Source organism: Panicum virgatum, chromosome 9K (genome assembly GCF_016808335.1).
Source record: "Panicum virgatum strain AP13 chromosome 9K, P.virgatum_v5, whole genome shotgun sequence".
Classification (NCBI taxonomy): Eukaryota; Viridiplantae; Streptophyta; class Magnoliopsida; order Poales; family Poaceae; genus Panicum; species Panicum virgatum.
Genome location: NC_053144.1, coordinates 23,515,008 through 23,584,292, shown reverse-complemented (window position 1 = coordinate 23,584,292; position 69,285 = coordinate 23,515,008). Strand labels below are relative to the sequence as shown.

Below are 69,285 nucleotides of genomic sequence, written 5' to 3'. Positions count from 1 at the left end.
AGTGGCTTTGCCTGGTGCCTGGTGGCGACCTCGAGCTCGAAGGCGCGCGTGATAAGCCGGGCGTTTGCTAGTGGCGGTGGACCGGTGGTCGGCTAGCTGCTCGCTGGTCACTGACAAGGAAACGACGACGGGGATCTCGAGCGAATCTATCCCCCACTGGATTATTACCAAATGGAGTAGGAGTAGTTTACAAAGATCGCTGTACCGGGAGACTGGGCGGCTGTCTGGAGGGGCAAACCGGAGTGTTCGTTCCGAGCAGCTACCCACGTGCGTGCGAGTGTTCCAAAGCCAGCTCGACCGCCATGCACGTCAACGGAAGTGTCCACGCACGCAGTGGTCAATGGAGACAAGGAATTAATGGCATGCGTGGTTCTTGACATGAGATGCATCGCGGGGGCAATTGGGCAGTTTCTTTTCATCTTCGTCAGATATTCAGATCTGTGTGTGGAACCTGGAGCAAGATTGATCTAGTCAAAGAAGTTACCTGTTACCGAGCGGTTATCATGATTCGATTTTTTTAAATAATACTATTTTAATAGTTAATCGCATAAATAAATAGCGAAAATGAAAAATTGCAAAATAGCATCCTGTCGGCTTTTGAAGAGCCGATTAATGGCTTGTCGGCTCCTGGGCGGCCGACTTCCCACGTGGCGCGCCACCGTGGCACCCCGCGGCGGCTCTTGAAGAGCCGACTCGCCATTTTGGCCCGACAGCCCAGTCGGCCCGAAAGACCTGTCAGCTATTGGGGGAGCTGACAGATCCCCTGTCACTTGTTTTTAGAATTTTTTTGGCACTTTATCAAAAATACATATTTCAATTTACACTCTTGCTGATGCTGCAGTTCATCCGGCGATACGAGGTTACCGCCAGTTGGACCGGCGGGAAGTAAGCTGGGCCACGGCCCATGAGAGCTAACGCCGCGGTAACTTCCTACCGCCGGATGAAACGGCGGTATGTGTAACCGCCGGATGAAACGGCGGTATGTGTTACCGCCATGCTACAGCCGGCTATTCAGAGAGCGATGCACTGCTTTATTATAAATGATAACAACTTCCAAAACTACAACGAGTACACATACAAAACACTCAAAAAAAAATATTATATAGGGAGCCAGAAGAGACTTCCGAAACAAACACACAACATATTGGCCGGGAAGGAACCTAACTTATTCAGACAGCAGGACTGGTCCGAATGAAACGGACCACTACGACATCCATCATTCACGGGCAGTACCGTTGACACGTTCTGCTTTGTCAATGTCGGACTTGCGTACATCATCATCCACCTTCTTTAACCACGCCACAGATTGCTAATCACGACGACTTATGAATGTGTCAATCCTCTCATGAAAATGACAAAAATGAGTATTCGTCTCGTGAAAAGCATGCTTTCATAAACAAGAAATGAAATAAAACTGTTAGAAAAATTGAAAAAAAACTAGACAAACATATTAAAAAAATATCTATACCTGTGATATTGCACCAGCCTTTTGGACTTCCTCAATATTCTTACAAGACCAATATCTCTAGTGCCAAAAGTCTCATACTCACGAGATATATTGGGAACACAACGCATCTGGCAATAGCAATAGGGTAGCTCTACATCTTTCGGCCATACCTTGCAATCCGTAACACATCTAGTTGGATAGTTAGGAGGGCCTCCTAATCGTGCCTCTATTTTTCCGGCGCAAAGCTGCCCTAGATGAGGAGCTCATAACGGTTTCAATATTGTCGGTACCCTGTAGCAGGGATACCCACTCCTACTGCAGCAAAGCAGGACTCGCGTAGTCATCCGTAACTACGCGATAAGGGGCGGAGCAGCCGGGCCCCACGGGTCAGGCTCTTACCTCACCGGGCCAACGGCCCCGGACCCGCTCCCCGCTCTGGGACGGGTCCGGAGACGCCACGTGTCCCTGAGGAGGGGAAGCTCCGAGCCAACAACCGGGGCCTCGGACCCCCCATAGGGGTCCGGGACCTCCCGCGTCCATCCATACCTCCCACGCGTGTAGAACCAACATACCGCCGTGGTGGTTGAGGCACGCGGGGTGTAACACCCCGGGTGTCTGCACAGTAATTAAAAAGGTGTCTGCACAGTAATTGTGTATGTTTGCTATGCATCATGTGCTTGAATTGCTTAAAAAGGATCTTTTTGTAATTATGAAAGGTTATATGTGTAATTATGATTTTTATGCAAGGTCCTTTATATAGTTATTTCTGAATATAGCTTTTGTGGAGGGTGTTTTTGTAAAATTTCAGTGCATTTAATGCATGGCAGCCAATTTTGCTTGTAAGTCTATGTTTGAAGTGAATTTGCTTTGAAAAAGACAAAATTCCTAGAATTCAAAATCCCTTCAATGATTTTAATTTTAGCTCTTGAATCTTTGGTCAAATAAATTTTTGCACAACATCAAAGTTGTAGATCTTGAAAAGTTGAACAACTTTCATGTTAGGCACTTTTCCATTTGAGCCCTAGTTTAAAAGTTAACGCTGGGTTACAGTTTAGTCCCTGGAATTTTTTTGGAAATTTCAAAACGACCCTTATCCCCATCTCCCACCTCCCTGCTCTGCTTCTCGTCGCCGTCCACCGACAGCGCCGCCCGCCGGCGCCTTCCCGGCCATTCCGGCCATTAATTCGCCGCGCGCTGGCACCCACGCGTCGCGGACGACCTCCTCCACCGCCCTCTAGCCTCGCGCTGGCCCTCTTCTTCCCGTGCCACGCGCCCCGCCGCTTCCAGAGCCGCCCAGGCGGCCGCCACCTCGCCGTCGCCGTGGACAGCCGCGGACAGCTCCCGCCGCACCCTTCTAGCGAGCGCCTGAGTGCTACAAGAACCCCAGGACTCGATTTCGTGCGTTCCTTTGCCCTCTCCTCGCTCCCACACCGCAGAACACAGCCGCCGCCCCGCTTGAACGCCGGCGAGCTCACCCCGCCGCGGAGCCGCCACCCCAGACCCGCTCCACCCCAATAGCCCCCACCATTAGCCGCGCCTCGTCCCCGCGCAACTCCCAGGCCACTTCCCCTCGCCCAATCCTCACCGGAGCACCCTCGCCGTCGCTTGCCTCCGCCGCCGAGCCGCCCTGCTCCGTCGAGCCGCCGCCTCCGAGCCCCTCCCCGCACCCCAAGACCACCCAGTGGTGCGTCTTGAACCTGTGAAGCTCCCACGCCCCTCTAACCTCGCCGCCGGTGAGCCCCTCGCCGGGAAACGGCCGGTCAAACCCCGCCTCCCCTCTCTGACCCGGCTAGGGACGTCGGTGTTTGAATTTGAAAAACCCCAGGGGGTTATCTGCGTAGTCAGTGACACATTTGAATAGTGCTATAGGGACTTGTTTGTAATAGTTTGCTGTGATCTTTGAAATTCAATATCAATTCGTAGAAAATTCGTAAAATAGAAAATCTTGATGTTTTGGGATCCTCTTGAAGATCTATATGCAGTAGAACCATAATATGTTAGGCTTTAGTTGCAAGTTTTTGCTGTAGAATTTAATTTGTGTTACTAGTGCTTAAATATTAGTTGTTTTCATCTTTTTCTTAACTACTGTATAAAGCCATGTCTTGCAGTGAAACTTTTATGGTAGTTCACTCTTGTAACACTTGTTTTGCTATAAAAATTTCATGATCAGTTCTTTGGTGTAGCTATTTATTTGATTTAATCTTTGTTTAGTAGACTTTAATTATGGTAAATAGTTTCTGTTCATAATAAATCATGAATTTATTTATGAATGATCTTTCTGAGTAGCTTAGTTTGTCCAGGAAGTTTGAGCCTCAGTTCATGACTAGAACAGGAGCTAAATTTAAATCTTGCTAAACTGATGTCTGTTTTGTTTATTTTTCTCAGAATTAATTCTGTGTAGATAAAATCATGAAAAATTCACAGTAGCTATATCATCCCTGTGTAGACCTACTGTTAAATTTTGAGCTCATGTTTTGTTTTAGTTTGACTAGTATAATTCAAACTGGTTCTAGGTGTTGTCTTAATGAATGAATTGTTGTGATTAAATGGCTACATGTCTTTGCATGATTTTTACAGGGTAGCTTAATCTGTTCATGTTCTGTTTAGGGTAATTTTTGGTAAATTAATTACTGTTTTTACATTGAGTTATATGTTTATTTGCAAACATGGAAGTAATTGCTATAGGAATCCACCCCCACTTGTTCATGAAGTTAGTCAACTTCTTTTGTGCTGTTGATCATGATGCCTTGTGTAGTTAAATTTGTTATTTAACTACTCTATAAACGATTGCCCATGTATGTTTTTAATGTTGTTCTTGCATTACATATAGACACGACTGCCTTATCGGACGGGACGTACGAGCTGATCCCGGAGACTGACGGAGGTGATCTCGAAGCTCAAGTAAACACTGCTGAACTAACTGAAGCCCCGGACCAAAGTTCGGAAGAGCCTAGGGCTGAAATAGTTAGCAACTATCGAGAAGGCAAGCCCCGGACATAACCTATTCTTCAAATTAATATCATTTACTGTATTACTTACTTGTGCATTTACAGTTCTTAGGATTTGAATTGAAACCATAGATGCATGATCCTAGGAACCTATGTACTGAACACTAGACTTGAGTTCGACTACTTGCTAAGCTTATAGGACCGGTAAAAGTCGAGTGATTGCCTGTCACTCGCGAGCTTTATAGGAATTGCCTGTTTACTTTCTGTTATCAATATAAGGACGACGGACGGGGTTGTGATCGATATCATGACTTTATGTGAGACCCCGTCTGTGTTGATGAACTTGCTAAGGTCGCGGTGTGTGGTAGTGCTGGTTAAGTTTTTGAAAGTACTAGTCACATGCCGTAAATATGGTACGCGGCAAGCCTAGTAGCCGATTGGACCGGGGAGTGGATATACCTTTCACTCTCTCAGTAGGGATAGGTTTTATTTTTATGTTGCACAACACTACGACTTCAAGGGACAAGGTTCGGCCTTGGAGCCCTGTAGTCGGGGAGAGTGACCCTATCCACAAGCCGGAAAGAAAGGTCAACGGTTGTTTGGGAATGACCCGACGGTGTTCCAGACGTGTGTACTAGGTTATCCTTGCAAGGTTGAATTTCGATTCAGAATCGTCCGCCTCTCACGATGAAATGAGACTGCTTGATCTCTTTGCCACACAGAGTAAGAAGAGCAACAATACTTTAATCAATCTTGATGTTTGCTTAGATTTCTACCATGATTGGATAGTAGTTGCTTACATAGAATGGTTAATCAACTAGAATCTTGAAAGCTAAAACTTGAAAGTAAGGATCTACTCTTTATTGCTTTTCAGCAAAGGAAAACCAGAGCCTCACAAAGCCTTGCATAGTCTAGCTAAGGTGGGCTACTTATACCCGTTGACGGTTAAGTCTTGCTGAGTATTAGAATACTCAGCCTTGCTGTTGAAACCCTTTTTCAGGTATGAGTTTTGAGGATCAGATCGCTAGCTTGACCTATCCTTGCTCGTTGCCTCCTGGCTGGTCCGTAGAGTGGGATACGTCTTCGGCCGGCAATGACTATGACGAGTGATACCATGCTTGGGCTAGCCTGGTATCCTTTTTGCGACGTGTTGTAGCCGTCGTGTTTTATTTTCCGCTGTTTAAACTCTGAACTTACCCTTATGATTTGTATAACTGTTTTACTTAAGTTGGCTTTGTAATAATGTTTTTAATTGGTTTGTAATCATTACTATGCCTGTGTTGAAAAATTGTGGTTATAATATCTCTGGACTCGCCTTCGTGCGGGGTATGCTTGTTCGATCCGAGAACCGGTGGTTGTATCGGGACGTTACCCGACAGACCCAGAATTGTTCCGTTTGAAGTGCGTTTGAGCTAATGTTGCCTTTATGGTGATGGCCTGCGCACTTGAGCCGGGATAATTTAGGCGGTTCTGCCACAGCTGGTATCAGAGCTGTAAGCATACACCAGAGGTGTTGGAAACTTAAAAATCGCTTTTCGTATAAAATTGACCAACAAGGTGTTTCTGAAAAACTACGTTGGAATCGTTAAGGGTTGTGCATAGAACGTAAAGTCCTAGGGAATTTACGGGAATTACTAGGTGGTTATTTATGTATGGTTTATGTTATCTGACTTCCAGCACTTTTCATTTTTGTCAAACCATACTCACAAGCAACTCTTAATTCCTGTAACGACGCACCTACGTTGAGGTAAGATGGTAAAGATCCTCAGTCAGCTGAGGGAGTCTGACCTTCCCGTCGGTGATGCGAGCCGAACGCTGCCCTCAAGCAGTGGCTTACTTGAGGTGCTTCCAATATACCGACTATTAGTTGACTATATTGGAAGTAAAGGGTACTCAGTCAGCTGAGGGAGTCTGACATTCCTGTCGGCGATGCGAACCGAACGCTGCGCTCAAGCAGTGGCCTACTTGAGCTGCTGCCAATATATCGATCTCGGTCGACTATATTGGGAGTAAAGGAACTTGTGAATACGCCTTCGAGTAGCGTATGTTAACGTTGGCCATACGGCGGGAATTGTATGGCTGCCGCTTCTATAGTGAGCGGTAATGTTTGGGAACGCTTTCATGAGTGCTGACATGAAAGGTTCATTGGATATATATATATATATGTTCTGTCAATCTTATGCAGGTACACTAACCACGATTCGATAAGATAAGAACGGTTAGAATGTATCGACTAGCTATATAGGGAGAGCCGTATTTATGTATACCACCGTGCTAACCACGTAAGCCCAACGATAGTTGGCAATTGTTTATCTTGTGAGGAACGAACAGGACGTGCATGCATATTTGGTTGATGTTCTAATTGATTCCTAGTCTTTGAAGTTGTTACTTGATCTTTTTAAGGAATTCCTAGTATGAATCCTCATAAGATAAGTGTTAGTGTGCCTAAACTATAAGTGGATTAGATTTTGATTTTAGGAGCATGCGTGTTAAATGCTTAGATTATCTTGGATGAAAAAGGTGGTTTTGAGTCATGCCTTCATCCTAAGCCCCATCTTGTTGTGTTAAGGATCTTTTACTTCCTTAGAATCTCAAATGATGAACCAGTACCGATTGTGGTTTATTATTCTTTGAGTTTGGAACCATATCATCTTTTGATTTAGAATCATATTTGTTTTTCCGCAGTCTTCTTAAAGCTTTATTTGTGAAGTCTTGAGATAATCCTATTACTCACATTTGAATCCTTTTTGATTCAGATGGCGACTTGTTCCCAGGTCTTTTGGGATGAGGAGGGAAATGCTCATACCGACTGTCTGTACTGGGAGGGTTTCCCAAGGATTCTTTGGGATTCACTTCGTATCTTTCACTACCCAGATCCACCCCAGTACACGGGACGCCAGTTTTCTGAGGATGGAATTAAGAAGAACGGAGTTACAATGACCATTCCTCAGCACCCCACCTTGGAGTGGCCACCGATTGAGATTGAGGTGATTGGGTACCGTCTTGTGGATGCTTTTGAGAAAGCAGCTCTTAACGCTATCACCACTTTTTGTGAGCACCATCCCGAGGAGGTAGCTGCATATCCTATTGGTTTGTTTCCAGCAGTCAGTGCTGGCAATGCAGAGTGGCTGTTCAGGGTCACACACTTTGGGCACTTGATTGGAGATGTAGCGGATGAGACTATCGAGGCAGTAGTCAGATATATGAATGCTCAGTCTCACTACCAGATACTTCAGCAGCGACACATGGACCAGGTGATAGACTTGGCCCAGAGTTTTCAGCGAGGCCTTCGTTTGAAGGATATTCAGATTGAGGGACTTCAGGATGCCGTTGCTGGGAGGGATAATGCCATTGCACAGTTTGAGCATCAGGCTATGGAGCATGGTGCTGAGTTAGAGCAGCGTAAACAGTTATTGGTTTTCTTCAGGGGCAGGTGAATGAGCTTCAAGCAGATTGGGACGATGCTTTAGCCCATATTGGTGTGCTCCAGGGGCAACTAGATGCTCCAGCTGAGCCTGCAGCAGCAGATGAGGACCCCGAGGAGATGGAGGGAGTTTCTGATCTAGATTCAGAGCACGCACTTGCTAAGCCTAACCCTCAGCCGGACGACTCTTCTTCCGGCAGTGCCTCTTCTGTGGGCAACCTCGACGACTTCTAGGCGCCTTAGACTAGTCCTAGAAAGTTCGTGTTTTCTCTTGTTGTAGCTTGTACATAGGAAAGAGATGTTGTAAGATAGCCCTAGGGAGGAGTACCACTTGTTGTATTATATGTGGTAAGGGTGAGTGATGTTAGGTTGTAAGAAAAATACTGCTTTGGATGTAATATAAGTAGCGACTACCAGTTTGGAAATCAGGATCTTCCTACTTACCAAATCTCTTCATTTGTGCATGTTCACGCCATTTGATGAATACAAGATGTTGTAAATTTTGTGGCATGTGTGCTCATCAAATTTTAGCCTATTGAATCTGTGAGACTAAGTTTTAGTCCAATCACTTCTATGATCTCTGTTGATATGTAGCATAGCACATAGCGATGAAGAGCGATTTGATAGATTATTTTCTTTACCCTTTGCTCTCAGCATTGAGTCTCTATACGATGGAGCATGAAGCTATCTAACAGCTGACTAGTTTTGATTTTTGTGGGTTGCACAGTTATGTGTTGTGCATATTGTGCTACACCGCATCTAGTTAAATTTTGCTGATTTTGTTTTATCCAATGTATGATCATTGCACGTACCATTGATTTTGGAAGCGAGAAATATGTATCTAATGGATATCTTCCATAATTACAGATGGTTGGTCATACTCGCGGAACACCTGATGGCTTCGGTTGTGAAGCTGGCAGTGGATCTCAGCAACCACCGCCACCCCCGTCGAATCTGGCCGAGTTAATGGCCATGCAAACAGAATTACTCCGCCAGCTAGTCCAAGGTCAACAAAATCAGCCACGCCAACAGTATGGAGGACGTGAGGCACAACCAGCGGGTTACCAGGAATTCTTTGGTACCCAACCTCTGCTTTTCAGCAAAGCTGATGACCCACTGGACGCCGATGCTTGGCTCCGTACAATCAATTCCAAGTTTGCTTTGTTAGCAGTACCGTGTGTTGATGCAAACAAGGCCCACTTTGCTACTCAGCAACTTCGCGGTCCTGCACGTATATGGTGGGATCACTATTGTGCAATGCAGCCTGCTGAACATATAATATCTTGGGAGGAATTCAGAACTGCCTTCAGATCACATCATATTCCGGATGGACTAATTGAAAGAAAGCTGAATGAGTTCTTGGCTCTAGATCAGGGAACCCGCACTGTTCTACAATATGCACAGACCTTCAATCATCTATGCCAGTATGCGGGCCATCATGCTGATACTGATGCCAAGAAACGTGATCGTTTCCGTCGTGGCCTCAATACCAAGCTCAAGGAATGTTTAAACTTGGTTCAGCCCAATACCTATAATGAGCTGGTTAATATAGCCATTACGCAAGAGGACTGTATTGCTGCACATCGTGCTGAGAAAAAGTGAAAGGCACCAACGGGACCCTCGAGTGCCCAGCCGCCGAGGTATCGTCTAGTGCAAGAGGACTGTATTGCTGCACTAGGGGGTCCGGAGGAGCCTCTTTCCAGTGGGAACCCAGAACCGCTGGGGGCCCAAGGACCTGACGTGGTGGATAAGGGCGAACCGGACCCGGTTGCCAGGGTCCGGACCATCAAGAAGCCAGTCTACTACGTCAACGAAGTCCTCCACGAGGCAAAGGCCAGGTATCTTGAGACACATAAGCTTATCAATGCCATACTTATTGCGTCCAGGAAACTGCACCACTACTTTCAGGCACACCGAGTTGTCGTAGTGACCTCTTACCCGCTAAGAGCGATCCTGCACAACTCCAACGCCACAGGCAACATCGCCAACTAGGCAGCAGAGTTGGCTGAGTTCCAGCTGGACTTCCAGTCCCGCCATGCAGTCAAGAGCCAAATCCTGGCTGATTTTATAGCAGAATGGACTCCTTCCCCAAGCAATTCTGGGGGTCCGGACCTCAACGCCGGACCCCGGAGCCGGAAGTCAGGACACCAGTCTTCACCGAGCCCCACTGGACACTCTTCTTCGACGGGTCTGTCCGCAAGCAGTTCAAGGCCACCAACAACATGCCGGAGTACGAAGCTTTGATCTTTGGCCTGACACAAGCCCTGTCTCTGGAGGTCCGGCAGCTTCTGGTGAAGGGAGATTCTCATCTAATCATCAAGTAGGTCCGAGGGGATTGCAGCTGCAATAATCCCCAGCTCGCGGCATACCTCATCCACGTGAGGAAGCTCGAGAAGGACTTCAACACCTTGGAACTGCAACATGTTCCCCGCGAACTCAACTCAGCAGCAGATGATCTCTCTGCGAGTGTAAGCATCTAGGCCCTCAAGGTATGTTTCGGTGATTAATGACAACCATTATTGTGACTAATGAGTTTGTGCAGCTTAATAAATCATTATCGCTCATTTGGTCGTATGTCAAAAGAGGCCCCTCAATTTCGGTCATTCAAAAAGGCGATCTCGGCTTTTAACTTATATTTGTCAAGGCTAAGGATCTTTCTAGTCCTAAGTGTCACAAGGTTGAGAAGGACACTTAGGTTAGTATAGGTTTTATAGTTTTGTAGTGATCGCACTATTAAGAGGGGTTCATGAGTTAGTAGCTTGATCAAACTTGAGTTGGCCCTAGACATATTACACACTCACTCAAAAACAGCAAAAGATGGTCAATAGAAGTCAACACAACTCTTGGAAGAAGAAACAATCAAAGTCACATTCGAATCCAAGTCAAAACAGCCGAAAACAAAGAAAATCAGTAGTACCGGTTGAACCGGTGCACAAGCATCGGAGCATCCGATGCATGGCGGAAGGACCGATGCCCTGTCGGTCCATCTTCTCTGGATGAAGGCAGATATCAAGTAAAGCACCGGTTGAACCGATGGTCAAGAACATAAGCACCGGTGCAATGAAAGTCCTTTGTTCCAGAGAGCATGTTTTGATGGATTCCAACCTCTCTTCAGCACCGGTTGAACCGACGCTCCGAAATCAAAGCACCGGTGCAATGAAAGTCCTTTGTTCCAGAGAGCATGTTTTGGTGGACTTCAACATCTCTTCAGCACCGGTTGAACCGATGGTTCAGAAACAAAGCACCGGTGCATTGGATGTACTTTGTTCCAGAACGCTTGTTTGAGTTGATCAGCGAACCTCTTCAGCACCGGTTGAACCGATGCACCTACGGAGCATACACCGGTGCAATGACGCAAGCGTGGATACTGTGTCAGAACTCCAACGGCTACTTCTTTGACACAGAGAGACCGGTTGAACCGATGCCCATATTTTCTATACCGTCGGTTCTTCCGGTGGTCACGGTTTTTCTGCAGAAAACCTCCAACGGCTATGTGACCTCCTCCACTCTATATAAGGGTACCCCCTGGTTCATTTCAGTTGCCTTTGACACCTTGAAAACCTGAGGCCACCCTTGAGAAGAAGAAATAGAGCTTTGAGCAAAAAAAAAGGAGAAGATCTAGTGCTTAGTTTGTGCTTCAACCTTGAAGAACTCATCCATTGCAAGTGTAGCAAGTGAGCTTGAGCTAGGGCCAACTGAGTGTAGGTCAAGTGAAGGCTTAGGAACTTGTTACTCTTGGTGTTTGGCAGCACCTAGACGATCTTGGTGATCGAAGTGTTTCTCGCGGAGCTTGCCAAGGATTGTGGGAGCCCGGAGAAGAAGATTGTACGTGGCTTGAGCTCCACCACGCCGGGATGGTGAACGGAGACTCTTAGTGAGCGCCCAAGTCTCGGTGACATGGGAGGTGACAAGACTCTTAGTGAGTGTCACAACGTGGATTAGGGGTGTGTGCCAACACATCGACACCACGGGAAAAATCCGGTTGTCTCTTGCACTCTCTTTCATTTCAAGCACTTCCTTTCATGCTTTCTTTCATGTGCTTGACCCTAGAGATCATAGCTTAGCTCTACCTTGCTTAGTTTCATATCCTTGTTAGCTTGTGTAGTTTGCTTTGTTTAGCCGGTTGGTGAATTGAGCCTTACTAGCCTTGCATAGGTTAAGGTTGTTTTATTGCTTTAGAATTTTGAAAAAGGCCCAATTCACCCCCCCTCTTGGTCCATCGATCCTTACAATTGGTATCAGAGCCTCGTTGCTCATTTGGATCATTAGGCTTCACCGCCTAGAGCTATGGCCAAGATGGGAGGTTCGCCGCCTCACTTCGAGGGCAAGAACTTTGCCTATTGGAAAGTTCGTATGGCCGCATACCTTGATGCGATTGCCCCCGAAGTGTGGTTGGCAACAAAGACCGGGTTCCCCGGAACTCCCACCACGGAGCAATTAAAATGGAATGCAAAGGCTAGAAATGCAATTTTCGAAGCCATTAGTGAGGAAGTCTTTGCTAGAGTAAATGGCATGGACTTAGCAAGTGATATATGGAAAGAGCTAATTGAAATTCATGAAGGCTCCACAAAAGTCCGTGAACAAAAATATCACTTGTTTAGAGCAAAATATGATTCTTTTAAAATGCTTGCTCATGAAAATTGCAATGATATGTATTCCCGCTTGAATGTCATTGTCAAGGACATTAATGCTCTTGAAGTTTCCAAAATTGACAGTGGCTCCATCAACCGCAAGATTCTCATGCTCCTTCCGAAGCCCAAGTACAACATTATCAATGCTATGCTTCAAAAGGAGAATCTTGATACAATGGAAGTGGGAGAGCTTGTGGGCGAAATTCGCGCTCATGAAATGAGTATCCTTGGTATGACAGAAGAGCCAACAACAAGCAAATCAATTGCTCTCAAAACCAAGGCCAACAAGCACCGCAAGCTCAAGATGATCAAGCAAGAATCTAGCTCAAGCAATGAAGAAGAAGATCATCATGAAAGCTCATCCGATAATGAAGAAGATGGGGAACTTGCTCTCATGATGAGAAAGTTCACACGCTTGAGCGACAAGATAAAAAAGAAGGGTTACAACTTTGACCCCAAAAGAAGGATGTTCCGGTATAGGGAAGATGTCAAGTACAAAACATGCTACAATTGTGGGGAAAAAGGACACATCTCTCCCGATTGCCCCAAGCCGGACAAGAGAAAGAAGGATAACAAAGGCAAACATCGCCATGATTCAAGCGATGATGAAGAAGATGAGAAGAAAAACAAGAACAAGAAGCTTGAGAAGAAGAAGAGCCATGACAAAAAGACCAAGCTCTTCCCAAAGAAAAGGGGCAACACCAAGAGAAGCTTCTTGGTGGAAAAGCAAGAGTGGGTGACCGATGTCTCATCAAGCGAAGAATCAAGTGATGAAGAAGACATAGTCACCATCGCCCTCACAAATGAAGAACCATCACTACCTCCACCTCCAATGTGCCTCATGGCCAAAGGTAACTCTAAGGTATGTGAGAGTGAAAATGATAGTGATGATGAGCTTGACCCTAATGAGTTTGCTAATCTCATTAATGAGTATACATCCGTCATCAAGAGGGAAAAGGGCAAAGTCAAGGTTCTTGAGAGCACTCGTGCCAAGTTAGAGCTTGCCCACTCCGATTTGCTTGGCAAGTACAATGACTTGCTCAAAAAGCACAATGAGTCACTTGTACTTGCTAAGCAAGTTGAAGAGAGCCACAAAAAGCTTAAACAAGAGCATAGGGAGTTGGCTCACAAATACCAAGAACTTGAATTTGCCTATGAAGCAATTGACCCAAGTCTTGAGAACTTTGCTCACGAAACTATTGAGAAGGTCAATGCTTCTACTTCATGTGATGACCTACTCATTAATGCAAATGCTACTAATGCTTTGCCCGAGCTTGCACCTTCTAGGGAAAAGGAATTGATGGATCAAGTGGCAAGCCTCAAGAGTAGTGTGGAGAAGCTCTCAAGAGGAGAATACATCCACAAGGAAATTCTCTTCAACAATGCACGTGACTATGGCAAGAGAGGTCTTGGTTCATTTCCGGAGCCAAATCAAGGCACTACTCCTTCTCCGGAGATCAAGATTAGCTTCATCAAGGAAGTTGGATCATATTGCCAACATTGCCAAGTCACCGGGCACCACACTAGGGAGTGCACTTTACCATCACGTCCTCTTCCTAATTTACCCAAGAATTACTCTTCAATGTTTCAAAATAACCATTTTCTCTTGAGTAAAGTGAAGGGCAAGGTGAAGGCCAAGTTTATTGGCAAACTCACTAAGGAGTCTAAGAAAAAGCTCCCCAAGCAACTTTAGGTCCCAAAAGCTCTTGTCACACATGTGCAAGGCCCAAAGCTTGTTTGGGTTCCCAAAACTCAAAAGTGAATTCTCATGTGTGTAGGTGAACTACAAAGCCGGTGGAAAACATTGGGTACTTGATAGCGGTTGCTCTCAACACATGACCGGCAATGATAGCATGTTCACCTCCCTTGAAGACCCCGGCGATCATGAACACGTCACCTATGGTGATAACTCAAGGGGAAAAGTTTTAGGTTTGGGTAGAATAGCAATTTCTAAAGATTTATCTATTTCTAATGTTTTGTTTGTAGAAGCACTTAGTTTTAATCTTATTTCAATTGCTCAATTGTGTGATCTTGGACTAACGTGTGCCTTTGACAAGAATGGTGTTGTAGTAACTCATGAAAAAGACAAGTCATTGGTATTCACGGGGTTTAGGCATGGTAACATTTACTTGGTGGATTTCTCTTCAAAGCAAACAAGTACCATGACATGCCTCTTCACCAAGTCTTCTCTTGGGTGGCTTTGGCATAGAAGAATTGCTCATATTGGCATGAGCAACCTCAAGAAAGCCCACAAGAGAGGGATGATCACCGGCTTGAAGGACGTCACCTTTGACAAGAACAAGCTATGTAAAGCATGTCAAGCCAGGAAGCAAGTTGCAACACATCATCCCATCAAGACGATGTTGTCTACCTCCAAGCCGCTCGAGCTACTACACATGGATCTCTTTGGTCCAACTACATACAAGAGCATTGGTGGTAACCTCTATTGCCTAGTAATCGTTGATGATTTTTCACGTTACACTTGGGTTATGTTTCTAGGCGATAAGGGTGAAACTCCGGAACTCTTCAAGACATTTGCAAGAAGAGCTCAAAGGGAGTACAACTCCCCAATTGTGAAGATCCGGAGTGACAACGGCACCGAGTTCAAGAACATGAAGATTGAAGAATGGTGCGATGAAGAGGGCATCAAGCATGAGTTTTCCGCCACCTACACGCCTCAACAAAATGGAGTGGTGGAAAGAAAGAACAAGACTCTCATCACCCTAGCTAGAGCAATGTTGGATGATTATGGCACGTCCGAGAAATTTTGGGCGGAAGCAATCAACACGGCGTGTCATGCATCCAACCGAGTGTATCCTCACCGACTCCTCAAGAAAACTCCATATGAGCTCATCACCGGGAAGAAACCAAATATATCATACTTTCGAGTCTTTGGTTGCAAATGCTTCATCTACAAGAAGAAAAGGCTCGGTAAGTTTGAAAGTAGATGTGATGAAGGTTTCTTTCTTGGTTATGCATCAAACTCCAAAGCATATAGAGTATTCAATCAAACCTCCGGGTTAGTTGAAGAAACATGTGATGTGGAGTTTGATGAATCTAATGGCTCCCAAGAGGAGGTTGTTGGCTATGAGAATGTAGGTGATGAGGAGATTGATGAAGCTTTGAAGAAGATGTCCATTGGGGATATCAAGCCGGAAGAGGTGCATGAAGACAATGATCAAGGGGGAGGACCTTCCTCATCTACACCAAGCACCTCCACGGCGCCCCAAGTGGATGAAGATCAAGAAAAAGATGATACACAATCTCAAGAAGATGTGCCAACGCCAACACCCCAAGTTCAAGAACAAGAAGAGCAAAGTGTTCCACCACAAGCACAAGTCACTCATGATCCACCCCAACAAGCATCAACGCAAGTACCGCTAGTGAAGCATGGTCGCATCTCCAAGGATCATCCAATTGGTCAAATCATTGGTAGTCCTTCCAAGGGAGTAAGAACTCGCTCTAAACATGCTTCATTTTGCGAATATCACTCGTTTGTTTCTTGTATTGAACCCACTAGCATAGAGGAAGCGCTTGAGGACTCGGATTGGGTGGTGGCCATGCAAGATGAGTTGAACAACTTCACCCGCAATGAAGTTTGGGTCCTCGAAGCTCCTCCAAAAGACAAGAACATCATCGGCACCAAGTGGGTCTTCCGGAACAAGCAAGATGAACATGGGGTGGTGATACGCAACAAAGCAAGACTTGTGGCAAAAGGGTTTTCTCAAGTCGAAGGTTTGGATTTTGGTGAAACCTTTGCTCCGGTCGCAAGACTTGAAGCTATCCGTATCCTTCTTGTTTACTCTTCACATCATAACATTAAGTTGTATCAAATGGATGTGAAAAGTGCATTCTTAAATGGCGTTATTAACGAACTTGTTTATGTTGAGCAACCTCCCGGGTTTGAAGATCCGAGGAATCCTAACCATGTTTATAGGTTGCACAAGGCACTCTATGGGCTAAAACAAGCTCCAAGGGCTTGGTATGAGAGGCTTCGTGACTTCCTAATCATGCAAGGCTTCAAGATCGGGAGGGTGGACACCACGTTGTTCACAAAAGACGTCAACGGGGATCTTTTCATTTGTCAAATTTATGTTGACGATATTATCTTTGGCTCAACTAATGATTTACTAAGCCATGAGTTTGCTACCATGATGTCTAGGGAATTCGAGATGTCCATGATTGGCGAATTAACCTTCTTCCTTGGTTTTCAAGTCAAACAAATGAAGGAAGGGACATTCATCCATCAAGAAAAATATACTAAAGATATCTTGAAGAAGTTCAAGATGGATGAGTGCAAGCCAATCAAGACACCCATGGCAACCAATGGGCATCTCGACTTGGATGTGGACGGTAAACCGGTTGATCAATCCCTCTATCGTTCAATGATAGGGTCTTTGCTTTACCTTACCGCATCTAGGCCCGATATAATGTTTAGTGTGTGCTTGTGTGCCCGCTTTCAAGCTAACCCAAAGGAGTCACACCTTTCGGCTGTGAATAGGATCCTTCGGTATCTCAAGCACACCCCTAGCATAGGCTTGTGGTACCCCAAAGGCGCTAGTTTAGATCTCTTGGGATACTCGGATTCGGATTTTGCCGGAAGCCGTGTGAATCGCAAGAGTACCTCCGGGGGTTGCCACTTGCTTGGGCGTTCTCTAGTTTCTTGGTCGAGTAAGAAGCAAAATTTCGTGGCCTTGTCCACCGCGGAAGCGGAATATATAGCGGCCGGTGCATGTTGTGCCCAAATCCTATATATGAAGCAAACCCTTTTGGACTTTGGTGTGAAACTAGATAGGATCCCGCTCCTTTGTGATAATGAAAGTGCCGTAAAAATTGCCAAAAATCCGGTTCAACACTCTCGCACAAAGCACATTGATATTCGCCATCACTTCTTGCGTGATCACGAAGCCAAAGGAGATATATCTCTACAAGGTGTGAGATCCGAGGAGCAATTGGCGGATATATTCACAAAACCTTTAGACGAGAGTACTTTTGTTAGGCTAAGGAGTGAGCTTAACGTTCTAGATGCTTCTAACGTCATATAATTGCCTTGTCATATAGATGCATTTCATATGTACATGTGCTAGGGGCTTGTCTAACCTTGTCAAGATAGTGATGAACATGGGTCTTGCATGAGCCGGTGGTCTTGGTTTTGCTCATGGCATGAAGAATGGTTCATCATGAAGAAGCTTGACGAGGGTTCAAACTTGACAAGATAGATTTAAATTTTGCAATGCATGTGCTTGTCATATAGAATGCATCCATGTTTAATTTCACGCTTTGCATTGGCATTGCATCACGTTAGTAGCATCACAAGGGAGCAAATCACACTTCGAGAAAGATATTCATGCTAAATATGATATATCATCTCCACAAGAGTGATAAGATCAATGTTGTGCTTTCATGCCTATTGAGTCACGTCCTATCGAACTTAAAGGTTAAATCTCTAAGTTCATAGGCAAAGTGGCTCATACATTTGGTTTTTGTGTTTAAACCTCGCTTGGTTCTTAATTTGCCTAAGTTAATATAAAAGCTTGCGAGCATTTAGTTTGAGTGTTTGAGGGGTGAGGTTATCTCTCGAAAATGATCCAAAACTGAGTGTTTATGGCTTTGGCTTTGAGTTTTTTATCAGAAGTAGAGTTTGTAGTTCAGCAGAAAATTTCTTTAACCACCGGTTAAACCGACGCCGTGTTTTTCATCTCATCGGTTCAACCGGTGCTTAAGTCTTCATGGCTAGGTTTCTGCAACGCCTCTGGAACAACCTCCGGCCGTTACTCCGATGGTTCACCGGTGCTTCCGATGTCTGGCGGATGAACCGACGCTTCAGCATCGGTTCAACCGGTGGTACTGCGTGGAGTAAATGGGCTTTGCATAGCCTCTGGACCTTACTCCTGCAGATACACCGACGCCCATCGGATGTTCCGGTGCCTCAGTGGCAGATCTTCCGGTGCCCTTCTGACCACGTTTCAACCTCGTTCAGATCTGGTCAAACTTACACCGGTGATTACACCGACGGTCTTTTCTCTGCACCATCGGACCTTCCAGTGCTTAGGGTTGGCGGGCCCGTCCGTTCTGTTTTCACTTAATCCTTCCACGGGCCCACGCGTCAGTCTCAGTCCTGTTTCTCTTCCTCCTCGCAAAACCGCCGCCTGCACCCACGCCCGTACACCGTGCCGCCGCCGCTCACGCGCCGCCTGCTCGCCACTCCACGCTGCCGCCGCGCCCGAAGCTCTCCACTGCGCCGCCGCCCGCGCGCGACCCCACCTCTTCCGCGCTGCTGCTCCGCAGTCACTCGTACGCCCGCGCCGTGCCTGCACCACCTGTGCGCCGCTAACCACCAGGCCGCCGCCATCCAAGTTCTGCGCCGCCGCCTGCAGCGCCAGCACGCACACTCCAACACACGTGCAGCCTCCCCTGCTCCGATTAAGTCTCCCACGCTCAAGCATTCAAGATTGATTTGATCCATCCACCCTTTACTTAGGCGCTCTCAAGGTGCTCGAGGAATTTCCTCTTAGGTTCTTTCTTCGTTTTCTTCCCTGATTTGCAAGGGTATGACCTTTACATTTTGTAGCAAAGTGAAATTCCTTTGTATATCATCCTTTGCACATGTGTTTACATATATCATTCCCTTGATCACACACATAAGAATCCTGTCACCTATCTTTGCACATGCTCACATAGTTAAATCTTTTAGCATGTCATCGATATCAAGGCTGCTATCCACTAGATTTCACGTCATAGGCTCAAATCAAATCTTTGTTTTGACTCTTTGTCAGATGGCTGGTGACAAGAAGGGCAAGAGCAAGATGGTTGTGCAGAAAAAGAAGAAGCGTACCCGTGAGGACCGCGAGCGAGAGCAGGCCGAGGCAGTGGCAGATGCAGCTGACAGGCAGGGCTCACTCAGGATCAGAGAGCCTCAGGCTCAGGGGGAGCCACAGCAGCAGTTACGTCGCTCAGGACGTACTCAGACAACTCAGGCCACACCTGACCCAGCCGCTCAGTTCTCCACCGGACCCAGCCGGAAGACCCCGCCTTCTCCTGCTCAGGATTAGATCGCCTTCCTTTTTGGTGCCTTGTTGCCAAAGGGGGAGAGGTGTTAGGGGGAGGGTAGAGAGTTAGGGGGAGGGTAGAGCTAGAGAGAGAGCTCGTAGTTATCAGGACTTTGATTCTTTGTATCACATTTGGTGTTAATTCATGTATATGTACATTTGTCGCTTGAGTATGCCGTGCTTTGAGACATATCTATGAATTTCGTTTGAGCCGTTGAGCTCTTTGGTCCTGCTTTCGAGTTTGCTTGTGTTTATCTTGCTTTATCTTTCTCGCTCTCTCGTTATTTATGGTTGTGTTGTCATCAATCACCAAAAAGGGGGAGATTGTAAGCATCTAGGCCCTCAAGGTATGTTTCGGTGATTAATGACAACCATTATTGTGACTAATGAGTTTGTGCAGCTTAATAAATCATTATCGCTCATTTGGTCGTATGTCAAAAGAGGCCCCTCAATTTCGGTCATTCAAAAAGGTGATCTCGGCTTTTAACTTATATTTGTCAAGGCTAAGGATCTTTCTAGTCCTAAGTGTCACAAGGTTGAGAAGGACACTTAGGTTAGTATAGGTTTTATAGTTTTGTAGTGATCGCACTATTAAGAGGGGTTCATGAGTTAGTAGCTTGATCAAACTTGAGTTGGCCCTAGACATATTACACACTCACTCAAAAACAGCAAAAGATGGTCAATAGAAGTCAACACAACTCTTGGAAGAAGAAACAATCAAAGTCACATTCGAATCCAAGTCAAAACAGCCGAAAACAAAGAAAATCAGTAGCACCGGTTGAACCGGTGCACAAGCATCGGAGCATCCGATGCATGGCGGAAGGACCGATGCCCTGTCGGTCCATCTTCTCTGGATGAAGGCAGATATCAAGTAAAGCACCGGTTGAACCGATGGTCAAGAACATAAGCACCGGTGCAATGAAAGTCCTTTGTTCCAGAGAGCATGTTTTGATGGATTCCAACCTCTCTTCAGCACCGGTTGAACCGACGCTCCGAAATCAAAGCACCGGTGCAATGAAAGTCCTTTGTTCCAGAGAGCATGTTTTGGTGGACTTCAACATCTCTTCAGCACCGGTTGAACCGATGGTTCAGAAACAAAGCACCGGTGCATTGGATGTACTTTGTTCCAGAACGCTTGTTTGAGTTGATCAGCGAACCTCTTCAGCACCGGTTGAACCGATGCACCTACGGAGCATACACCGGTGCAATGACGCAAGCGTGGATACTGTGTCAGAACTCCAACGGCTACTTCTTTGACACAGAGAGACCGGTTGAACCGATGCCCATATTTTCTATACCGTCGGTTCTTCCGGTGGTCACGGTTTTTCTGCAGAAAACCTCCAACGGCTATGTGACCTCCTCCACTCTATATAAGGGTACCCCCTGGTTCATTTCAGTTGCCTTTGACACCTTGAAAACCTGAGGCCACCCTTGAGAAGAAGAAATAGAGCTTTGAGCAAAAAAAAAAAAGGAGAAGATCTAGTGCTTAGTTTGTGCTTCAACCTTGAAGAACTCATCCATTGCAAGTGTAGCAAGTGAGCTTGAGCTAGGGCCAACTGAGTGTAGGTCAAGTGAAGGCTTAGGAACTTGTTACTCTTGGTGTTTGGCAGCACCTAGACGATCTTGGTGATCGAAGTGTTTCTCGCGGAGCTTGCCAAGGATTGTGGGAGCCCGGAGAAGAAGATTGTACGTGGCTTGAGCTCCACCACGCCGGGATGGTGAACGGAGACTCTTAGTGAGCGCCCAAGTCTCGGTGACATGGGAGGTGACAAGACTCTTAGTGAGTGTCACAACGTGGATTAGGGGTGTGTGCCAACACATCGACACCACGGGAAAAATCCGGTTGTCTCTTGCACTCTCTTTCATTTCAAGCACTTACTTTCATGCTTTCTTTCATGTGCTTGACCCTAGAGATCATAGCTTAGCTCTACCTTGCTTAGTTTCATATCCTTGTTAGCTTGTGTAGTTTGCTTTGTTTAGCCGGTTGGTGAATTGAGCCTTACTAGCCTTGCATAGGTTAAGGTTGTTTTATTGCTTTAGAATTTTGAAAAAGGCCCAATTCACCCCCCCTCTTGGTCCATCGATCCTTACAGCGAGAGCATCTACCTGGGCATCCGTGCCCGAGGGCGTCTTCGAAAGACGGTTGCTGAGACCTACCGCCCAGCCTGCCAAACTGGGTGAAGGGGATCAAGCTAGCACCTCGAAGCAAGCGGTCCCGGCGGCATTCCACCTTTGGTGCCCGCCCTGGGTTGTGTGCTCTGTTGAGGATCCTGGAGACCTCGTAGAGCCACTCCCACCTACTCAGGGAGCTCCCGATGCGTGGATCACCGAGATCCGGGATTACCTGAAAGACAATATCCTTCCTGATGACGATGTGTCCGCTGAGCGCATAGTATGATTGGCTAAACGCTACGCGGTGGTAGAAGGGGATCTCTACCGCCGTGGCGCCAATGGTATCCTCATGCGGTGCATTTGCCAGGGAGAGGGCCGCAAGTTACTCGCGGAGATCCATGGAGGCGAGTGTGGAAGTCATTCCTCATCTTGCACGCTTGTTGGCAAGGCCTTTCGGGCATGGCTTCTACTGGCCGACAGCACTCCAGGATGCGGCTGAGCTGGTAAAGTCCTGCAAAGCATGCCAGTTCCATGCAAAGCAAATACACACACCGGCTCAAGCTCTGCAAATGATCCCGCCCTCATGGCCATTCTCCGTATGGGGCGTGGATATCCTGGGGCCGTTCCCCCGGGCCGTCGGCGGGTACCGGTTCCTCTACGTCGCCATTGATAAATTCACAAAATGACCGTAGGTTACCCCTGTGGTGAACATCACCAAAAAATCAGTAGTCGCATTCCTCAAGTCCATTGTGTGTAGATTTGGCGTCCCAAACCACATCATCGCGGACAACGGGACCCAATTCAAAAGCAGACTCTTCCAAGAGTACTGCGAGGACATCGGCATCCAGCTATGCTTCGCGTCCGTGGCACATCCCCGCAGCAATGGACAGGTCAAGAGAGCGAATGCAGAGATCCTCAGGGGACTCAAGACCCGCACCTACAACTGCTTGAAGAAGCATGGTGCCAAATGGGTTGATGAGCTTCCGTGCGTACTATGGGGCAACCGGACCACACCCAGCCGAGCCACCGGGGAGACCCCATTCTTCCTGGTCTACGGGGCTGAAGCATGCCTTCCCCCGGAAATTCACCTGGGCTCACCACGGGTCCAGGCTTTTGACGAATCCATGCAGGAACAATTGCGGCGTGACGATGTGGACTTCGTTGACGAACGAAGGTGACGAGCAGCAATCCGAAATGCACGCTACAACCAGGTGCTCAGGCGCTATCATCAACGGTTCGTGCACACTAGGGAGCTCCGGGCTGGCGACCTCGTCCTGAGGCAGATCCTGAACTGAGCAGGGCTCCACAAACTCTCCCCCAGCTGGGAGGGGCCCTTCAAGGTTACAGAAGTATGCCGGCCCGGATGCGTTCGCCTTGCCACAGAAGATGGGGTGCCGCTACCCAACCCATGGAATATAGAGCATCTGCGTAAGTTTTACACTTAGACAGAGCAGGAAAATGAATTTTTCCTTTGTAATAAGATAGAATTAGCGTGCGGCCCAGAGCGGTGGGGGTCCGTCCTCGTAAACCCGGCCTCTGGCATCCATTGCACCGTCGGCTCGCATTAACGCACTGCCCAGAGCGGAAGAGGTCCGCCCTCATAAACCCGGCCTCTGGCATCCATCGCGCAAGCCATGTATATCAAGTTGCAAAGGAAAGATTTCCTCCCAGTTCTGTCTTTGTGTCAAATTTTATTTCACATTTTGATTCTTGAGTTTTTACCTTTCTAACCCCCGCGCGGACTTCCACTCTGGTCGCTACAGCTAAGATCTGTATTGAGTTGCTGGACTGCCATACAGGTCCGGACTCTCTTGCTGCTGGGAGAGGGGTCCGGGCTCCTAGGGACCTGCTCTGGAGAGGGGGTGCTTGTTTCCTGGGGTGGTCCAGAGTCTTGTGTAGCTGCTTAGCCGGTTCTGTACCCAAAGCCTACACACTCCACCGCCCTGTAACGAGTGCTCTAGTACTCGGAGATGGGTAATTAGGGGCCCGGACCTCGTTCTAGTTCAAGGGTTGGCTTCCTAAGTCCTACACGGCAGGTCCAGCTCCATATCTCAAAGGATCGAGTACGACAGAATGACCTCACCCACTGCTAGGAGGGGTCTGGAACGTCGGAGCCAGGTCCGGTAAAGTCATGTTTGTTTCCTGGAGTGGTCCGGAGCCCTATTTAGCGCCTTAGACTGGTTCTGCACCCTAAGCCTACACACTCCACCACTCTGTAACAAGCATTGAACTGCCTGGACCTGTGTATCCGGAGCTCCGGACCTCGTACTAGCCTGGGAGCTTGTCCAAAATAAGTCCCGCGGGCCTGCTACTAAGCTTTGAGTTTGAGTGGTATGCAGGTTAAGCCTTGACTGGTGGTAGCTAGCCTCAAACCATTGAGCCTACCTACCAGGGGGTCCCGGCATCCGCTTTAAGGCTTCATGCAGATCGAGGTCCAGTCTCTGTGGTAGACAGACTCAAAACAACTGAGCCTGTCTCCCAGGGGGCCCGGAGCGTTTGCTTTGAGCCAGAAACCAAGGATCGATTCTGCATGCGTCAAACAGCTAAGTTGCAGTCTCATTACTACCATACAAGCGAGTTTGATTTCCTTTCTGTAGTTTTTTCTGCTATACAGGGAATAAGTCGCTCATTCGACTTGCAATCTATGCTACACCTATGCCCAAGGACGGTTGCTCAACCTCATACGAGGGTCCGGAGTGTCTTCTGCGGCCTGGATGGCAGATAGGTCCTAACAACTGAACCTATCTACCAGGGGGCCAGGGCGCCGGGGTGCTGCATACCGCAAACTAGAACAACTGACAAACAGCTAAGTTGAAATTTTCTTCTATTAAAGTTTCAACAAGTACAATGTTTTTTACATAACACAAAAAACAAAAGATCGCCTGCTGTGATGGTCCAGCTCAGGGATCTGCAGGCTCCCGCTTGAAGTAAGCAGCGACGAAGTCGACGACGTCCCGCACGCTTTCTCGAGCAGAGGCCTCCGTCTCCGCCACTGGACCATCGACCACGGGGGCTAGCGAGATGGCTGGGTCGTGGCTCCGGAGGCAGGTCAGAATGTACTCCGCCACCATCCGGCACAGCTCGCGGCCCTCGGCTTCAAGATGACCGGTAAGGATCGGCTCCAGGCGCCGGAGTCTATCAGAAGCAGAGTTCAGCACTGGGAGGGCGTCAGCAATCGAAGCTGGCGGCTCCGCCACTTGGATTGGGCTCATTCCAAGTGGCACCAGCGCTGAGCTCGCTTTGCTCGCCCAGTCGACGATCCGCTGGGCCCCCCCTGAGCTGGTCCTCCTGCAGCTTCCGGACCGCCTCCTGCACCCGGGCGTCCAGTGCTGCCTGGGCCGCCTCCACCTGGCGGGTCCTCTCCTCGAGCTTGGCCTTCTTCTTCGCCGCCAACTCCTTCAGGGACTTGAGGGCCTCGCGCTGGCGCGCAATCTGGAGCTCCATGTTGGTGGCGTGGGATTCCCGCTTTGCAAGGGACTTCCTATCCTCCTCGAGCTCTATCTCGGCAATAGCCTGCTTGCTGGCGGTCGCCTGCAGCTCCTGGCGCCATTGGTGCAGGGAATCGGAGAGCTTATCGAGCTCCAGCTTGTGGACCTCGAGTCCCTGGCTGCGAGACTCAAACTCAGACCGCTGAGCCGCGAGGCTGGCCTCCTCCTTGGCAATAGCCTCCTCCCGTAGCACCACAGCTTTTTCCCGTGTCGCCACCGCAACCTCCCGGAGCCCTTTCCTGTAGGACTCTTAGTCGGCCTCAAGCTCGGACCGGGCGGCGGCAGCACGGGAGGCCTCGGCCTTCGTGCGCTCCTCCAGGCGGATATGCCAGTCGCCGAGGCACTGACGCTCGCTCTCTAGAGCAGCCCACTCCCGCCGGAAGGCCGCCTCGGCGGAAGAGGTCGCCTCCTCTATCGTCTGCCGGACCCGGACCAGCACCTGGGGGAGGGGAACCGCGTCCTCATCTGGGGGACCCTGCAGGAACCGCCTACCGGAGAGCACCTCCAGCTCTTCCTCTGCTGCAGGTTCAGAGCAGGGGGTGGGGACGTCCGGCACAGACGTCGGGACCTCGGGTACCGAGGTGCTCGCCGAGGCTGCACCTGCTGCCGCTGTGCTCGCCGTCGCCAAGCCCGGTGCCGGCACGGCTGCCGCTGTAGCTGGGGGCTCGGGGGCCACCGCGTCGGATGTGGCTACGCCTGGCACTGGCGCATCCGCCGCTTTCGCGTCGGGCGTTGCTACGCTTGGCGTTGGCGCACCCGCCGCTTTGCGGTCCTCTGACGCTTTGCGGCGGGCTCCATAATTGTGGTCCCGTCGCCGTGGTGCAACCTGCGCCGGCCCGCTTCCCCCGACGACGCGCCGGAGCTGCTCCGGGCTTGGCTGGGACCGCTCGTGGGGGCACTACCAGCCACGGCCTGCTTGCCCTTGGCAGAAGGGCCGGACCCGCGGCGCTCCGTACGGCCTGTTCCCCGGACGTACCAGGGATCCAGATCCCACGGTCCGGGTCGCCTCCAGTCTGGCGCGCTGCCAGCCCACCGTCGTCGAGGGTCGGCAGGGTGGCCAGCACCGCAGTCCTCAGGCGTGAGTCCTCGCAGAGGGGGACGACACCCTGAGGAAGGATCAGGTGCTCCGGGATGAAGATCTCCCCCGTCACCGCCCGCACCAAGACCTCCAGGGCTTCCTGGGTCAGATCGCTGTCCTCCCCGTGGTGGGTCCTACTGCAGTCTTGGGGCCCGGTGAAGCTCCAGCCAGGACGCGGCCGCTGCTTCAGAGGGGCGATCTGGCGCTTCAGAAAGTCCCCGAGCACGTGCAGCGAGGTGAGGCCACCCTCCGCCAACGCCCTGATCTTGCTCAGCACGGAGTCGAACTCCGACGGCAGAGACGGCTTGGCCCTCCAGGATTGGCGGTCGGAGGCGGGTCCCCCGGTCGGCATGACGAGGCGCTCGTTGGCTTCGGTGGTGGCGATTACCCACTCCTTGCGCCATTCCTCCCACTTCCCGCCAGTGAGCCCGGGGATGTAGGGCGTCCGCAAGTCGCTCCTCGTCTGGAAGTAGTACGCCCCCACTTCGTCTTTGCCCTTCCCGGACTTCACCAGGACGAAGAAGTACCGGAAGAGGAGGACACGACACTTGCATGCAGGTGCCCACATGTGTGGGCGGCCGCGGCTGACGCGATCCGATGTCCCACTCCACCAGCGCGCACGAGCTGACGTAGTGACGTCGTGTGACAGCAACGTGGTTACGCGGACACGGCCGACCCCGCCGACATGCAGGAATACTACTCTGTAGGAATGAAAACTCATATAGAGTACCCTGACATATTTTTTTGAAAATATAATAGTCCTTACCACATTGAAATGGGCAAATGTCGTGGTGTCCAGTGGGTAGCTAACCCCTACCTGGCGCGCCAAATGTCGTGGTGTCCAGTGGGTAGCTAACCCCTACCTGGCGCGCCAAATGTCGTGGTGTGCAAACCCATAGTCGGGTGGCGTAATGCACCCGCCTAAGCCCAGAGGGTGAGTACTCGGGGGTTAGCTAGAACTAGTTCGATCTCGCAGGAAGAACACGATGAACACAGCAGGTTTAGAGTGGTTCGGGCCGCCGGAGCGTAATACCCTACGTCCACTGTGTGTTGTATTGCTTGTGTTCTCAAGAGGTTGAGAGTTTGAAAAAACTTGGTGTGTGCAGCGAGCGCCTACCTTTTATATCTCAAGAGAGGCGCGTACATGGCTGTTGGGTCCCCGACAGATGTGCCCAATCGATGTAGTATAAAATAACGTACTGTTCATACATTATGGCGTTGCAGGCAAAGGAGATATCATTCCTGGATTTCCTTGCTCTGCCCGCGGGAATCCTCCGTCCAGCATATCCATGCCCTGTCTTATCGAAACGGCGCCAGGGTGTAGCTTGCGGCGTTGCCTGCAGCGTAGCTGAACAGGCCGTGTAGCTTGCGGCATAGACGGTATGATGGAAAAGTGCCGTGCCGTCGTATCCATTTAATGCAGTAGACGGGCTCTGCGCGGATGCGGCGCAGGCGGCTGCACTGTGTACCTCGGTAATATGCGGTCTACAGTGAGGCCTGACAAAGGCTGCCCCGCGTGCCGCGGCGTTAGAGCACGCCTCTACCACCCGCATTGAATGCGGTGGGTGGGCGAGTCTTCCAGCGGAAGACCCGCGCCCGCGCCCGCGCCTGCGGGACACGTGGCGGCTCCGGACCCCCCGGCGGTATGTTGGTTCTACGGGCGTGGGAGGTCCGGATGGACGCGGGAGGTCCCGGACCCCTATGGGGGGTCCGCGGCCTCGGCTGTTGGCTCGGAGCTTCCCCTCCTCAGGGACACGTGGCGTCTCCGGACCTGTCCCAGATCGGGGAGCGGGTCCGGGGCCGTTGGCCCGGTGAGGTAAGAGCCTTACCCGTGGGGCCCGGCTGCTCCGCCCCTTATCGCGTAGTTACGGATGACTACGCGAGTCCTGCTTTGCTGCAGTAGGAGTGGGTATCCCTGCTACAGGGTACCGACAAATATGTTCGAAGGTAAATTGTCTCTACTCTCGACAACGACATCCTCGCCTTTTATATACGCAGGACTGCCTGCATCGTCCTTTCAAACAGTGACGGAGTCACGAGATTACTACACCGAAGAAGGCCTCAGGATGTAATCATATCGAAACAGTATTGTAAATAGTGACTTCCCATGTAGTGGCGGTCAGTCATGCAAGTCACGTCGTCCTGAATATTATTCTGTTGAAGCACACCGGAGTCTATCATTTAGGATTCTTAGTGAAACGCCGTTTCACGTAAACAGTTCTTGTCGGATTGTTAAATATGAGCAAAATATTTAAATTGGATACTTAGCATTGGATGCTTCTACTTGCTACTCGTTGTGCAGGCACAGGCATGACCACTCACTACTCCGCACTTTTGCGCTAACACGCTAGGAACGGACAAGAGCATTCACTAATTCGCATTGCCGCGCTCAGTGCCCAGGCACGGACGTGACAAGTCACTGGTCCGCACTGCTGCGCTCGCACGCTATGCACGGACAAGAGCACTCATTGATTCGCACTGCCGCGCTCGCTGCCCAGGCACGAACGTGACAAGTCACTGGTCTGCAGTGCTATGCTTGCACGCCATGCACAGACAAGAGCACTCATTGATTCGCACTGCCGCGCTCGCTGCCCAGGCTCGGACATGGACGTGACCAGTTACTGCTCTACACTACTGCGCTCGCACGGTAGGCAATGCGATGACCACTCCCAAAATCTGTACAAATATCAGCGCGATAAAGCCTCCACGCTACAGGACACTCCCCGGAAGCACACAGCCACACAACACAACCACCACATCGCAACACGATGTCTTCCTCAGGATAGATCCACCTACATTCCATGGAATAAGGTGAGGGAACCAGCGCCTCAAGGAATGCAGGTGCCTATGTACTTCTGCGGTTCCTTATACAAGCTCATGAAGTCAAATGTTTTGGGCGACGATTTCAGAATGAGGCTTTTTATGTGCCAAAACTACGCGTACGACCCGCCGAAGCGTCGCGGTAAGGATAGACCTTAGGTACAACATGAATGTTATGTTTGTAGTTACAAATTTGAGATCAACTTCTAACTTGCGTTGGACATGGAGTCCACTCCCTCTATGTGATTTCATGCAGTGGTTGTTCACGGAATTGCCTGGGCCGAGTTCAATTGAAATTATTGAATAGAAGAGACGAACAGGAACAGGTGAGCGCGCGCTAGATCCGCGGCGGAGTGTTCATGCGCCGGGTCCGCGCGGAAGGGAGTTTCATTTGGGACCTCCGTGCCCATCCATTTTTCTTTTCCAAATGTAGCTTGGCTATATGAAATACGGGAAACAAAATGAAGATCAAGAGATTTTCCCTAACAACCCAACTCCTAATATCTGCCGCTCTGGCTTGTCTTTTCTGTAAATTGGATGTCTTTTCTGTAAATTGGAAGTCTTTTCTGCAAAAACTAATTTTGCAGTTGACCGCTCCCAGTGAATCTCCCGGTCCACACAAGCGCTTCACCTTCCTACTATTTCTTTTTGTTGTTGTTGTGGCTTAAGACTCTTGATCTAGTCACCTTTTTGGTTCGCCGGTCCTTATTATCTCATTTTCTTTCTCTTTCATGTTCCTCTCTCATCCAGACCTTAGAGCAGGGTTAATAGATTTCACCCGCTGCTGGCGGATAACAGCGCCATGTCATTAGCGTTCTTTTTTTTATTCATTGGCACCTGCACCATTTATTGCTCATCAGCACGATACTATGATAGACCAATAGGAGCAGCAGGATCCATACTGGCCTACTGGAAACTGGCATTTTCCGAACCACCCGTTCCATTCTCTCTCCTTTATTCTCACTCCTCCCTGTAGGACTTTTCCGGTTACTCGCCTGTCATAATACTTGCTCTTATTGTGTTGTGCTTCTTAAGATTCACCGCTTCGAATTTTGCGCCAACACTTTCGTAGGTAAAGGCAGAGTTGAGCTCCTTTCAAATAAAAAATATTATTGCCACACCAAAATGTGCAATCTGTTCACCGTGGTAACTAGTGCAGCGTGACTTTTCAATCCAAATAAAAAAATATATTCGAATGGGATAACAAAAAATGATATAAAATAAACGAATTCATAGTAGAATCTGCACACACACACACATGAAAGAAAAAGCAAAACGACGACCGTAGATCCCAGACACATAAACCTAAGAAGATCGTACACAGTGGTACAAATGCAATTGGATTAACATTAATCGTGCAATTGCCCACTCCGCCAGTTACTCTTTCACTCAGCAAAGACATCTTTTTTTTTTCCAAACTACTATCGCCGGGGTGCTGGGAGCAAAGCAACAAGGGACGACAAAGAAAGTTTGTCTTGGTAGTTGTCACGAGGGGTTGCCTGTTGGATGGACAGAGAAGCCATGCATGATACTGGAGTCGTCCTGGCCTCCCGGGATCCCCCCGGCCCTTCACGAAAAGAGGAGACGAGCACCTCCAGCCCTTGCGCCCGTGCTTGGGACAAGGCCGACGACGCAGTACTGGAGGGCCCGGCCGAGAAGGAGACGAAGCATGAGATGGGCCGGGGAACGCTTGCCTTGTCGCCATTTCGCCCGTGTGAAAGACATCGCTGTCGCGTTGCCCGAATTCTAAAATAGCAGTATGATCGAGCGATCGGAGCAGCTAGCGCCCGCACCTGCCGTGCTTGTGTGGCTGTTGCTTGCACACGAAAGTTGATTGAGGCGCATGCAGCAGCTGGCGTACGCCGCGGTCAGTGAGTTCTCGAGAAGTTGTCAGAGCGCTTGGGATTGGAAGCGGCCCAGCCGGGCCCCTGGCACACGGACGTCTCGCGCGAGACCTGGTGCGGGCACGATCAATGTAGTATTGTCCGACTAATCACGGTAAGTCAAGACTTAATGACTAATATCTAATTCATAATACACTCCTTGAGGTTTGTAATCCAACACATAACATGGTTGAATTTTAGTTTTATTGTTTGCTTACTTAGTCTCTATTGTAATTTATAATTGAGCATCTATTTTAATATATATACATCCTAAATATATACTACCAACTAGGTTCGACTAATCTCAACTAATTAATCAGGCTGATCAACAATTAATCATAATTAGTCATCTTATCGGGTGGAGGAGCGGTAAGGTGAGCTGAGGCCCTAGCACTAGCAGCGCGCAGACAACATGCATGCATCAACTTCTTTTAATTTGTATAATATATATGCATGCAGCATGCATGTATCAACTTCTTTTTTGTGAAACACAAGCACTACACTACAGTCTGCACTACAATAGTCTTTTAATTAGGTATAACAAATTCATCTTGTGAATTAGTGTCTATTTATACAATTAGTTTATTATAGTTAGATCATGTTTGGTTAGTCTCTATAATTAGCATCTAACGTCCGATGTGACGACGAATAAAAGTTATTACCCCCACACGTGCTCAAGAGAACAATCCGGCCCGGCCGTCTCCGGCCGGCGCCTGCACGCACGAAAAAAAGCTATGGCTCGGACGCGTTCACACCCACTCTGGCACTGCATTTTTTTGGATAAAGGAGAAACATCGGCCTCTACGTCCAAAGACAATTATTACAGAGAGTTTCAATAATAAAAGAGCAAAACTAGTATAAAAACAGACAAGCTTCAAAGCAACCATCTCAATATTCTTGCTCAACGAGAATAGCGTGTTCTTGACTTGCTCATCACGCTGCAGCTGCGACTAGAAATATAGCCAGTACGTTCCTCTGAAAATGACTTGTAAAATCGAGTTAATTTTTATTTTGTTAAAAATAATATCATGGGTGGGTGGTCGATAGAGAGGAGCCTCGATCAGCCGATCGAGATGAAAAATGGAATTCCTTGGCGCTGGCATGGGTGTCCGATCCGGCCCTGACTTGCGAGCTAAGCATGCGCGAGACGGCGAGAGAAGCATTTCCCGCGCGGACGCCCGGACGGGCGGGCGCGGCCGTTACGACGCGCGACGCGACACTTGCATGCAGGTGCCCACATGTGTGGGCGGCCGCGGCCGCGGCCGGCGCGATCCGATGTCCCACTCCACCTGCGCGCACGAGCTGACGTAGTGACGTCGTGTGACAGCAACGCGGTTACGCGGACACGGCCGACCCCGCCGACGTCTAACGCCGGCGTTGCGCTTTATTGGCATCCGGCATCGCCCCCGACAAAGAAATGGTAATGGACCATGATTCAAGGGATCTCTTCACAATTCAAATTAACTTTTATATATTTTAATTTAAAATTATATAAAATTAAAGACCAATTTTATTACCGTCCAATTTTTAGATAATCTGTTAAAATTTAAGGCCCTCTACTATCCCCTAGTCCCACTGGCGGACTCTCCCACTGGCGGACTCAGAAGGTGGCCAGGGTATGTAGTGGCATATCCTAAGAGTACCTCTAAGAGTTTTTTCAAATTATATTAGCCAAATTTTATTTAGCTAGCCATTTAGTTATCAAAAGAGTATAAAATTCAACAGCTTCTCTGTCCACCCCTCCTCCACTCGCCTCCGATCAGGCCATGCGATGGACGCCGCCGGCCGCCGCGACCTCCCTGCGCAAGACGCATGTGCGTGAGGGCCCTGCAGGAGCTGTCGTGCGCTGGACGCCGCCGGCCGCCGCGACTGCTGCGCGCCGCTTCCTCCTGGCCTCGCCTCTCTGCGATCCGCGCCGCTTGCCTCGTTGTTGTCGGCCAAGAAGCGTATGCTCCTGCCGTCGCCGTCGCTCGGTACAAGAAGGAGCACATCTGAGGTGCCCCCTGGTGCCATTTAGACAATAATAGCTTATTGGGCCTATTGGGAGCACTTTGATCCCTTTGAGCACAAGGGTTGTGCTCCTTGTACTAGATAATGTTAAAAAATTGGTACTAAATGGCACTAGGAGTCACTGTGGAGTCACTGTGCTATACAACTAGTACTAAATCTTTTGATGACATCACCCTCTTATCGGAATGGTGCCCTACCGCTGCACTACCTTTAACTAATCCTTTTTTTATGCACCTTTAACTAATCCTTGACCGCACCTTGACCATACAAGTGTCAGCTTTGACTAGGCCTTCCAGTAATCCTGGACTGAACAGTCCATTAGCCTTTCTAAAAATTCCCCATAGGCTCCAAAGTTACACTTGCAAAGCCGCCCAATTTTGAAATAAAATAATTTTGTTCTGAAAATTAATGGACGTCATGATGATCCCCTTGAGCCAAATTTGAATTGTCCCTCAATCACCACCACTATAAACGTTCTTTTTCAAATTACACTGTTGGCACTCAATTTTCGGCCGAGCTTAGACTTTATCCTTTATAGAAAAACTCTAACTCATGGCCTCCTCCTCCTCCTCCTCCTCCTTCCTCTTGCTTCCGCCTCCATCGCCAAGAAAAACCCTAACATTTCTGCTGCAGGCGAACGTCTCCAAACCATTCTGCGCTGCCGATTCACCCCAAATCTTCCTTTAGCAACACCGGCGTTCCTCCGCACAAGCATTCTTGATGCATTCTCAGTTGGACTCCGCCAACAAATCCTAACCGATTCGGATCTCCTTCGGCTCTTCCGATCCTCTAATATGCAGTCAATGGTAGAAAGACTTGCCATCGGTACCAAATTCCTCTGGGCAAACATCTTTTGGGGGCCATTTATCACTTATTGTATTGCATCAAGTGTCAGCCAGGTTAGCCATCAACCAAACTCCAAGCAACATTGGAGTTCCGTGGTGGTTCATATAGCTTTGGCTGAACATATAAATCGGCAAGGCTATCGTCAAAAACATCGTTGACTGTGATTTTTTCTAGTCGATCATGTAGAAGAATCGACCGCCATTCATGGGAGATGCTCAAAGTTTGGTGAAGTAGCATCATTCATGCCCGTTGAAATGCTGATACCAAGCAAAATGAACTATTTTTTCAAATTTTTCTACAGCGGCTTCAAGGACAATGCCACTTTAGAATATGCGTAAGTGCTAATATTTGCTTAGAGTTAGCATACATGAGGAGTTGAGATATCTGTTCTGCTGACAACCAGCAGCAATATTTTTATCTCACACCAAATCAGTACCGGCCGACAGCCAGCCAATAATATTTTTCTCTTACAGCAAATTAGCACCAGCCACAACTACAGCCAGTCGGACAGTGCGATGTGTTGGTCTCTATCCATCCAAAAAAAATGCTCACTTTAACACAACCCATTCTTGGTAAGTGTCTAATAACTGCCTCCCACAGGGGGTTTTAGTTCCGCGAAAAGTTCCCAAAATTTTTCACTGACGTACATCACATCGAATCTTACGATACATGCATGAAATATTAAATGTAGTTAAAAATATAATTAATTGCATAGTTTGGTTGTAAATGACGAGACAAATCTTTTGAGACTAATTACTTTATGATTAGATAATATTTACCAAATAAAACCGAAACGTGTTACAGTAACTTTTTCACAAATTTTTCGCGAACTAAACACAGCCAGTCCACAAACAGCAGGCGATAAAGCGCGCACCAGCTCACTCGCGTCGGGCTCAGTCTCACTCTCGCTCGCTGACACCACAGCCAGGCCACAAACAGCAGGCGATAAAGCGCGTTGGGGGGACGGTAGATCACTTCTCCCACGCAGGCGCACCAGCTCACTCGCGTCGGGCTCAGTCTCACTCTCGCTGACACCACACCAGTCAGTCGCTCGCGACCGACTCCCCCGAGGCGAGAGCGCATGGCGGAGCGGAAGCGGAAGCGGGCGGCGGAGGAGTGGGAGAGGCGGAAGAGGGGCAGGAGGAGGAGGATGAGGAGGAGGGAGGGGGAGGGGCTGGGGAAGCGGCAAGTGGGGTGGGCGGGCGACCCCGTGGAGGCGCTCGGGGAGGAGGTGATGGGGCGGGTGATGGAGCTCCTGGACGCGCGCAGCGTGGCACGATGCACCGCGGTCTCCCGCGCATGGCGCGGGGTCGCGGCCGACGACCGCCTCTGGGCACCCAAGGTTCGGACGCTCCCCCCGCTCCCCCTCTCGCGCTCCATGTAATTCGCGTTTGTTGGCCTTGCGCGCTCGCGCGCGGCTTGGGGTGTCTTGCGGCTCCTGTTCGACGGATTGATCTGTCGGCGGCGTGGGGATTTGAAAGCCTTCGGTTCCCAAGAGCAATCGATCGAGCACCTGGTGGTCAAGTCCGTTGGGATCAGGAATGAGCCTGAGGAAGTGAGGAGAGGACATTCCTGGTTTGGGGCCAAGGAATCCCCAAATTTTCCTAGCTAGAAGTGCAAAGGACATGCATTTGACCTACATCATAGTTTACTGACACAGTGACACTGCACAAGTAATAGGTGCTGGGCGCTATTTCTGCTTTTGTAGTTTTTGCGTAGGCCTTTCAAAAAAAGAGAGAAGTTTTTGCGTAGGCCCCTATTTTCCATGGGAGCTACTCCTGTGCACCCACTATTGTATCGGATATCAGTATATGGTCTTCTCAAATATTTTTGTTGATTCTGTCCATGGCGGGGCGATAACTGGCAAATCTAACAAATTTATGTGATGTTTCCAAAGAAAGAAGCCTTAGGTGACATTGACATGGTAGAGAAAGAATTGTTATCTGGACCAAGGTTAACTGGTTTGCTTTTGTCCCAAGATAGTTGCACAAATTAGACATAGGAAACAATATAAGTTGGTGGAAATATTCCCATTGAATCTAATTTAATTATATTTTACATGTGCATTTTATATTTTTTGTTTCCAATTTATTTTAATGTTTATGGAATTTTGCAGCACTGTCTAATTTTGTTTATGTGTTTTTTTTGTTTCAGATAAATTTTATTTTACTCTTTGTTGTAATATTTTTCTTAATCATATTCATATGGGTTTTCTGCAAAGAATATGCTGCCCAAAACATTAATCATGTTTATTATGCCAATATGCCATTGGTCACGGAGGAGGATATTCTCAAAGGGACCCATGTCTACAGCTTTCTTAAACTCATGATGGGGCATGGTTTGGTAATGCACCTATATGGCCATTACTAGTAGTTAAATTCCCAAAAAAAAATTACTAGTAGTTCAATGACTTGTTTTACTTTACAATCCCTAGTAATTTGTATTCTTGGTTATCTTGATGATATCAGAACTTTTTCGGATATTAATGTTTTGAAATCTCTGCTCTTAATTTTGTTAATATTTGAAATCTGTTTTCCAATTTTCATCAATTTTTCACTCTCTGTATTGATAAAATGGTCACTAATGTCAATAAAAATATATTGAGGTGCTACGTATTTCTTTCACAGATTACCATGAGAATATCTAATATTTTTTTTTGAAACAATAGAGAATTGAAGACCCTAGTTTCAACATTAGAGTGTCCCATACAATATATGATACTAAAATTGAAAATATAGGGACTTGATTGTATCTCCGACATGTTTTGTGTCACTGACTTACCGTGAGATGTCCAATATGTTTTTTTGAGACAAAAGAGAGTTGAACACACTCCTATTTCAGCGTTAGAGCGTCCAATACGATATATCATACTAAAATTGAAAAATATGGGCACTTGATTGAAAAATATTCTCTCTTTATTTGGCCAAGTACCAAAATTGAAACTAGGCAGACCGGATTGGAGAAAGATTGGAGAAAACAAAGGGACAAAAGAAAACTGTGGCAAACATTACTGTTATATATATAGCATCTTTGCTCATCATACACAGCAGTTCCTGATCACTGTTCTGTTCGCAGTGTGCTGAACTGATGGCGGGAAAGGCACATATTCCTCGTTTAACATCGATCCGCACTGGATCTAAGTTGTCTACTTATTCAATGGCCATCATGGATGGCAAACGGGTGAGTACCAGCAAATTTTTTTCCCTCCGTAGGATGAATAATGCAGTGGGATGCAGAATGTATTGTGCTCATGTACTATCAGTATTTGTACCTTGGCACTGACAAAGATGGTCTTTTGGATTGTCGGTGTTGCAGATTTTGGGGATGAGGCCAATTATATTATTAACATTATGCATCTTTTCTTTTCTTATCTTTTATTTCATTCATATATACATTGGTGCGTGTGGGGAAGTTCTCTCTGGTCATCTGTTTAATTATCCTTAATATGAAAGTAAACAATAAGCATATTTCATATTTCACTTCTTCATTGCTGTCGACATGAATTATAATCTTCTCTTATTCAGAGTCGGATCACGAAAGAGGATCTCTGTGATCATGCATGGGAATATCGTTTCACTATAGTAAGTTTCTCCAACTTGGTGCTCTTTTGTTTGTTTGAACTTTGAAGTATGAACTATGTCATTGCATATTTTTATTAGGAAAGTCTATTTTACTCCCCGAAAAAATTCTAACCCACTGAATAAATTTCTGGCTTGATTTACTTCCCTAAACAATCCATATCAGCTTAAATTACCCCCTAACCTGGTTTGAGACCTTGTTTTGCTGATGTGGAAGTGGTTTTGCCGGGTCAACAGAACTGCCACTGTGAACTAGTTGATGTGGCAGTTAAGCTGAGGGAGCAAAGGGGACAGCGAGGGCAGGTGCCCTCCTCTACCTCATTTCTTCCTCCCGACACAGATAACAACACGTCGGCGGACCTGGTGCTGGCAGGGAGCAGCCTGTCCTGAGTGGAGGTGCAGAGCACAACTAGCCATCTTATTCTTTGCCGCCTCTTCCTCGGCCAGGAAGAGCTCAGGATTGTTGCCTGATCCCGTGACATGGGGTACATGCCTGAGCAGATGCACCACAAACCTACCAGTGTAGCTTCAGTCTCCAAGTCGAGCACCTCCTGCCCCTGCTTGTCATGGCGAGTGTGCAGGCGCAAAAATGGCTTTGCCCTAGGCATTGTTGTTGCATGAGGTCATTGAAATTTGAACTGACAGTGAAAGAGCAGCCGTGTGGGTGCACATGTGGCATTGAAGGTGACTTCATTGCTATGGGCAAGGTAGTAGGCGCTCAGTCCCTTGATCCCTCGTCCTGCCGCAAAAACAAAGCAACAGACAGAGCTTCGGTTCCTCATATCATAATTGAAGAGCTTTGCTTCCTCATCTCGTAATTGAAGAGCTTCGGACCATCATCTCAAACAAAATTGATTTCAGTAATAAAAATGGTTGTCGCCAGAAAATATGAAGTTCAAATTAGTTTGCACCGTAAACAAAATTGATTTCTGTGAAAGTTGTCAGGTGGACTATCATTAAACCAAATTGATGCAGGCAAAGTGCAATCAGATTGGATTTGTGTCCTCAAATTCAGGAGATCACGGGCTGCCTGGTCGATGCAGATGATTCTAAAAGGGAACAACACAAATCGGACACAGAAGGTGGCAGATGTGGTATTCACATCAGCCAAAGCAGCTGGGGGAAGAGGTTAGGAACACGGCGCACTGAGGCTCGTAGCTGGCATATGATCAGTGTGCTGATGCTGCTCGCTGTGCGCGGTCAACTTCATCGTTGTGCTACTTCCTCTTCATGGATGGAGTAGAAAGGAAGATAGAGATGACGTGGTAGAAGAAAGAGGTGACATATGCTGCTTACATGGCAAAACAGCTCTACATTGGCATCCATATCATCAAAACCACCGCGCAAAACCGGTTAGGGGGTAATTTAAGCTGGTACCAATTGTTTGGGGGACTAAATCGAGTCATAATTTGTTCAGGGGGGTAGATGGACAAATCGAATGGTTCAAGGGAGTAAAATGGACCCTTTCCTCTTTTTTTTTAATCGGGTAGATGGACAAATCGAATGGTTCAAGGGAGTAAAATGGACCCTTTCCTTTTTTTTTAATCTTAGTGATTGCTGCTGTACAACTGACTCTGCAAGTTTTTAGTTCAAGTGGTTTTAGTCTATCAGAGTCTGATGGATGCATGGGATCATGTCAACTGTCAGCGTCTCTCTAGCTTCTTCAGATGTTGTAGCTTCCAAACGCACTGAGGGAGAGTTGATGCATATATCTTCATGGTGGCAATTAAAGGTTATATAACTTTGATATATTGATTTGGTCAAAGCCTCATGGGGGATATTTGAATATCAACTTTTCTTGAGAAACTGCATGCAATAAGTATATGTAGCAAATAAATGTAGATGTGTTATTTTGCTCTACCATTATGGGAATTGGTGTGCACATTTGTTGCTAGAAAATTGTGTTCTGGTTATGTTACTACAAGATTGCTGATACTGTAATTGGATTAACGGTTTTCCTGGAAAAAAATATTTGGAAACTTTAGGAATTTGATGCTACAGTTTTAATTGGAATTTGTAATATGTTTTTTTTGATGAAACGTAGGAGTATGGCAACCAAAGTTTATGGGGAATTTTCCAACCATGCTACACTCGGTAAGAACTTATTCTTCTGCTATTGCAGGCAGCACCAGAATACTGGAGGAATCTTGATCCATCATGGAAGCACACTGGTCCGCCTATGCGGCGCTACTTCCACCCTGATGGCTACCACAGCGCAGACCCTCATGACGCTGTGTGGGGTGGCCACGAGTGCGCCTACACAGTAATCACAAGCTTTGTCGGTGACGGGCAGATCAGGGATCACTACGTGAGGATCAACCGGTGGCCACCATTGAAGGTTTCGAGGAAGGATGATTGGAGCTGGGAGCTGTCGAACCACCTCTACCGCTACAACAGCATCCCCGATGCTGACAAGAAAGGATGCACCGGTCCTCTGTTTCCAGTCTGGTGAACACACTTCTCTGCTGCTAAGTCATGATCAGGGTGTCATGATCTTATGCTGGTAGAAACTTGGCGTGTGCAGCAGGAGTTATGTTTGGTACTGTATTTGAACGCTAGCTAAGGTTAAGCTTAGGTGTGTGGGTCTGTAATATAGAAGCGCCTGAGCTATATATCGTGGTGATAAGCCCTTTCGTAGTAGTTTGAAAGTATTTTGTTAAAACTTGTGCGTCTGTAAAATCGCGTGAATGAACCTTTACGTACATAAGGTATGTAGCATACGCAATAATGCAACACTGCTACCTGCTGCTTATCCTTAGTGCTTGCACCTCTTTCTCTTTGGATGATAACCCTTTCTGAAAGTCTTTGGATGAATTATTAATGCTGCCTACATAGATTGCTGGATTCGAACATTGAAGTGCGTAATATAGCACTAAATCACCATTCGTTAGTATCTAACGAGAAATCAGAGTTTTGTTTGCTAAAAATGCATACCAAGCTAAATATTAATAAAACATGATCAAATTTGACTTTATTTTTGGTTTGGCACCAAAATTAGGCCTACCGTAGCAATTAAAAAAGAGAGAGGTTGCTCACCAAATGCCTAAATTTTGCTCACCAATATGCAATTAAAAAAGAGACAATGTGTAGCTAGCTTAACTACATGATGCCCTTGATTCCGTTTCTGCCATAGTGCCATCTCCCAGTCTCCCTCCAAGACTTTGACAAAACCACCACCTATCCTTATCCACTATCCAAAACCCCTCACTCCGCCACTCCGCTAAACCCCGGCCACGATGGCCACCTCCCCCTCCACCTCCGCCCCGGCGCCCGCGTCCTCCGCCTTTCCCCTTACCACCACCGCGCGCTTCCACCGCTCCTCTGCTTGCCCCGTGCGGGCATCGGCGGTCGCCGAGCGGCGCCGCACGAGGAGGCGCCGTGCGCCCGAGGGCGGGGGCGCCGGCGGGGACCGGTCTGCGGCCGCTGGGGCGGTGGAGAAGGGCCTGCGCCTGGCCTTCCTGGAGCAGCTGGCGGAGCGCGCGCGGGCCGCCGACGCCGCTGGCGTGGCCGATACCATCTATGACATGGTCGCCGCGGGGCTCTCCCCTGGCCCGCGCTCCTTCCACGGCCTCGTCGCCGCGCACGTCCTCGCCGGCGACGCCGAAGGAGCCGTAAGTGGTCTCCCCTTGCTTACGTACTGGTCTACCGCACGGGTAGGGAAGGCCTCGTGTGGTGTTTGATGAAATGCGCGTGCCCCTTTCGGGTGCCGAGCTGCCTGTGGATTGTTGGTCGGTGTCATTTCACCAGAATTATCACCTTACGAGCTTTTGATTTTGCTAGTGCAAATGTAGAACTGTGAAGCGGAACGGAGGTGCTTGGTGTAACAATTTTGCAATGGGCTTGTGCGTTGCAGGGCTGCAATGTTCTCGGGCCTTAGCCCTGTCTTCTGCAGCCTTACAGAGCTGTAGATTTAATTGTTATCCAGCAGTCCCGTAATTTGTTGTGTGGTCTTGGCCTTGATGTATAATGGATTGGAGGTATACACATGCAAGGGTTCATTATGCGTTTCAGCTTATGTGATATAATAACAACTTGTTCGACATAGCATGTAGTTACTTGTTTGACACACTCATCTGCCTATAGGGCTGAATGCCAGTGGTTGTGTAATTCTAGCAATTAGTGAGGCAGAGTAATGGGCATGAGGACCTAATTCTGCTTTGTTATAATTTCTTTTTGCAACATGATCGGATTGTCGTCCTTGTAGTAAGATTTTGTGTTTAGATTCTCTTTGGCGGCTTCAGATTAAAAGAAAGCCCTGTAAATTAGCTGATCTTTAGCTCTAAGTTTATTTCAGTGGTAGGTCTAAGATGGAGTTACACTTAGTTATGTAGCTGTCTTTTTCCTTTTAAAACATAGGGCAGGATCTCTGCTGAATATTGTTGCATTTGATTATAATTTGTACTTTATGAAGTAAACATGGACATATTTATCATAAGAAATAATGCATTGGATTTACAGAAATGTTACATTTCTTAATGTAGATGCAATCTCTTAGAAGGGAACTAAGTTCTGGAGTACGACCTCTGCATGAAACTTTTGTGGCCCTGGTCCGTATTTTTGCCAAGAAGGGTCTTTCTACCAGGGGCATGGAGATTCTTGCTGCTATGGAGAGATATAAGTATGATATTCGCAAAGCTTGGCTAATTCTTGTAGGTATGGAAATTGACTTATGTTTCATATTTGGTTATTGGGAAGATTATAGTAGCTTTCATTGTCTGAAACAGAGGAACTAGTCAAGAATCATTATTTGGAGGATGCCAATACAGTATTTCTCAAAGGGGCAAAAGGTGGTTTACGAGGAACTGATGAAATTTACGATCTTCTGATTGAAGAAGATTGCAAAGCCGGAGATCACTCCAATGCTCTGACAGTCGCGTACCAAATGGAGGCTTCTGGAAGAATGGCAACCACATTCCATTTTAATTGCCTTCTCAGTGTGCAGGTGAGACTTGAAATTTGATTTGCACATCCACAGATAACTGCAGTTTGATATTCTTTTCTACTTTTGTTTGTTTGGTTGATCACTTAATCTAGAGGAATCCTCTGGCATAATTTTGTTTTATGTCAATAGTTCACTCAGAAAGAAGATATAAATCCTATTTCAATTATATTGTGAAAAGACTACGACTTGTTTGTGCAAAGCACAACTTTGAAGATTATACAAGATGCTTTCGCTGCTCTCATTAAATTGTAACAGCAAAGGTGGTGGTTAGTCTTACCTAGCTAGTTCTCTAGACCTCGAGGTTTTGTATTGAACTGCTATACAGTGTGTGATGGTGAGTGAGACACTATTTGGTCAACTCTAAAGGCAACACTAACACTGCAAATAGTAGTGCTATCTCTGATTTAGTCCTGCTGATATCAACTGGTTAAGAAACCATTGAAGATTGAATGTATATGTTAGGCAAGCTTCAGAAAAGAAACACTTTAGGCAAGATAGGGTGAGCCACAGATCTTTAGGAACATGTTTTGCTCATGAGCATTAAGGTTATATTTCGTAAATATAATGCAGTAATACGATGAAAGTTCACTCTGTTCAGGCTACTTGTGGAATTCCTGAAGTTGCTTTTGCAACATTTGAAAACATGGAATATGGAGGTGAAGGTATGATGACCGTTTAAACCAGTTTTGTGCTATGATTTATTGGTTCTGTCATCCATTTTATCAACATGTCTTAGTTTTTTAATGAGATGATGATTTCGTGTTAGTGTGTTACACATGCTGAAGGCTTGAAATATGCTACATATTGTCTTTTTTTGTGCCAATTTGGTTTTGTCACAGGGTTTTGCATGTGCAGACACTTAATTGAGTGCATGCCAGTGTGGTACTCATAGTTTCATTGGATAACAATAGATAGTTTGGTTTGCCTTCAGAAGACATGTTCAATAGTAGCTATGTTTTCTTACTGTGTATAGGCTGGTTGTTTTTCCATGTTTATTACTTGTACATGTAAAACTAGTTGTTTTGGAAACTGTATTTCATGAGGCTATTGGATGGAAGCACCTCGTATCATGCGGCACAGAAACAAATCCGCCTGATGTTCCTTTAGAGTGTTTTATCTTGTTGTATGGGAAAAACTGCTTGCCACTTTTTAGATTTAGATTCTGAAACGTTTTTTGTTTGACATTTTAATCCTATGTTGTTTCTAGTGGCACTGAACCTGTGCTATCATTATATTTGATGTATGAGGAGCTCTAAAACTAAAATAAGACCACAAACATGTTTCTAAAACAGGATCATGAACCTCTTCATGCTTTTCTTACTAGAAAGAGAAGTATCTGCTGACCTATGTGTTGCTGCTTCTTGGAACTCTACAATGTGGATGCTAATTCTCCCTTCTAATTCCAGAGTATATGAAACCTGATACCGAGTCATATAACTGGGTTATACAAGCATTTACTAGAGCAACATCTTATGACAGGTATATATTTACTTCCATATATAATTATCTATAGTTATTCACTATTTGTTTTCTTCATCCTGTTATTACTGTTTAACCTAGCCATCCAATCAAAACAATCATGTATTCGTTTCTTGTTAGAATCAAATCTGATCTGTTGGGTCCAATGAGTTAAATGTAAACTGTAGTCCCATGATGCGTACAGGCAAAGCTCACTTCTGTAATGGTACTTCTTGTTGTCTTTCCTCTGTTATCTTTGTTTTATGATGTGTTTGGTCTTCAGGGCAGCAGATGTGGCAGAATTACTAGGGATGATGGTAGAGGACCACAAACGTATTCAGCCTAATGCAAGAACTTACGCGTAAGGGCCATACCTTCTAGCATATACCAGTGATCACTATTTGAGCCTCTTTGGTGGAAGCGATTATACTGTGTACACATGTTTCCTGAATACCAATAGTCACATTCTATCCATGTTTTCTCTTTGAGGAAAGCAATGAATTGAAAATCAGTTATTCTTTTCAGGTTGTTAGTGGAATGCTTTACAAAGTACTGTATGGTTAATGAATCAATCAGGCATTTTCGTGCCTTACGGAGAATTCCTGGAGGAACAAAAGTTCTTTACAATGAAGGAAATTGTGGTGATCCACTTTCTCTCTATCTTCGATCGTTGTGCCTCGATGGTGAGCTTTAAACCTTCTACGCATCAGTTAAGAGGAGTGGCAAGGTTCCTGTTTCTGTCAAGTTATTTGTTCATGAGTTATAATCTTTCCTTGTGGAATGTTGCACCTGACACAGAGACCTTCTATTGATTTGCCCCAAAGAAAGATTTCATGATCTTCCTTACTTTCTTCAACGTCTGGAATTGTTATCTGGATGAGTCAAAGGTTCCATTTTATAGAGAAAAATAATTATAAATCAGGTTTCTGTTGACTAGTATTTTTAGTAGAATAGCCTCCTTTCTAGAACAGTACAAAGCGGACCCCATATGAGACATCTTTCTTTTTTAATATAATCTCCCTTCTGGAATAATTATCACCATTTGGTACGAGAAAGCATGAAATGCAAAATAAAATCTGCACCAAGAAATTTGGTGCCTTACAGGCATTCACATGTTTATGTTTATGAGTTGTGACAATTCTTCATTGCTTTACCAGTTATATGATTATATCTGGAAGTGCATGTATTCAACTAATAGTTCTAGATGTCCTGAATAGATGAAATGGTTATTTAGATTCTTCTATTGCTTTGCTTTTGTGAACAGTTGTATCTTATGTAATGTATTGTAGAGCAATTGCATTCAACTTATCATACTTATATTAAAATTATTGTCACTTGTTAGACCAAACTCTTCTCTATGCTCTTCATGATTGCTTAGCACCAGAATTTTGGTTATGGTCTTCATGCTAGGGAAACAATAACCTCAGAAAAATAAAATACACTGTTGATAATAAAGATTATGTAGTTATACTTTAATATGATGACAGTTCATCCTTCCGCATTCTTTGCTCACAAAATCAAATATCCATCTTTTATACTTTTAGTAGCTTTTCATTAACGTGAACTTTTAGTACTTTCCTGAGCAGGTAACTTATTTTTATAACCAGGAAGACCTATAGAGTTGCTTGACGCATTGGAAGCAATGGCTGACGATAACCAAAGTATCGCACCCAGAGCAATGATCTTAAACAGGAAATACCGCACATTGGTAAGCTCCTGGATAGAACCATTACAAGAAGAAGCTGATGTTGGTTTCGAAATTGATTATGTGGCCAGGTATGACTTTGTGAAATTTTAGGTTGTTACTGTTCAACACAAGTCTGTTTTAGTTGCTTGCATGGCATCTTATTTTTTTTAAAAAAATTTCTTGATTGATGGGCTACATATGGTGAACACAGTGCAAAATTTGTTTCCCTCACCCTGTAGTATATTATACTCATGTGCGAAGCATGATTTTCCTTATGTGGTAGTAGAATGGAGGATGCACATGAGAAAAAGAGCACACATTAGCTAGGAGGGACTTGGCTAAAAGAAAAGGGAGCTTACATATTTGAAACACGATTCATATTTAGCTTTTCTTCTGAAGTCTGAGTGTTACAACTCCTCTCTTTGTATAGATGAGGTTACTGCTCTAACAGCTAACAAGATTAAAAGAGTATCTAATCAAATAAATAATGCAATCCAATGCAGCTAACAGATATATATACAACTAACGAGTTCAAAGATTGTTGGATTTAGTGATTTACATAGAGATGCCTCCAGAGAACCAATTGGAGATATTATCATTAGTACTCTCTAAATTTATGTGGAGATTTAAGAGACAACTGAAGAGGCAACACCACTGTACATGCTTAACTGAGCTAGCTTCCTTGTGTCACAGACATGGCGCCGTACAGCTGTAGGATCACTTACTGCTGATATTATTGTGCTGCCTCGTTCCACTAGCCAGCTGTGTGCACACAACCGCCAAAGTCAGCTGTTTTTTTTCCCCACCTCTATTCAATCCCGGTCTACTTCCTTGGTTCCTTTGTTTTGTTTAGTCAGCGCTAAGTTGGACTAGGCATAAAGTACATTAAATGTCAATGATCAGATCTACAGTTGTGCCACACTGCCACCCAGTTGCTACCTTGATGTCCATATCTCTGCTAGTCCGTTGATCAGCTTTGTCTTAGACCTATACTTGATGTTTCCCTGCTCAAATTTTCTTCAGTTTCATAAAAAATCTATCTGTAGAGTCTGTTAATTTTCTCTTGTTGCCACATTCTTGTTTGCCTTGTAGTCAGCACTTCAATCCATCATTTCCTTCTCCATGATGCTTATTAATGTCCTCACTTCTTTTGAAGCTACCCCGTACAGAATAATTAGCAAGAATACATGTGTTTGATACCTGGCACGAGAGCTCTATGAGTGTAAATGCAGATTCACGGTGCTAATGAATAAGAACGCAATCTGATTGAAGATTTCGAAGATTAATTATTGCTGTCAACATTGAATATGTCATGTAGTCATGACGCAGAAACTGCTTAAAGAGATGTGAATATCAAATACCTTCATGTTTTGTTTTTTAACTCCTTTCCTATTGCAAACTTAGAATCTCTTTAACTCATGTTGCCTTTGCACTTGAAGATATATTGAAGAAAGAGGTCTTACAGGAGAGCGCAAACGTTGGGTGCCTCGCCGAGGAAAAACTCCTCTAGATCCAGATGAATTTGGATTTGCCTATTCAAATCCAATAGAAACATCTTTTAAACAGAGATGCTTTGAGGAATTGAAGTTATATCATCGCAAACTCCTAATTACATTGAGGAATGAAGGTCCTGGTATTTTGGGTGATGTATCTGAAGGCGATGTACGCAGAGTTGTCGAAAGATTAAAAAAGTTAGTTGTAGGGCCAAAGAAGAATGTTGCTAAGCCCAAGGCTGCAAGCAAAATGGTAGTATCTGAGTTGAAAACTGAGCTCGAAGCTCAAGGATTGCCTACTGATGGAACAAGACAAGTACTCTACCAACGAGTTCAAAAAGCTAGGAGGATCAATCGTTCACGTGGTATACCACTTTGGGTTCCTCCTGTAGAAGATGAGGAAGAGGTATGCAACATGACAATGTTTATTGTAATCTTTTATACAGCTACTCCGTGATAGCTCCACTGGCTAAATGTCACCTCCATTTTTATTTTTCTAATTTGATGGAGAGATTTTAAGCATGACTTGTCCGATAGGTTGATGAAGGGTTATATGAATTGATCTCAAGAATCAAGCCAGAAGATGGGAACACGGAGTTCTGGAAACGTCGTTTCCTTGGAGAAACTCGAAACTATCTTTGTGAAGAAGATAGCAATGAAGAAGATCAAGATTTAGATGATGAATTGGATGATGACGATGATGATGAAGATGATGACGACGATGAATCCACGAAAGAAGCAGAAGAAGATGAGATAGACGATGAAGAGGCTGTTGAACAAACTGAAAACCAAGCCGGTGATGAGACTAAAGATAAACCAGCAAAAGGACCCAATCAACATCTTCAAATGATAGGGGTCCAGTTACTAAAAGATCTAGAAAAGACACCTGTTTCTTCAAAGAAATCAAAGCGAATGCCTGAGGTATGGAATTATTGCTTTGGCGTATCCAATTTGTCTTTATATTGATCAGCCATCATAAGATGGCTTATCCTGAATGAGCTTTCTAGTGTTGCTAGCTCTCTTTTACTGGCTATTTATTTGAAGCACGCACTCATCTCAAATTCTCAATGGTGCATGCCATGTTAACAAATTGAAATTAGAACATAAATGGTGATCTGAAGTTCTGAACAGATGCAACAACTCTAAGAATTTGTTGGCTGTAATCACTACAGATCGAGTAGCATTTGAATGTATTCTTTGAAATGACTTCTGTTATCATTATGTCAGTTGGATGTGTTGGTAGGGCTGAACTTTCAGTAGATTTTGAGGCATTTTTACTGGCTCTGACTCTGTAGATCGATGATGATGAAGATTGGTTTCCTGAAGATCCTATTGAAGCCTTTAAGGTTATGCGAGAGGAGAGAATGTTTGATGTATCAGACATGTATACCACCGCAGATGCATGGGGATGGACATGGGAAAGAGAAATTAAGAATAAGATGCCACGTAAGTGGTCACAAGAATGGGAGGTTGAGTTAGCTATCAAGATAATGCATAAGGTATTCTTTACCCTTTTAACCACTGCAGATCCTATTGGATGATGAACTTAAATTCTTTCAGTTACTTCAATTGCCTTAAAGTTAAATAAACACATTGCTTGTTGTTAGCAATTATAGCATTCTGAGGGTGGCCCGCACCTAACTTATTGGTTGTCTAAACTTTCGATCACTACTTTGTGGACTTTCAGGTAATAGAGCTGGGTGGTACTCCGACAATTGGTGATTGCGCCATTATATTGCGTGCTGCTATGAGAGCACCACTCCCATCCGCTTTTATACCAATATTGCAAACAACACACAATCTAGGTTATAAGTTCGGGAGGTAAAATTATATTTTCTTCATAGTATGCTCTCTATGATTTTGTGTTTTTGCTAAGAAATGCTGATCTGGTGTAGAATGGTTAATGTATCTTTCCATTTTCCTTGTGCTGGATTCAGCCCACTCTACGATGAAGCAGTCCTGTTGTGCCTTGATCTGGAGGAAATCGATGCAGCCATTGCAGTAGTTGCGGAAATGGAGACGAACGGAATCAAGGTGCCTGACGAAACCTTGGACAAGGTGCTCGCATCCAAACAGTCTGGAAACTCTGCGCTCCCACCAGCAACAGAGGAGTAATCTGTTTGGACCTGGGAACATTTTCTCAGCCCTCGCGTGATCTGACACAAGACCATCACTCAGCGCCATACCGCGCATGGCCCTGAGCTCCCCTGGGAAAAGAACATCTTGTATGGCAATCCATCAATGATGTATGTCTGTAACGGCAAGTAGAGGAAATATGAAGTCGATAGTTTGATACCTGGCACAGTGGCATGGTATCTTCTATTAGCAGGTTATTTACATGGCGAAATGAAATAGAATGGCCATTCGTTTCTTTTAAAGATGTAACCGCTACTTCCTTTATGATCTGAACTCTAATGCAAGATTGGTTCAAGTATTGCTGTATTTCTAACCAATAAAATCGCGATTCTGAATGCAACTTCATGCCTGTTTGCTTTCAATGATTTTATGAAGTTTCACAACAATTTGAGCTGCCACATGCTAGTGGCTGGTTGCCAAGCATTAAGGGTGTGATTGGTTTCCCCGCATCCGACTTCGGCCAGGCCCGTCAGGTGCAACTGCGGAGTGTTTCGTTACCTGCACCGACTACTGGGTCTAGAACAGCCAACCTGTAGCCTGGCTCCGGGATACAAGAAATTCGGGCATATCCCGCTGGGCGCTGGCTGACTCGTGCGGTGCAGCGTTCAGGCATAGTCGAAATACTCAAAATTTGTGAAGCAGCTGGCCAACCAATCACTTGCTCGGAATGAATAGGATCTATCCATACATGCAACCAATCATAGTCGAGGCGGAGCGTTTTTTAGATGGTTTTAGTATTTGTTTGGAGCGGAAATTACAGGTAGGTTCTGTCGTTTTTGAGATGGTTTTATTTGTTTGGCTCGACCGTTCGCTGGGGGCTCCTATATATCTTCCGCAAGATAAATAAGATATTTATCTATAAAACCCACTAGGCCCAAATTAGATTCAATATTTCTACAAACTATTTTTAATATTTTTTATGAACTATTTTAACATAAGAAAAAATAGATGCAACATTTGGCAAAAACTAGATCAACATTTGTTTTTCAATTGTCTTCTCCGGCGCCGGCGTAGGGAAGAGCACCGGGGGTAGCGCGGCCGGCCCCGGCGGCGGAGCAAGGGACCGGGCCTAGCAGCCCCAGTGCGCGCCAGTAGAGCGGCACGCAGCAGGCGCGCTAGCAGAGCAGCACGCAGCAGCCGCACGCCACAGCAAGTAGCAGCACGCAGCGCGCGGCACGGCGCGGCGCGGGCAGGCGGACATGCGAGGGCGGCAGCGGCGTGTGACGAGGAAGGGAGCACAAGGAGGAAGAAGGTTAGGGTGGAGAAGATCCGATGGATGAAATAATTTGCATGAATCTCAAATATTGGAAGGTGGAGAAGAAAAAAATCATGTGGAAAATATATAGGATTCCTGCCCTTCGCTTCGCTGTGAGCCTGCGACATTCAGGTTGGTGGGCCGTAACACCCTTCACCTGCAGCAGCCCAGAAGGCGAAAGCCCACTTTGGACGGCCGCGGCAGCCGCCGCGCCGTCGCGGATGTGCTGGCTGCCGCGCCAGCCCGCACCACCGCCGCACGCCCACCAACAGCCACCCAGTAAAACCCTAAACCCTAGTGGATGCTTCTAGAGCCACCGCGCACCCTCCGCTCGCCTCCCCCGCACCCCCCTCTAAAATCCGTCCACCCCGGACCTCCTCGGCGCCTCGCGTCCCCTTTCCCCCTCCGCAAGAAAGAAAGCGAAGCAGCTCCGCCTCCGCCTCCACCCCCACCCCCACCACAAACTCAGGCTCGCTCGCCGACGACCGCCTCCGACCCCGCGCCATGTACCGCGCGGCAGCCAGCCTCGCCTCCAAGGCGCGGCAAGCCGGGAGCAGCGCCGCCGCACGCCAGGTGAGAGCGCACTCTCGTGTTGCTGGTCGTCCAGGCTTAGATGGGGTTTGGTCGAGAGCCCGCCCCCCGGATTTGGTAATGCCGGTGTGGCCACCTGGTGGCCCTGCGCGCAGGGCTGCTCGGATGAATCTGTCGGCGACTCTCTGCTAGTCTGGATTGCTTAGGATTCGGTGGGTTTATGGGGGTTTGCTGCTGGATGTAGTGCATATTTGCGGTACCCTGAAATCTGTTGCTTAATAGAGGAGGATCCAGCATGTTCGCTAGTGTAGTGGGGGATTTGCGTTCATTGACGGTCGTGATCTTGACACTTCTGTGCTTTACTTAGCTATTAAACTTCGAGTTCGCATGTTGGATTGCCCTGGCGGGCAGAATTTGATCTGATCTAGCTGGAGTGGAGACCTTCTGAATTTTGTTTATTATGTCCGGCGTGGAACCGGCTCTATTTGGTTGAGTGCCTACCGATTGAATGTGCTCATCGTACTCAGATGTGTTGTGATGCTTTGTAGGTTGGGAGCAGGCTTGGCTGGAGCAGAAACTATGCTGCCAAGGATATCAGGTTTGGCGTTGAGGCCCGTGCTCTGATGCTGAGGGGTGTTGAAGAATTGGCTGATGCAGTCAAAGTGACGATGGGTCCTAAGGTATAAACCACGTTCTATAAACACAAAAGTTCAAAACACAATGATCACCATATTTCCTTAACAGAACACTGGCTAATTGCCCTTTGGTTCTGTTATAAATATTTGCGTTTGCCTACTGACTGCAACATTCTTGCAGTTTCTGATGTTAATCTGTTGTAATTCTGTTGCAGTAGTTGTTTGTTTTGTAGTACTCAAACTTGTGCATTCTGCAGGGTCGCAATGTGGTTATTGAACAAAGCTTTGGTGCACCTAAAGTCACAAAGGATGGTGTGACCGTTGCTAAGAGCATTGAATTCAAGGATAGAGTAAAGAATGTTGGTGCGAGCCTTGTGAAGCAGGTTGCCAATGCAACTAACGACACTGCTGGAGATGGTAATTTTTACTTGAAAATGCTAGTGCCTTATATTTGCTTATTTCCCAAGGATTTATCTTTCTTCTACACTAATAAATATTTTTTCTCCTTGTATAAAGATGCAAGGCATATTTTGTTTTGCAAAATTTGAACTTTGTATATTTGACTCAATTTAGTCAATTAGGTATGTCGTAGTTTATAAATAAAAAAATAAGACAAAGTAAGACTAAGTTTTGATATGTTTTGAAGCTATTTTGCTTTTGTAGCTATAAATAATGTACTTGAAGAATGGTCAAAATTTGATTTTGATGACCAGTCCACAGTAAAAAATGCCTTGTGTTCTTGGATTGAAGGAAACTTGTCGATGCGATTCTAACCATGACATCGCTGGAATTTCCAGGTACCACATGTGCAACTGTTTTGACAAAAGCAATATTTACTGAGGGGTGCAAGTCTGTTGCGGCTGGAATGAATGCTATGGATTTAAGGCGTGGAATCTCAATGGCTGTTGATGCTGTTGTGACCAATCTGAAGGGCATGGCCAGAATGATCAGCACTTCAGAAGAGATTGCACAGGTATATCTGCAAAGCTCCATTAGTTTCTGTTTTGTTTATTATGTCCATCCATTCAGTTTTTAAGCTTATTTTTGGATGCTGTAAAAGGTGGGTACAATATCAGCAAACGGGGAAAGGGAAATTGGTGAGCTTATTGCCAAAGCTATGGAGAAGGTTGGCAAAGAGGGTGTAATCACCATTGCGGTAAGTTAACCTTGTATGTTTTGTTTATTATGCCATTCCACCCTCTGAACTTTTATTTCCTTGTCCAATTGCACTAAAATTGCATCTTTATGGCTTTAATCTGTGAGCACAAATTAACTCGCGTACAGCTTCAGCGGTTTTAATGGTCTTGTGATTATACTACAATCACTAATACTAAACGCATATATGTTTTAATTGGTTCCCTGTTTGATTGCATCACCACTCTTATTGTGTACTCGAGGAATATATTTCCCAATAACATATAGAGCCGCATGCTATGGTGGTGTATGGTTTGTTATTGTCTTTATTACTGTCTTCACTAGCTTCCTGAAATTGCTCTTTTTTCCAATATGCTTGTTTAACTTGTTTATTGAATCATTTGACAGGATGGTAACACCCTTTACAATGAGCTTGAAGTTGTTGAGGGCATGAAACTCGACAGAGGTTACATCTCTCCGTACTTCATTACCAACTCAAAAACCCAAAAATGTGTAAGTGCTCTTATTAATGCCTGGCCTAGAATTTTGATTGTACGGACCACAGGAATACCTTAGCTCTATTTGGTTTTGTATCACAGGAACTGGAAGACCCATTGATTTTGATTCATGACAAGAAGGTTTCGAACATGCACGCAGTGGTTAAAGTTTTAGAGATGGCCCTTAAGGTAACCTCTTTATTTCATTGAGCTGTAACAAATATTTGTCTCACTACAGCCATTGTTGATCCATTTTATGTGCTTTTCTTTGAACAGAAGCAAAGGCCTCTACTGATTGTCGCAGAAGATGTGGAAAGTGAAGCATTGGGCACTCTGATTATTAACAAGCTTCGTGCTGGCATCAAGGTCTGCGCTGTCAAAGCTCCTGGTTTTGGTGAAAACAGGAAGGCGAACTTACAAGACCTTGCTATCCTTACCGGAGGAGAAGTAAGTTTGGTGGTTATTTCTGTTGCTCATTGTTTTCTATAGAATTCAAAGCAGCACGTATTGATCTGTATGTGTCTCATGATTCAGGTCATAACCGAAGAACTTGGAATGAACCTTGAGAATTTTGAGCCTCACATGTTGGGTACATGCAAAAAGGTATAGTTTGTAGAAAACTTCTAGTATTTTTCTATTTTGTAGCATGAGATTAAATTTTGGAATATTTGGACTGAATTAGAAAGTTCTAATATCGTGCTAGTTTCATTTGTTTTCCACATTTGGTAAGCTTTGATGAGACTTACAAAAATTGAATGACATTTTGTTAATGAAGGTGACGGTCTCTAAGGATGACACTGTTATTCTTGATGGAGCTGGAGACAAGAAGTCCATTGAGGAGAGGGCAGAGCAGGTTCGTGCACTATTACCTTAATGTGCTGACTTGTTAATTACTGTGAACTTTCTGGTTCTGATAACTATTGATATTGTGTTACAGATTAGATCTGCAATTGAGAATAGCACTTCTGATTATGACAAGGAAAAGCTACAAGAGCGGTTGGCAAAGCTCTCTGGAGGTGTTGCTGTTCTAAAGGTGAGGTTTCTAGGTTTATTGACCCATATTTTGTAAGGGCTTACTAATGGTAAATTGCATGTTTCAAAACATTCCTTTTCTGTTGTGATAACTTATACAGTACATGTGGCTGTCTGAAGTTGCTGATTTGTGCTTATTGTGTATTACCTTTCCTACAGATTGGAGGAGCCAGCGAAGCAGAAGTTGGTGAGAAGAAGGATAGAGTGACAGATGCCTTGAACGCTACTAAGGCAGCTGTGGAAGAGGGCATCGTGCCAGGTAATGTATCCCATAAACTGCACAGGTTGTTTATGTTAAATTCCTTTGATCTTGGTGATTTCCTGTAGTGTTATTTTGCCTGATATGTTCAATCGTCAAATGTGTCCAGGTGGTGGTGTTGCTCTTCTCTATGCATCAAAGGAGCTTGATAAATTGCAGACTGCGAACTTTGATCAGAAGATTGGTGTACAGATCATTCAGAATGCTCTGAAGGTTGGTTAGGGAGAAAAAACAACTCAAAATTACTCTTTTCCTGACTTCTTTTACCCTTGTTCTAAGCTGACAACTGGAGTTCTATGCAGACACCTGTGCACACTATTGCTTCCAATGCTGGTGTGGAGGGAGCAGTTGTGGTGGGCAAGCTTTTGGAGCAAGGGAACACTGACCTTGGTTATGATGCTGCTAAAGGTAGGATTTATATCTCAACATTTGTGCTCCATTTATTGCGAGCTGATTCTACTTATGTTTGCTGATACGGCATGAATGTCTAGGTGAATACGTCGACATGGTGAAGGCTGGTATCATCGACCCACTTAAAGTGATTAGAACTGCCCTGGTTGATGCTGCTAGGTAAACCGTCCAATAAGTATTGAACTATTTTCCACTGGTGTCAAACTCCAAGCTATACTATAGCTTTTGAGTTCAGTACTATTTGTCCAGCTGGTTGAGGCCAGACTTCTTTACTGATCTCATGACACTAGTTCTAGGTGGTGTCGTGGTGATGTTAACATGTTTTGCTCTGTTGCAGCGTGTCGTCCCTGATGACCACCACGGAGTCCATCATTGTAGAGATCCCCAAGGAGGAGACACCGGCGCCAGCAATGGGCGGCATGGGTGGGATGGACTACTAAGGGCATCACACCCACGGCAATACACATCAGATCAACATGAACTAGGATTCTTTTTGCTCAGCGGTGCAAGTTCATCTTTAGTGTATTTTGGTGGTTGATGAGGTGATTGTCAGGCGATACAATTTTGAGTCTGCGTACGGAAGACCAGTTCCAAACGGAACCGGTGTGGGAATAATAAACTGTAGCTGTTGAGAGCTGGAGCGGTAGATCAAAATTCGATTCTGACACCTTGTGCCGGACTTTCTATACTGAAGCACTACAAGTTTTTTGGCGGTGGGTAAGGTTTCCTTTTTGCGTGCATTTGCATCGTCGTCCAATCGACCTCCTCGACTGAATGCCTGGCAAATGTGGAAATGCTCGTATAATCTGCCTGAGTGCGAGTTCGTTGAATTACTGTTCGGGACCGCTAGTTTTGCGCATTTCGCTCCATGGCAACAGTTCGCCGCCGTTCGCTCCTGGGCAGACAAGTCTGCTGTTTCCATAGAAAGGGAGCCGGAACTTGGAAAATTTGAAGAATTACAGCAAAATCTGTAGGAACTGCTGCAACACAGCAAAACAAAGTTCCGAAGGGGCATCAAGCTACCACCGCCAGGCGCACATCGCTTCTATCCTTGGCGCTGGCGCGTCCCTGTCCGCGGTCCGCGGACGACGCGACGTCTCGAGCCGGCGGCCACCGGGAGCGAGGCGGCGAGCAAACAGGGCGGCTGCACTGGGACCATTCAATGGCATGACACAATTGGGAACGCGATTTTGGAGGCGCAGGAACTACGAGAGCTCCGGAGCAGGGTTTGTGTGGGCCACTCACCGGGCACTGCTCCTGTGGTTCCTTCGTCTTTGCGGCCAACATGTCAGGGAACTCTCGGATTCCGAGACCGGCCGATGCTGCGCTTATGTTCGGCTGGCTTTTAGCCAACCACACAACAATGTTTTTTTTTTCTTCAAATCAGTAAAGTCATTAACTAGTATTTTTCTTTTATAACAAATCCACATCAGCCACAGCCAGCCGAACATGGCTGGGCACAATCTGATGATGCCTACTACATGTTTTTCTCTTATAACAAATCCACATCAGCCACAGCCAGCCGAACATGGCTGGACACAATCTGATGATGCCTACTACATGTCGTGATCTGCCCCAGCCGACGCCAGAGACTACTAAGTGAAAGTTCCAGGGAAGCCGGTTTAAAACTTCATCTGCGTTCCCGTGTCGGTGCATTTCCTTTTACCAGCTTCAGGTGGATTCTGCTATGATCTGGGCTGGCCATAACCTTGCAGTCAGAACTCCTAAGCAATTAATCGATCGATCCTCGTCCAGTAGCAGTAGAGCACGGCACCCTCGTGTACATACGCATAATGAAATTAGTACGATCTGGTGCTGGTTCCTTCCAAAAACAAGATTCCTCAACGTCTTTTCTTTGTGAAGGCCGTCAGTTCAGGTGGTGCCGCAGCCTCCAGCTATGAATTGCCAAGCGAGGCAAGAATTAAAGGGCCTCGTCTCTACCTATATCTTACTGCCGTACGTCCTTTTTAACTCGTGCAACATCATCAGCACAAGTGAGCAGATTTACAATTATTCGAGGTTAATGAGCTCGTACGAGTGATCAGTTGTAGGTTCGTACACATGTGAATGGGCTGCACACCATATGTACGATGGTTTAATTTATAACTTAGTATGGATCAGTAGGTGTTATGGAGGGCTAACCATTCTACTTAATGCTGATGGACTGAGAGGGGGAAGGAACGGGCTTGCAGGAACGTGCCTGCAGCAGCTTTGGAGGTCTATGAATAAACTGTATGCGGAGGGTGGCGGCGCGGATCTAAGATTGTGGCCCGATTATTAATAGGTCCGTCCCGTCTGATGCCACCATTATATTCGGCCTGCGCCGCTCGATCTCCCGCGAGCTAGCGATGCTATATATATAACCAGTCGAGCCAATCCGCTTGCAGCCAGCCATGAGCGCACGCTTGACCCGCTCCAAGGACCTGACGACGATGGGCGCCGCCTCGTTGGCGACCGTGGTCGCCCTGCTGCTGGGCCTGCTCGCGCGGCCGTCCGAGTGCGCCCGCGCCTTCTTCGTGTTCGGCGACTCGCTGGTGGACAACGGCAACAACAACTACCTCATGACCACGGCCCGCGCCGACTCGCCGCCGTACGGGATCGACTTCCCGACGCACCGCGCCACCGGCCGCTTCTCCAACGGCAAGAACATCCCCGACATCATCAGTACGTACTCCTACGTCGCAGCTGCTAGCAGTTGCCGGCGCCACTGCACGCTAACCTATGCGTGTTCGCAGGCGAGCACCTCGGCGCGGAGCCGACGCTGCCGTACCTGAGCCCCGAGCTCCGCGGGCAGAAGCTGCTCGTCGGCGCCAACTTCGCGTCGGCCGGCGTCGGGATCCTGAACGACACCGGCATCCAGTTCGTGGACATCCTGCGGATGAGCCGCCAGCTGCGCTACTTCGGCGAGTACCAGCGCCGGCTCCGCGCGCTCGTGGGCGCCGCCCGGGCGCGGCAGCTGGTGCGCCGCTCCCTCACGCTCATCACCCTCGGCGGCAACGACTTCGTCAACAACTACTACCTCGTCCCCTTCTCCCTGCGCTCCCGCCAGTTCGCGCTCCCGGACTACGTCCGCTACCTCGTCTCCGAGTACAAGAAGATCCTCATCGTGCGTACTGCTACTTGTATATATACCTACATATATATATATACATATTATATATAATATGCGCTGCACGCAGAGGCTGTACGCGATGGGTTGCCGGCGCGTGCTGGTGACGGGCACGGGGCCCCTGGGGTGCGCGCCGGCGATCCTGGCGCAGCGGAGCCGGAACGGCGAGTGCGCGGCGGAGCTGATGCGCGCGGCGTCGCTGTTCAACCCGCTGCTGGCGCGGGCGCTGGAGGGGCTGAACCGCCGGTACGGGGCCGGCACGTTCGTGGCGGCGAACGCGTTCCGCGTCCACTTCGACTTCGTGAGCGACCCGGCCGCGTACGGGTTCGCGACGGCCAAGGACGCGTGCTGCGGGCAGGGCCCCCACAACGGGCTGGGGCTGTGCACGCCGGCGTCCAGCCTGTGCGCCGACCGGGCCCGCTACGTGTTCTGGGACCCGTACCACCCCACGGAGCGCGCCAACCGGATCATCGTCAGCCAGTTCATGCGCGGCTCGCTCGACTACGTCAGCCCCATGAACCTCAGCACCATCCTCGAGATGGACGCCAGGCTCGGCGCCTGATCCCTCGGCTGGCTGAAGAGAAGCAGGAGCAGATGACATGCCAGCCCAAGAATTGGAATGAGAAGTCGTGAATAAAATCCGAAGAGTTCGTTGCTTGGCTTGTCTGCTTGCAGCTTATTTTGGTTTATTCTTTCTCACGAAACATTATTGAATCAGCCGAATAGGATATGCAATGAAAAATAATTAAACACAATTCGTAGCTTGAGACCGAGCCGTGCTGGTTGGGCTTTGGTACAGTTACGATTGGGCCATCTGACGCGGCGGCGGCCCAGTTACTCGCCCGTGGAGCGCGGTCGGTGCACCTTCTTCATCGTCTTTATCCGCCAAAGCCGTGTAGTACCAACTTGCGCGATCCTTTTCCTCTTTTCTGTTGTTTTCATGCTCGTCCGCTGGTGGTCAAGCCTCCTGGCACCACTCAACATGCACTGGTACTCTGAACCTGAATCTGGTGACGCCTTGCGCTCCGAATCCGTGGTCGATGGCGTCAGGAAAAATTGGCGCCGGCGCGCAACGTGCGGGGGGGGGGGGGGGGGGGGGGGGGGGGCCGTTTGGTGGTTGCTGCTAGAGTATCTTGGCGTGTGAAACGAGGAGGACAGCGTCACCTCGTCCAATCGCTCCTGCTTCCTTGCGAAACTCCCCGACGGCCGCCGCCGCTCGACGAATCGGAGTGGATGAATCTTGCCGTGTTCCCTTTGTTAATTCCGGAGGCTACGAGCCGGAAGCCGCAATAATTAGCTGCGTGCGAAGAGCACATGCGCGGGCGCGAGGGCGGCGGCGGAGGAGGACGGAAGCCGGCGGGACCGCGGGAGACCCGGGTGGGCGACCTCCCGGAGGCGGTCCTGGCGCACGCCATCGCGCTCACCTCCCCGCGCGACGCCTGCCGCTGCGCCGCCGTCTCCCGGGCCTTCCGCTGCGCCGCCGTCTCCCGGGCCTTCCGCGCCGCCGCCGACTCGGACCCGTCTGGGGCCGCTTCATCCCCGAGGACCAACGCCGCGCCCCCGCCGCCGCCGCCGCGAGCCGGGCCGGCACCAAGAAGGACGCCTACCTCGGCCTCTGCGAGGGCGGCGGCGTCCCCGTGGGCGGCGACGGCGGCGGGTGCAGGCTGTGGCTGGACAGGGCGAGCGGCGCCAAGTGCTACGCGCTGTCGGCGAGGAGGCTCAGCCTGCCGTGGGAGGACGGCGAATTCAGCTGGAGATGGGTGCCCCACCCGCTCTCTAGGTTCAGATTCTTCCCCCCTGTCCTGCAATTCCTTTTTCGTTTAATTCATCCGTTTTCCTACGTCACCTTCATCTAAGAATCTCGTATTTTATTTGATTTAAATCTTTGATGAATTCAAAAGAAGCAAGAGAGTAGATTCATTGTTAATGACTATTGTATGGTTGGTCTCGTCAGGTTTGGTGAGGTTGGCAGGTTGCCGAGCTCATGGACTGCACGTTCCTTGACATCTACGGCCGGCTCCCGGCCGCCGCGCTCACGCCGGCGACCTCCTACGCGGCGTACCTGGTCTACGGCACGGCGCAGGGCCACCGCGGCCTGAGCTTCCCGGACCAGTAGACGGCGGTGAGCCTGGGCGGCCGCGCGCCGGCGGGGGCCCGGGCGTGCCGCCGCGCCGTGTGCCTCCGCCCCGACGAAGCCGAGGCGCGCAAGTTCTGGGGCGCCGGCGTCGTCGCCCCTGATGGCGGAGCCGAGGAGCCGAGGCTGCGGGGCGACGGGTGGTGGGAGGCGTGGAGATGGGGCGGCTGCGCGCGAGCGACGCCGGCGAGCTTGGCGCCCCGGGCGAGGAGGTGGTGGCGAGCTTCCAGGTGCTGGGGTCCTACCCCAAGCGTGGGCTCATCTTGGAAGGCATCGAGTTCAGGCCCCTCCAGTAGTTTTTGGTTTGGACTGTAATTTTTTTTACTTTTACTTCACTGTTTAAAAATTAACCACAAACAAAAGTGTGAACCCGGGCAACTTTTTAAAATTTCAATTTTAATTATACTACTACTCGAGACTAAAAAATTTTATGAAAGGATCGAGTCCCAAGAAGTGGGGTTGAAGTATGATTTTTTCAAATTTTCAGAGAATTCTTAGTCTAGACTAGTATTGCCCAATCTACAAATTTGAAACATAATAATTAGAGCACACTAGCAAATGGTCCTTAGGTGGGAGAACATACTAACATGATCATCTTTCCTAGAAAGAACCACACTTAGCAAGAACAAGTTCTAGTCAAGAGATCAAATTAACATGCCATTGTCCTAGTCAAACAAACAAGTAAAGAAGAGCAAGATCACAATAAAGGAAATTTAATGCTTGAATGTAAATGCGAAGGACACGAGACAACCAGATTTTTTTTCCCGTGGTATCGAGGAGTTGACGCTCCCCTCTAATTCACGTTGGAGCACCCACGTAAGGATATCACTCCCTTGTTTCACCAAGGAGCAAGTGATCAGTAAGAATGCTCCTTCTCCATCTCCGGAACGGCGAGCTTCACACCGTGTACATGCTTATTGTTTTGGGGCTCCCACAAACTCCAAGAGCTCACCAAGAACCTCCCGATCACCGAGACCGGCTAGGTGCCGTCAAACACCAAGAGTAACAAGCTCATAAGCCTTCACTTGACCTACACTCAGTTGGCCCTAGCTCAAGCACACTTGCTACACTTGTAAATGTTGAATTCTTCAAGGTTGAAGCACAATCAATGCACTAGATCTTCACTCTTTTGCTCAAAGCACTCTCTCTTCTTCTCAAGGGTGGCCTTAGGTATTCAATGCGTCAAAGATAGTTCAAATGAGCCAGGGGGTGCCCTTATATAGAGTGGAGAGGGTCACATAGCCGTTGGAAGTCCACTGCAGAAAAATCGTGACCATCGGAAGAACCGACGGGTGAGAAATTGAAGGCGTCGGTTCAACCGGTCTCTCTGTGTCTAAATAGTAGCAGTTGGGGGTTCTGACACAGTATCCAGGCTTGCGTCATTGCACCGGTGCATGATCCGTAGGGGCATCGGTTCAACCGGTGCTGAAGAGGTTCACTGATCAACTCAAACAAGTTTTCTGGAACATACTACATCCAATGCACCGATGGTTGATTCTTAAGCGTCGGTTCAACCGGTGCTGAAGACGAGTTGAGGTCCACCAAAACATGCTCTCTGGAACAAAGTACATCTAATGCACCGGTGCTTTGCTTGGGACCATCGGTTCAACCGGTGCAATAGAGATTGTTGACTTGATTTACCCTTGTATCCAGAGAAGATAGACCGACACGGGTGTCGAGACTTCCACCAAGTGTCGGATGCACCGATGCTAAGGCATCGGTTAAACTGGTGCTGCAAGTTTTCTTGATTTTCAGCTGAATTTACTTGGAGTTGAATGTAACTTCGATTGTTTCTTTTTCCAAGTGTTGTGTCGACTTCTTTTGACTATCTTAGGCTATTTTTGAGCGAGTGTGCAAGATTTCTAAGGCCAACTCAGTTTTGGTCAAACTACTAACTCACGAACCCCTCTTAATAGTATGGTCAAGAACTAGAAACTATAAAACCTACTAAATCAAGTGTCCTTCATCTCCATGTGACACATGAGACTAGAAAGGTCCTTAATCTTTGAAATTGAGTCCTTGGCACGCATGATTGTTTCGAATTGAGGGGTCTCATTTCATATTTCATACGAGACTAATATAATCATTGATTTTTCCTTCAAAACTTACCATTAGCATCTATCGGCCTAGATGCGCTTCAATCTCCCCCTTTTTGGTGATTGATGACAACACAAAATAGAGATACAAAGGTATGAAATTGAAACACGATTAAACAAGCATGCATTACTAGAAATAAAGCACATGTAGGGACATGTCAACACAGAGCAAACACAATATCCAAAAGGCATGTCCATACACAAAATCTATGAAGATCCAAACACACCACAAACCACCAAGCTCCCCCATGAAGATCCAAACACGCCACAAACCACCAAGCTTCCCCTATCTCTACTCCCCCTATCTATCTCCCCCTTTGGCAACAAGGCACCAAAAAGGAAGACGATCTAGTCCTGAGCTGGAGAAGGCACTTCATGCTCGGTCCGATAGAGAACTGAGTGGCGGAGTCATCGGCGTCGTCGTCCGTCTAGTCTTCGTCAGCCGAAGAGGACTTCTGCTCGGCCGGAGTAGTCAGAGCAGCAGAAGTAGCCGGAGTAGAGGTAGCAGCTGGCTCGGTGACGACCGTGGAGTCCGTCGGAGGAGCAGACGTGACGGGAGTCGTGTCTGGCTGAGTAGGGCGAATAGTGGACGGACGGAGCACCGCAGGCTGTGAGGGTGACTCGAACGTGAGGGACTGAACTAAGGGTGTGGAGCAGGCGCCGGAGTAGGAGCAGGGCTGTCAAACACCCCGGCCTGAAGAAGAGGTGACATTGGGAAGGACGCTAAGGGTGTCGGTACCCCTGGACTAGGGTACCCCTTCTTGCTGTGTCTAGGCAAGAGCCTTGTAGTTATCCTTGACTACGCGCTGGCGACCTAAGCAGCCGGACCCCCCGTGGTCCGGAGCCCTTCTCACACGGCCAACTTTCCCGGACCCATTCCTTACTTGGGAAGGGTCCGGTGACGCCACTGCCCCGGAGAAAGGAGCGCTCAGTCCAAACAGCCGGGGGCCCCCGGACCTCCCACGGAGCCCCGGATCCTCCTACGGCGCCCCGGACCCTCCTCGGGGGCCCGAACCCTCATATACTATCCGGACCCCTCAGCGGGGAGGAAACCAACTCCCCGCCTGAGGCTGGTCCGGAGCCGCCACGTGTCCACAGGTACGGACACACGCACGGTAGTGAGGCTTCACTGGAAGGCTCGCCCACCTACCGCATTCAATGCGGGAGACGTAAGTGCGCTCTGCCACAGCAGAGCGCGAGGCGACTTTTGCCAGGCTGTACTGTTGATCGTGCGTTACCAAGGCGCACAGTGCAGCCGCTGGCGCCACCCACGCCATGCGCGTCAGTCTGCTACGCCAGTTAGACACGACAGCTCGGCTTTGCCCATCATGACGCCTACGCGGTAGACCCAACAGTCTACGCCGCAACCTACACTGCCTCAACGGGCGCCTCGTCGATGGGACAAGTGAAGACCCCCCTCGGTCAGAGAGTCTGCAGTGCGATGAAGCGTATCCGGGGAGAGATTTTCAACCACGGTAGCACCATTAATGTCTTTTTTGTGGTATACTATACATCCTCGTTGGGCCCACCTGTCGGGGTCCAATGCCTGTGTACGCGTCTTCCTTGGGCTATAAAAGGGAGACGCCCGTTAGAGAAGGACTCAAGTCGAAAAGCAAATTGGAGGCAGAAGATAGACTCATCCACAGACACAAGAGCAATACAGCTCTCAGTGGATGTACGGTATTACGCTTCGGCGGCCCGAACCACTCTAAATCCCCGAGTGTTCTTGTGTTCTTGCTTCATGAGTAGATCTAACGAATTGCTTGCACTTCCCCGAGTAACCACCCTCTAGGATTAGGCGGGTGCACTGGCAAACCACAGCCGGTTGGCGGAATGCACCCGCCTAAGCCCAGAGGGTGAGTACTTTGGGGTTAGCTAGGACTAGTTCGATCTCGCTGGAAGAACACGATGAACACAACAAGTTTAGAGTGGTTCGGGCCGCCGGAGCGTAATATCCTACGTCCACTGTGTGTTGTATTACCTTAGTCTCGAGAGAGAGCCTTGGCGACTCTGGTGCTGAGTCCAGCGTGAGTCTGTGTGTGTCCAAGAGAGCTTTTTCCGTGCAGCGAGCGCCTCCCCTTTATATCTCAAGGGAGGCACGTACATGGCCGTTGGGTCCATGACAGGTGGGCCCAAACGATGTAGTATAAAATATCATACTGTTCATACATTATGGCGTTGCAGGCGAAGGGGATCTCATTCCTGGATTTCCTTTCCTGCCCGCGGGGATCTTCCGACCAGCGTGCTTTGCCCTGTCTTGTCGAAACGGCGCCAGGCGTAGCTTGCGGCGTCGCCTGCAGCGTAGCTGAACGGCCGTGTAGCTTGCGGCGTAGGCGACATGATGGAAAAGTGCCGTGCCGTCGTATCCATTTAATGCGGCAGACGGGCTCTGCGTGGATGCGGCGCATGCGGCTGCACTATGTACCTCGGTAATATGCGGTCTATAGTGAGGCCTGACAAAGGCTGCCAGGCGTGCCGCGGAGGAAGAGCATGCCTCAACCACCCGCATTGAATGCGGTGGGTGGGCGAGTCTTCCAGCGGAAGTCGTGCGCCCATGCCCGCGCCTGCGGGAGACGTGGCGGCTCCGGACCCCCCCGGCGGCATGTTGGTTCTACGCGCATGGGATGTCCGGACGGTCGCGAGGAGGTCCCGGACCCCTATAGGGGGTCCGCGCCCTCGGCTGTTGGCTCAGAGCTTCCCTTCCTCAGGGACACATGGCATCACCGGACCCGTCCCAGAGCGGGGAGCGGGTCCGGGGCCGTTGTCCTGGTGAGGAAAGAGCCTGACCGGTGGGGCCCGGCTGCTCCGCCCCTTATGGCATAGTTACGGATGACTACGCGAGTCCTGCCTTGCTGCAGTAAGAGTGGGTATCCCTGCTATAGGGTACCGACAAAGGGTGTCTGCACAAAGCCGCCAGCAGGTGGAGCAGGAGCAGTGATGTCGAACTGGAGCTACTGGGGTGTAGGGAGCTGAGGCTCAGGCAGTCCAGTGTAATGGTACAGCTGACCGAAGCATCCCGTGAAGAATGTGAACATCTGCTGCTGAATCTAGGACTGCTGCTGAATCTGTAACCTCATGGCCTCCTGCTGCTGCCGGATCCCCTCAAGTACAAGTGTTTGGGCCTCCTGCTGGCGAGCCTGCTCGGCTTGCATGCTCAGCTGAGCTGCAGCAAATCTGTCCTGCTGGTCAGAGAGCCTCTGAAGAATAGCAGCGAGTGAATCAGGCTGAGTGACCTAAGCAGCGGTAACTGGAGGAGCAGGGACTCGGGCTGTACCAAAAGATCCTGCCTCATCATCATGAGCACCTCGAGGGACGATAACAGTGGGTATGTAGTCCTCGTCATCCTCAGAGTCCTCAGAGTCAGTGACCAAGTAGTGCGGGAGCTGGGCCTCTGCAGCAGCGAGTGAAGCATCCTCAGCTGCCTTGGGATCATCTGCAGCTCCGCCCTTAGCCAAGGCACGCTCATCCAAAACTTGTTGTGCTCTGCGCTGGCCTCTCGGGCCGCGGCGGCCGTCTTGAGGAGTAGTAGGTGAGTAAACTGTGAAGTGCGTCCTCGACTGCGCCAGCTCATCCATATGAGCATTCTGACTAAGCTGGGCATGAATCCAGCAGATCCAGTGAGCGAAGGGGTGACGACGGTGAACTGTCATCCCATCCATGATCACGTCCTCTAGCTCGCAGATGAAGAAGTCGACAAGGTCAAAGTCTCGACCTGTCATGATGTACAGTAATAGCCACTGCTGCAGAGCTATGATCCCCTCATTGTAGCCTATCCTGAACAGCAGACTCTTCCTCAGAGCAAGATGGATAGTGTGTGCCACGGGAGTCAGCCTGTTCGGAGTCCTAGGAGTGCCAGGCAAAAATGGCTGCCGGAAAAGCACACTGACCTCCTCGTCAGACGGAAAGTGGGTCTCGTGAGGGCAACGAGGGGGCACCGTGTTGCCATAAGCCTGATAGTGCAAGCCATAAGCCTGATAGTGCAAGTAGTGGGGCTCCTTGGCAATCTGAACTCCAAGCAGGGTAGCCAATCTGGCGCGAGTCAAAGGATAGTGCCTCTCCTGGAACATGAAATCAATAAGCTGCCTATCCTCCTCCACAAACAAGGTAGCGTAGAACACGCGTACCCACTCGCGGATGTATCTGGACCTCTCACTGAGTAGTGCCGGCAGCCCATCGTAGTGCTCGAAGAAGGGGAGTACTGGAACTCCACCAGCTGCCACACGCATAGCCATCCAGTGAAGCATCTTGTGCTCACTGATCTTGATGTCCATCTGGCAATAAGCGTGGTAAAAGGACTCCTGAAGCAGAGTGTGAAAGTGATGGTCAACTCCAATATCCCTCTGCTCAGGAAACCACGTCTCAGGGGTGACATATCTCAACCTCTTGACCCTAGGTCTTGGAATACCCCTGAGATCCAATAACTCAACCTCGGGCAACTCCTCACCACTGTCCTGACCTCCTGCCTCGGTGCCATTGCCGGTGTGCTGCTGCTGTGCACGGCCTGCTCCCCTCTGAGTACCACCACCTCGAGTCCGGGGTCCAGAGCGGGACTGAGGTGTGGTCTGGGTGACCTCAGGCGCCCTGAGAGGCGTAACAACTGCTGTGGCTCCCCCTGAGCTTGTGGATCCCTGATCCTGAGCAAACCCTACCTGTCCACTGCATCTGCAACTGCCTGAGCTCGCTCTCGCTCACGGTCCTCACGAGTGCGTTTCTTTCTCTGCTGCACAACCTGCTTGCCCTTACCCTTTTTATCTCCAGCCATCTGTCATAGAGAATCGATAGAAGATAGTGGAATTAAGACAGGGAATTATGTATATACGAGATATCCACTAAAGGAAAGAATGGCCTTAAGCAAAGCATGGAAAGATATGAGCCTAAAGAGTGAACATCTAGTGGATAACAGCTCACTAACACACGAGATTCAACACGTCAAAAAAACGAAAGAGTGTGTGTGTGTGCAAGGATATCATATACGAACATGTGTGAAAGATGTGAAAAGATATGTGCTACTCATGAGGGATAAAGCAGAGATCATACCATGAAAGAGCTGAGAAGAAACCACACCGAATTTGACAAAAATTGTCCTAGGGACAATCTATCGAACACTGGATGTGCACCAGAGGTCAGGGTGGAGAGGATGGGTTTGAGTTCAAGCTGCTGCGCGTGGGGGTCTGGAAGGTGAAGGCGCGCGCGGAGTAGGTCAGGGGGTGTGTGGAGGAGGCCGTTGGTGTCGGCGAGCGGCGGCGCAGTGTGTTGGCGGTGGCGAGCGGGTGAGCAGCGAGGAGCGTGGAGCACGGGCGCGGCGCGGGCGAGGCAGTGCAGAGCTTCTGCAACGGCGGCGGCGTGGAACGGCGGCACAGGGTGCGAAGCATGGGCACGAGCTCGGAGCGGTGGCGTACGGGCGGTGGTGCTGCAAGCAGGGCACGGGGGCGAGCGGGCAGTTTCGATTTGGGAAGGAGAAGGAGACGGTGAGACTGACGCGTGGGACCCGCGGGCAAGTTAAGTGAAATAGTGTGCGCGGGCCCGCAAACCCTAAGGCATCGGAAGAACATAGGGTGCAGAGGATAGAGCGTCGGTGCAACCATCGGAGCAAGATTGACCTAGATCTGTGCGAGTTTGAAGTGAGGTCAACAGGGGCCATCGGAAGAACTGCCACTAGGGCATCGGAGTATCCGATGGTCGTCGGTGCATTGGCCGAAGAAAAGACCAGAGACGCTGCAAGGACCAAGATTTCTATGCAGTAGCACCGGAAGAACCGCCAAGGGGCATCGGTTCATCCACCAACCATCGGTTGCACCGGCGGCCGTCGGTGTATCTGTTGACGCTCCTTAGCTCCCCCAATTTATATACCGCAAGCGCACGGTTTCGTGTAGCTTTTCCCTCAGAGTATTCCCCCAAGGTTTATTAATCCACAGAACCAAAGAGACAAGAAACAATCTACTAGCATAGAGATTCCTTTGTGTTGAGATGGTGAAAACGAATCTAATCTACTAAAAATGACAAACACCCAAGGTAGCAAGAGAAAGTTAGAGATAACCAATCTAGATCACCTAGATCATGCATATGTTGTAATTCCAGCTAGATGAAGTGAAGTAAGGTAGATGTGAATCTCAATGACAAGCCTCTTTAAACCCAAAATCTCCAATCCGATCCCTTGATACTCCACCTACTCTGTGGAGACAGCCTGTCATGACGCCCCCCTTTTGAACGAAATACCCTGAAGCAAGTCGAACCCCCTTTGGTAGTTCCGCCATGAACCTCTAGCCACCATGACTACAAGATCATGCTAAGCGATCTATCTCGATAATAGATCTAGGATGAAGCAAACCCAAAGAAAAGAACGAAATTGAAAGAGAGAACATGGTCGCTAAACATTCGGAATCACAAATAACTTCACCATGAATGATTGTACATCACAAGATCACAACCGGGGCCCTACCTTGATCTTGATGATCCTAGCTCCAGAACTCCGACGTGGTCTTCCTTGCAAGGTTCCCACGTCGGCTAGGGCGAACCCTAGACAACTAGCACGACCCTTGGCTCTCCGAGAGGTGTCCCTCTATCTTCTCTGCTCCTTGGCGTCGTCTCCCGAATTGATCTCTGCGTGAACCTTGGGGAGGTGTCTTTAAATAGCCTCAGGAAACCCTAGGTCAAAGGGGAGGTCGAACCGACCTAAAAAAGGGCTGGGCCGGTCGGCCCAATGGGCCTAGGCCGGCCGGTCTGGCTCTTTCCTTCGCCGTCTCGTGTTCATCTTTCTCCCCAAGTCTCCTGGAATCTTCTAGAGTTTATGTTTTTCATGATTGCACCCCATTAGACGTCGTTATCTTCGAGATTTCTTCGAGGAAAAGGATAGGATGGAAAATCCTTCCTTAAATATCTCTTTGCTTTGCTTAGCCCCGAAGTATCTTGATCTTATCTTGTGGGCTTTGTCCTTTGGGCTTCATTGGAGGGTGGATGTGCATGAACGGGCCTCTAATCATCAAGGCCTTCGATCCTTTGTTCGGGCTTTGGCCTTCGTCTTTCTTCGTGTCATCGCATGATCGTGGGCCTCGCCATTTCATGCTCCAAAATTGGTCAAAAACCTGCAAAAACGAAGTAGTACCTCCAAAATATATGTGCAAACGCAAAAACGACCAATAATTGGGCCGAGGTTAGGATGGTT

The 69,285-nt window shown here is 48.0% G+C and overlaps 5 protein-coding genes and 1 pseudogene across 7 annotated transcripts in view; 5 read left to right on the top strand and 1 right to left on the bottom strand.

Moving 5' to 3' along the window:
- The window catches only part of LOC120650862 (xyloglucan galactosyltransferase KATAMARI1 homolog), a 2,010-nt gene extending 1,856 nt beyond the window's left edge, over positions 1-154 (bottom strand). The window contains exon 1 of the mRNA XM_039928151.1: positions 1-154. This exon is cut by the window's left edge and continues 1,856 nt beyond it. The gene's annotated coding sequence lies outside the window, so the exon portion shown is untranslated.
- A 34,495-nt stretch (positions 155-34,649) lies between these two features.
- On the top strand, positions 34,650-40,090 carry LOC120650861. Of its 2 annotated transcripts, XM_039928149.1 has the most exons (5): positions 34,650-35,078; positions 35,891-36,079; positions 36,812-36,916; positions 37,261-37,317; positions 39,437-40,090. In XM_039928149.1, the coding sequence occupies exons 1-5, from the start codon at positions 34,818-34,820 to the stop codon at positions 39,764-39,766; spliced, it is 942 nt and encodes a 313-aa protein (XP_039784083.1). In that variant the 5' UTR covers positions 34,650-34,817; the 3' UTR covers positions 39,767-40,090. The 2 variants fall into 2 exon arrangements, with proteins under 2 accessions (XP_039784083.1, XP_039784084.1); XM_039928150.1 differs by lacking the exon at positions 35,891-36,079 and having other exon boundaries at positions 34,658-35,078.
- A 418-nt stretch (positions 40,091-40,508) lies between these two features.
- Positions 40,509-49,375, top strand: LOC120650860. Of its 2 annotated transcripts, XM_039928147.1 has the most exons (13): positions 40,509-40,925; positions 41,796-41,967; positions 42,039-42,256; positions 42,855-42,918; positions 43,663-43,735; positions 43,998-44,075; positions 44,240-44,397; positions 45,322-45,490; positions 46,841-47,300; positions 47,432-47,815; positions 48,190-48,393; positions 48,582-48,715; positions 48,832-49,375. In XM_039928147.1, the coding sequence occupies exons 1-13, from the start codon at positions 40,551-40,553 to the stop codon at positions 49,007-49,009; spliced, it is 2,667 nt and encodes an 888-aa protein (XP_039784081.1). In that variant the 5' UTR covers positions 40,509-40,550; the 3' UTR covers positions 49,010-49,375. The 2 variants fall into 2 exon arrangements, with proteins under 2 accessions (XP_039784081.1, XP_039784082.1); XM_039928148.1 differs by lacking the exon at positions 40,509-40,925 and having other exon boundaries at positions 41,796-41,932; positions 48,832-49,370.
- Positions 49,376-50,627: 1,252 nt separating this feature from the next.
- On the top strand, positions 50,628-55,511 carry LOC120650859 (chaperonin CPN60-2, mitochondrial-like). Its single transcript, XM_039928145.1, has 16 exons — positions 50,628-50,858; positions 51,365-51,496; positions 51,709-51,868; positions 52,249-52,424; positions 52,512-52,607; positions 52,994-53,098; positions 53,185-53,271; positions 53,359-53,529; positions 53,617-53,685; positions 53,858-53,935; positions 54,020-54,115; positions 54,274-54,373; positions 54,483-54,586; positions 54,676-54,781; positions 54,865-54,943; positions 55,122-55,511. Exons 1-16 carry the CDS (start codon positions 50,790-50,792, stop codon positions 55,222-55,224), a joined length of 1,731 nt encoding a protein of 576 aa, XP_039784079.1. The 5' UTR covers positions 50,628-50,789; the 3' UTR covers positions 55,225-55,511.
- Positions 55,512-57,152: 1,641 nt separating this feature from the next.
- LOC120650857 (GDSL esterase/lipase At5g33370-like) lies at positions 57,153-58,666 on the top strand. Its single transcript, XM_039928144.1, has 3 exons — positions 57,153-57,448; positions 57,520-57,890; positions 57,964-58,666. The coding sequence occupies exons 1-3, from the start codon at positions 57,178-57,180 to the stop codon at positions 58,453-58,455; spliced, it is 1,134 nt and encodes a 377-aa protein (XP_039784078.1). The 5' UTR covers positions 57,153-57,177; the 3' UTR covers positions 58,456-58,666.
- A 329-nt stretch (positions 58,667-58,995) lies between these two features.
- Positions 58,996-60,463, top strand: LOC120650858 (annotated as a pseudogene).
- Positions 60,464-69,285: the final 8,822 nt, after the last annotated feature.

Bases quoted from the DNA above. Each gene is read 5' to 3' on its own strand.
- LOC120650861 (XM_039928149.1), top strand. From the start codon at position 34,818: ATGGCGGAGCGGAAGCGGAAGCGGGCGGCGGAGGAGTGGGAGAGGCGG. The intron at 35,079-35,890 runs GTTCGGACGCTC...TTTTTGTTTCAG, and splicing joins ACCGCCTCTGGGCACCCAAG to ATAAATTTTATTTTACTCTT. The intron at 36,917-37,260 runs GTGAGTACCAGC...TCTCTTATTCAG, and splicing joins CCATCATGGATGGCAAACGG to AGTCGGATCACGAAAGAGGA.
- LOC120650860 (XM_039928147.1), top strand. From the start codon at position 40,551: ATGGCCACCTCCCCCTCCACCTCCGCCCCGGCGCCCGCGTCCTCCGCC. The intron at 44,398-45,321 runs GTGAGCTTTAAA...TTTTATAACCAG, and splicing joins TCGATCGTTGTGCCTCGATG to GAAGACCTATAGAGTTGCTT. The intron at 47,301-47,431 runs GTATGCAACATG...CTTGTCCGATAG, and splicing joins CTGTAGAAGATGAGGAAGAG to GTTGATGAAGGGTTATATGA.
- LOC120650859 (XM_039928145.1), top strand. From the start codon at position 50,790: ATGTACCGCGCGGCAGCCAGCCTCGCCTCCAAGGCGCGGCAAGCCGGG. The intron at 51,869-52,248 runs GTAATTTTTACT...TGGAATTTCCAG, and splicing joins TAACGACACTGCTGGAGATG to GTACCACATGTGCAACTGTT. The intron at 53,936-54,019 runs GTTCGTGCACTA...ATTGTGTTACAG, and splicing joins TTGAGGAGAGGGCAGAGCAG to ATTAGATCTGCAATTGAGAA.
- LOC120650857 (XM_039928144.1), top strand. From the start codon at position 57,178: ATGAGCGCACGCTTGACCCGCTCCAAGGACCTGACGACGATGGGCGCC. The intron at 57,449-57,519 runs GTACGTACTCCT...GCGTGTTCGCAG, and splicing joins GAACATCCCCGACATCATCA to GCGAGCACCTCGGCGCGGAG. The intron at 57,891-57,963 runs GTGCGTACTGCT...CGCTGCACGCAG, and splicing joins AGTACAAGAAGATCCTCATC to AGGCTGTACGCGATGGGTTG.